The 60948-nt window shown below is 43.8% G+C and overlaps 1 protein-coding gene across 1 annotated transcript; it reads left to right on the top strand.

The window, feature by feature from the left end:
- The first annotated feature begins 657 nt into the window (after positions 1–657).
- On the top strand, positions 658–46854 carry PANX1 (pannexin 1). Its single transcript, XM_058545397.1, has 5 exons — positions 658–1282; positions 24716–24855; positions 42563–42786; positions 43876–44534; positions 45097–46854. Exons 1-5 carry the CDS (start codon positions 1102–1104, stop codon positions 45171–45173), a joined length of 1281 nt encoding a protein of 426 aa, XP_058401380.1. The 5' UTR covers positions 658–1101; the 3' UTR covers positions 45174–46854.
- The last annotated feature ends 14094 nt before the right edge of the window (positions 46855–60948 follow it).

Here is a 60948-nt window from a genome sequence, read left to right as displayed (position 1 = left end):
CCTGATTAGAGCATCTCCTGTCTATTTCTCAGCATCCACTTCCTGCTAGTGGTTCAGAAGAAGCTCTCCCCCAACACCCACTCACCCGCGGACACCTCTCTGCTGGCTCCCCGACCAAGGCTCCGACTGGGAAAGCAGGAGCAGTAGCGCGGACCGAGCGGCGATAATTAAGGTCTGAGACCTAGTCATACGCCAGGGCTCACCACCCAGACCCCGCAGAGCCTCCCTGTCACGCAGAGCTCTCGGAAGGGGCCAGCGCTCCCTCTTCCACACAGGCTCAGTCTACACTGGCTTTTATGGCACGTGTTGCTCTTTGAAGCGTTTGCAGCTCTTTTTAACCTGATTCCACCATGTAGAAATGTTGAGGGTGGGGCGTAAAAGGGGGCCATCCTGTCCACAGGGTAAGGGGCCACTTTCAGAAAGGGGTCGATTTCAAAAATCCCGAGTGCCTGGAAGTGGGGAGAATGAGGATGGAAGGGGCGTGAGAATTTTCAGAGGTACCGCTCGCTCGCTGGGAAGATCCCTTTGCTGGGGTGAATCCCAGGGTTGTGGGATGCTGCCGCGCCCACCTCGCCCCGCCTCACCGCGGTTTCCGGAAACTCCACGCCCCTTGGTAATAGGTCTGCCTCATCGTTCCGGAAGGGCGCAGCAGAGCGGGCTGAGAGCGCACGGGCCTGCCCAAAGGAGCTTTGGCTGCTGGGGCAGAGCGGCGGGGCTGGGGCGAGAGGGAAGCGCTTTGTGCGGTGGTTGGTTCTCGCGCCTGCGGGCGCGCCGGAGAGGCGCCGAGCCCGGGTGGCGCGCGCGTCCCAGGGACCTGCGGGGGCGAGTCCGCGCCCCTTCGGCGGCGGAGGAGAGAGCGCGAGAGCTCGTGCGCCCAGGCGCCCGTGGAGGCAGATTTGGCTCTGTGGCTCGCTGAGAGCCGGGCCACCGAGACACAAAGACTGGTGGGGTGTGCAAGCAACTGGGGAGTTGGCAAAGGAAAAGCGAAAGTCGCAGGTCCGGCCAGTGCCGGGGTGAAGGCGCAGCGCAGCGCTCCTGACGCCGGCGGTACCCGGGCCTGCCCTCGTGGGCCTGCCTGGCCGCGCCTGGCGCGCCGCAGCCATGGCCATCGCCCACCTGGCCACCGAGTACGTATTCTCAGACTTCTTGCTGAAGGAGCCCTCGGAGCTCAAGTTCAGGGGGCTTCGGCTGGAGCTGGCCGTGGACAAGATGGTCACGTGCATCGCCGTGGGGCTGCCCCTGCTGCTCATCTCGCTGGCCTTCGCGCAGGAAATCTCGATTGGTAAGGCCCGGGAGCCGGAGGGCGGGGCGGGGCGGGGCGGACCCCGCCTGCTGGGCCGCGTTAACAGAGGTGCCGGGGTCTGGTGAGAAGTGATTTTACCGCGCGCCGGCCTGTATCGCCGAAGTCCCCCCGACAGCGCGATGGGCGTGAACGTTGGGAAGGAAGGTAGCCCCGGTTTTATGGTCTGAAGCATTCTTTGTCCACGTGCTTTATTTGTACCCCTGTGGGCTCTGCTCGCATCCTTACTCCTCAGTTCTTCTGTTCCCTGCGCCCCGCTGATCCCGAATGTGGCTTAGTGTTCATGTGCCACTCGTGACCGGCGCCGTTGCTACCAGATTTGCACAAAACTGCCTCCTCTCTTCCCCTGCACACATTTGTGTAGTCACCTAAAATTTTGTACCAGAGAAGTTCCTGAGTGGCTGAACAGAGGATGTGAAGACAAGTGCTCCATGGAAAGTGTGTTTTCTCTTCATTATCTTATTTTAATTGATATTTATTGAAACTTTAGCTCTGCAGGGTTGTGAATGATAGAAAATACCTGCACTTGGCAGGTATTGGAGGGAAACCAAAATCCTCCACTTGCATGGCCTTATGAATGTGTGATGAAGGAGTTCCCGTCATGTATATTCTGATTGGTAGTAATAACAGTTCTGTGAGATTTCCAGTCTGGTGGTTTGGACAGGATCACGTGGCCAGTAAGTGTGTGGTCTTCCCCATCAGCTCTTCTGACTTTCAGCACAGGAGAGACTATTTATGAGTCAACAGGAAGGCCGTATAGGGCAGCTAGAAACAGTTCTGTATGGGAAAAGAGGGAGAGACCTGTGGCGCTGGACCTTGGGAAAGCTTATTTGAGAGGTTGGGCTGGCACTGAGCCTTGGAGTGTGTGTGAGATTTGGATAAGCAGAGGGGAGACCTTTTGCCAAGATTTTGAGATGGTAGGAAATGTTACATGTTCCTGGAAGGTGAGAGGCAGTGACTAACTGAGGCAGGAGGGTTGTCAGGGTTCCTGGGGTATGAAAGTGAATATGAGCCTGGGTCAGTTAGAACAGAGGAGTACAGCCTTGATGGTTTAAAAAGTATGAAGTTATTATTTGAGCATAGGGTGGACTGGTTGAAAACAGCACTTCATAAATAGCCTGATGGTAGCATGTAGGGTCTGTGAAGGTGGAGAGTTGGACCTACGTAGGCTGGATGCCGTAAGATGGGTCATCAGTTGAGGTCTTGTGCGTGGTTGGGGCCAAGAGTGGAAGGGAAACGTTGGGTAGGGGGATTTCCGAGAGAGCAAGGAGCAGTAAGCAGCACTTGGGTGCCTCGTTTTTAATAAGCTGTAAAGGGCAGAGACTGATCAGAGCTGATGGAAAGGCTGCAGACCTGGGTGAGTGGAAAATGGTGGTGGTGTTGATAGGAATAGTGAAGTTGAGGAAAGTGTTGGTTAGAAAAGGGTTACAATGAGTTTGATTTTGTGATCTACAGCACCGAGTTGTTCAACTTGGCAGGAAGTTGCCAAAATCATTGTGCTCAATAGCACTCAATAAAAATGTAGTGAAGGAAATGCTAGAGCACGTTGAAGAACTCTCCTGGGTTCTCCCTTGGAGAATGGCTGAGCTGAGGGAGATGGGGTGCCTTCCAGGGCAGGGGCAGCACAGAAGAAGGTTGCTGAGGTCTGGCCAAAGGTTACAGTTGCCAGGTCCCAGCCAGTGCCTGGAATTCACCAGTTAGAGGCAAGTGGTTCCTGGTGTGGGGAGGGAGACGTCTCAATTGCTGTGGTACCCATGTCACTTAGTAGCACAAGTGCTGTCCTGGGGAGGCCAGTCATGGCTCCCTCCCAGACGTCCGCCCCTGATCATAGCATTAATGGATGGAGGTCATCATGGGAGGGGCGAAGTTGTCCCACTTGACTTATAAGCTTAGGTTTTATTGTAAGTGCCTTAAATGCCCTTTTGTGGTATTTTTCTGGTGAGGAGGAATCTGTGTTCGCAATGTTGAAGGGCTCTTCTGTGGAAGACAGATGAGTGTCATTCCGTGTAGCTCAGAGACCACACGAGTGTCACCAGTGTGGAAACTGCAGGGAGACAAGAGTTCTGTGCCACGGAAGGACCCCCATTTCTAACACACCTGTCCCCAGATGCCTCTAGAGGTGCAGCATGTTTGACTCTGAGACAGAGAGATTTGGGAAATAGCTGGGTGACAACTCTGTGTAGAATACAGGCATAAATGGACTGCATAGCCTTTAAGCTCTGAAATTCGAGGAGTATTTATCTAAACTATTGAAGAAATGAATTCCTTAAGTGTGTACCTTTCAACACACCAAACTCTGAATGGGATTCATGTTCTTGGGGTCTTTTGATAGGGTCTTCAGTTCCCCAGGCTTAGGGCTATTTGGGGCTTGATGCCGAGATGTCCCTCCCCAGGGGCTGCTTTGATGAGAATGCCCAGGTGCCCTAACCTGGCATGTTAGGAGACTCTGGGAGAGGAGAGCCTCTGACTCCTGCCAGGATGCTTCTTGCCCAGAGCCAGGCTGGCTGGACCACATGAGCAGCAGGGGCAGCCAGTGGATTCCTGGAAAGGGTGTCTGGTCTGCCCAGGGAGCCTCCTCTCCCTGCTGCCCTCCCAGCGGGCAGCTGCGGTTCTTGGCAGAGGGAGTAGGTCCCTCCGGGTTAGCTCTGCTCTGCTGCTGTCATTACAGGGCAGCATCGGTCCTGCCCCAGTGAGCCAAAGGACAGATATAACTGCAGCTGCTTCCAATGCTATTAGCTTACACTTGCCCTGTTTCCTCCAACTGAGTCAGCAGTGGGGTGGCTTAAGCCATCTGCTCTGCTGTGGCTGAATTTAGGCACATTTTTGGGAATATGTTCAGGCTGCTTTTCAGCCTGCAAAGCTGATTGATTCTTTTCAGGGGTGTTTATAGGAATGGGATAATATTTAGGGTCTTAGGGTATAGGCCCCATAACGGCATATCCTTAACTCACACTTAAAACCAAAGAGCCAAGAGATCCTCCTGGCCCTCTTCCAGAAGGACACTTGCTGTCCAGAGAGGTTACTGATGCGTACATGTTTTTCTTTTTAATGTTTTTGTTGTATTTTTATTGTACAAATAGTACCTAAATACATTCTCATGGTAAAAGATTCATAAACCTCCTTCACTATGTTCTAGAGGTGACCACTGTGGACACTTGTACAGCCTTAAAGTCCCCTTTCTCTGCATTCATTTAACATGTGTACACATTATTATATTTTTAGAAATTGAGTCATAACCATAGTGGTTTGCTTTTTCCCACTTAGTATGTTTTGAAGAGCATTGCGTGTCAGTACATAAGTGTTACCTCACTATTTTTAATAGGCAGGCAGAATAACGTTCCATAGCGTAGTATGTTCTTAACATAATTCATCTAAGCACTCCACTAGTGATGGACATTTAGGTTCTTTCAAAATTTCACCTATTATGCATAAAGCTTGTTTGTACATAAATCTTTGTAAATCTCCCCTCCTCCCAATATTGAAAGGAAAAGAGAAGAGAGCAGGATCAATTTCCAGAAGGATGAGATCATTTTCCAAGACAAGTTTTGCATTCCTGAGTTCTTATTTGAATAAGTAGAAAAAAACACTGCCTTGTATACCCTCCACTCCTAACTCCCTCTGTGTGACTCTGTCAGAAGATTGGAAGAGGCATTTTGATGTGTTCATGGTTTTAAGAAAGAAATAGCCTCTTTCAGGGTTAAAATTGTGATTTTCAGTGGACTTCTTCATGTGCTTTCATAGCACACCAAAAGTTTCCTTCCTAGCGCTTTCCACAAGTTGCAAGTAGGTAATTATTTGTTGAATACTGTCTCCCCAGGAGACTGTAAGTTCGCTGGGGACAGGGACCATCTGTCCACTGTCGGGCTGACTACTCTGTCCATGGCTTCCAGCAGAAAAGTTGATACATAGTAGGCATTCAATAGAGTGTGTAAATGAACAGAATCATCAGAGGTGTCAGTAGGATTTTAGCATTTCTGGATACTGAGTGTTAGTTGTTATACACAAAATGGAATTTTTGTGTATCTTGAAAGAGTTACTGTTAAAAAAATTTCCTTCAAAAATATTTGAAGACTCTTGGGGCCAGCCCAATGGCATAGTGGTTAAGTTCCACGCTCTGCTTCAGTGGCCCAGGGTTCATGGGTTCAGATCCCAGGCGCGGACCTACACACAGCTCATGCAGCCATGCTGTGGCCTCATACACCACATGTATGTGGGCTTTGTATGTCCCACATACAAAGTAGAGGAGGGTTGGCAACAGATGTTATCTCAGGGGCAATCTTCCTCACCAAAAAAAAAAATTTGAAAACTCTATAGTGTCACTGGAGCCAACTAGAATAGCAGTCATAAAGCAAGGAATATGAACTGACAGATAATAAGCAAACATTTCGTAATGAGGAGAAAAAAAGAAGAAAAGAAAATGAGGCTGTGGAAAAAAATCTGTTATTTCAGCATAGGTGAAACTCTCATCCCCGGCAAAAACTGGACATACGTCTTGGAACCTTTGTAGAATCTAGGTTTGGATGAGTGACATCATTTTTAAAAACCATGCAAACACTGGCCTTCCCCTGCAGATTGCTTCCTTGGATTGTTTTCTTCTCAAATCCCTGACCGAGGCAGTGAGAGTTTGGGCCAGAGGGGAGAAGGGCAGGCAGATTGGGAGCGTTGTGCCCTGGCTGAGTGAGGCAGGCACAGCTGTGTGCCTTGGGGTCACTGAGGGCAGCGTTGGGGATACAGGTTGCTGGGGAGGAGGGACCTAGAGAGAAGCTGTGTGTACTGAGGCAAGCCTGGCTCTGTATGAGGTTCAGGGTGTGTGTTGGAAGAAAGGGGCTTCTTCTCATTCTCATGTTTTAGTCATTCTCTCTAAAGCTTGCACTCCCTTTCTCTATAAATGTTTATATATGTATATTTATCTATCTGATTATAAAGATAAAGCCTACTGTAGAAAATATGGAAAATATGGAAGAGAAAATAGCAGTCATTCCTCCACCAGAGGTAACCACTGTTATATCTTGGTGTATTTCCCTCAAGCTTTTTTATATATACATAGCTGACAAGTTGTATTCTACTTTTTAAAAGCCAGACATGAAATTGGGGCCATTGCACCACTTTCTTAAATCTTGTAACCTTGCTTTTTGTTGGCTACAAAATTGAATGTTGTCTAGGTGTATCAAAATTGAACCATTTCACAATTTTTTGGTGTATATAAATCGCATTATGAAGAACACTCCTGAACATAAACCTCTTTGCTATAAAGATCTCAGTATTTCAACAAATTGTGTAAGTCTAATTATGAGGTCAGACTGTACGATTTTCAGGACTCTTGATTCGCTTGGTGGGTCACCCTCCAGTAAGACCATGTTGGCACTTCCACCAGCAGTTCGAGAACACCCTTCTCACCAGTCAGCAGCATTTAGGGATTATCGCTGACAGTTTAATAGATGATTGAAGGTAGGCCATTGTTTTAAGTCACATTTATTCACTTACAGCATTGAACATTTTTCCATATGTATTTTTATCGTTTATATAATTCTGTGAATTGTCTGTTCTTGTCTTTTGCTGTCCTTCAAAGGGGATATTGGTTTCTCAATGGATTTTATTAACTGTTTATATGGATAACATGGTTTCAAATATTTTTGGGCTATCCTTCATTGCAGATATTTTTTTTTCTAGTTGTCAGTTACCTTTGAATTTTGGTTATGGTGAGTTTTGATGAGCAGAAGTAAAGTCGTCAAAGCTGTCCCTCTTTTAATTTTGTATTTCTTTGATTCCATTATGGTTAGACCAGTGGAGCTCATCCTTACAGCAGTTAAATATCTGTCTATTTTTTTCCCTAAATATCTTGAAAGATTTTACTTAAACATTTATGTTTTTAATCTCTTTTGTCCTTTCCGTGGAATAAGTCAAGACTCTAGTTGGTAATTCCTTCATTGTCATTTATTGAGGAACCCGTTCCTTATCCATTGATCTATGATGATTTCCTTATCGTGTAGAAAACGCTTATGTAAAGGAGCCTGTTTTGGGGCTGTTTGTATTGTTGCACTGGTCTATTAATTCTCACAAAATATCATACCATTCTGTTACTACTTTCATGCTCGCTTGTTTCTAGATGCAAGGAGATACCTGAGTAAATTGAATAAATAAAATCCTAGAATATTGGAACCGTGAGGAAGGAAACTGAAGCTTAGCAATCGAAGCGACTGACTTGCCTAGCACAAATTGCTGCATCTTTAGGAGATAAATTCCCCATATTATATTAAATATTTAAAATGCTATTGAAGCACAGGAAGAGGATCATTATCGGCAAGATCCTCATTGAGAACGTGTCAGGTTATCTCAACTATTGGATATTTTTCTTTTTGATAGTTATGAAAACCACTATATTTCTACATTTTGGGGTGTCATTAAGGTTACCACTTTCTTTTCGTATTTTGATCACTGCTATTACTACAGTCTTTGTGATTGCGGGAAGCTGGAACGGGTGATGGATGGGCTAAATAAAGTAGAAGTGCTTTGAGAACAATTACAACTTCTGGATTGGTTTGGAAAGTGGTAGATGTTCTGGTAAGAAGGATGAATCGGCTGTACATGGACTCAGTGCTTCAGCTGATGAGACAGGCTGTGGGCAGCGGGATAGTCTGAGATGCTCACTGCCCCAGCCCCACTAGGTCCCATCACCACACTGCTGCTGTGGCAGCAAAGGGAATTTTCCAGATTATTTGCAGTTGTCAAATGTCTGTATGCCTGTGTGTTTGTGTGTGTCTGTGTTAAAAGTTCAAGCAATAAGGGAACATTAAAGCTTTGTTTTTTGACATACCTCAATCTTGGTCACTTCCCCAGAGGTAACTACTGTTTAGCATGTATCCTTTTACACTGCTCTGTGTTCCTATGGAAAAACATGATTTTATTAACATTTTCTCATTATTAAACTTTTCACAAAATATTATGCCGTGCGTTAATACTTTGCGATTTGCTCATTTATCTATAATGTGTCCTGGAGATATTTTCATGTCATTGCATGTAGATCTGCCTCGTTCTTTTTAGATGTGGCATAATTTTCTGTAGTATGACTAGACCTCAGTTCCTTTAACCATTCTATTAAGGGACATGTAGGTGCGTTTGACTTTTTACTACTACAAACAGTGGTTCAGTGAACATCCTTAAACAGCTTCCTCATGCAAAATGTATTTCTCTAGAGCATTGGTTTTCAGGTCTCAGGACCCCTTTATACTTTACACTTTTAAATGTTATTGAGGATTCCAAAGAGCTTTTGTTTGTGGGTTACCTCTGTCGGTATTTATTATATTAGAAATGAAAACTGAGAAATTTTTAAGAATTCATCAATTAATTTAAAATAATAATAAGCCCATTTGTATTAACATATATAATATATTTTTATGAAAAAACTTCACAAGCAAAAAGTAAGAAAAGGGGCATTGTTTTCCATTTTTGCAAGTCTCCTTAATGTCTGGCTTAATAGAAGACCACTGCATTCTCCTGTCTGCTTCTTGTTCCTTATGTGGTGCTATCCCACGTCAGTAGCCTCTGGAAACTCCACTGTCTACACTCACAAGAGAATGAGAATAAGAAGGCAAATAACAACTTAGTATTATTATGAAAGTAGGTTTAACATCATGAACCTCCTGGGAGAGTCTCAGGTTCCAGACCACGGTGCGAACCGTGACTCTGGGGTCAACCTTGAGGGTGGAGTTTGCAGTTAGAGAGTTACAAGGTGTGCACATTTCAAATTAAATGTGCTTCCAGAGTGCAGTTTACACTCCTGTCAGCAGTGTAGGGGAGCAACCCTTTCCCCACTTCTTAATGATAATATTTTCAGAGTTTTCAATTTGCCATTCTAGTGGTGGAAATGGCATCTCACTGTTTCATTTTGTAGTTCCTTATTCGCACTGGGATTTCACAAGACAGTTCTGGGCTCTTGCTGTAACACTTGGCAGTGTTCTAGGGACTGCTCATTCTTTCCAGGCTACTTACCCTTGCCTCTTGGGGTAGTTGATCCTAGAGAGACTGTCAGGTCTCAGCTGGTTATCATTGGCTTAGGAAATACTGTCCTTCCCCCCACAGTCTATCTTAACTCTCTTTTTATCTTTTTTTTTTTTTTTTTAAAGCTAAAGGTTGTTTCCCTTCTGAGCCCTGTTTCCTGTTTAAGTTTAGTCAACTAGCAAAATTAGCAAATATCATTTAATAGGATATGTAAAGATGTCTTTAAAAAATTCTTTCTTTTAAATGTTAACATCTGCTCTACATTTGATGATCATGTGTAAGGATTCTTAAAGTTTTCGAAAAGCACAGTCGCTCCCATGTGGAAAGTTTGCAGAGAGAGAAGTTCTTATTCAGCTGTACCCTCGCTTTGTGAGGTTCACTTCTCCTTGCTGACCAGGTTTTCCTTTGCAAATCAGATGATGCCTGTGAAATGAGATGGTACACGGAAAGAGGCCTGACACATGGTTTGTATTCAGTACATGTTGGTTGACTCTGAAACTAGCGTACATTAAGCTCCTACAGTCTGAAGCTATTTTGCAAGATTGTGTGCAGCCAGCGAAGCTGAGACAAGAGGCCTCACCCTCCTCTCCAGCCCTCACTCAGATTCCGGTGCTCTCTGGCGCTAGAGGCTCCATTCGGATGAGTCTGGGTGATGGTAACTGTGACTTGCCTCCCTTTCCTTCCCCAGTGTCCCTTAGAGGGAGGAGAGACCAGGAGCTGATGGTCTTCACGTTCTTCTTCTTAGTAAGGCTTCATTCCTTTTAAATCTCTATAAACACGCTAAGCCTTTATGTTCTCAGTTTGTTTTCTTCGTTACACACATTGAAGTGAATACCGGAATAGAAAAATGATGCCCTTTTAAGAACTGAAGGAACACTCTTAGGACACTTACTACTTAACAGCAAGGAACAGCTGTGTGGAGCATGTGTGTCCAGAAGGCAACTCGCTTAGAGTCAGTTTCACCCCCTTGTAACTTGAGGACATTGGGCTAAAATTAGTTGTTAAATGCACTCCAGTACCCTTCTCATTCTGGCACGACGGTTCATGCTCCACCGTATGGTAATTATTCTTTATCGGCTTTTGTCTCCATTGATTCATGTTCTCAATCATTTGACACTTGTTCATTGACCACTGCACTGTGCACCAGGACCTGTCAGTGAAGGAGGCAGGTATGGTCCTGGGAGCTTGCAGCTCAGCCGGGGAGATGGCTTCCCAATAATTGCAGAATTCCTGCTGTGATAAGTGCTTTGGAACAGGTGCCATGGGAGGAGCCTTGCGCGGTTGGGGGTGTTGGGGATGGCTTTCTGAGGAAGCAACACTTGGGCTGTTACCCATCAGTGTGGGTGAAGCCTCTCTGGGGACAACGGATATGATTTCTTGGAGAAATGGAAAGGTCACTGTTACTGCACTCTGTTGAGCAGAGGGGAAGAGTGAGTCAAAGGTTAGAGAGATGGGCAGGTGTCCAGTTGTGAGGGCCTTGCGGGATTTGGATTTTAGAGTTTATCCAGAGCTGTCAGAGGGCTTTTAGCCATAAGTGACATAATCAGGTAGGCATTTTTAAATCTCACCCCAGATACTTTGTGGAGGATGGAGTGGAGATGTGGAGAGACTAGTTAGGGGCTATTGCAGTTAAGTTCAGGCTTACTAACTTCTGTGCACTTTGAGGATGGGGACTGTCACGTATCTTGGAATCTGCTGTGGTGCTTTGTATGGGGCAGATATTTCATCAAAGTTTATCAGGAGTCATTGCTGGGAGCTCTGTGGGCACTCGCAGTACCTCCCAGTTGTCCTGGCGGTGCTGGAGCTGACTTGAGGAGGACCCAAGCTGGTCATATTCAGCAGCTCTGTTCTGGGGCTTCCTGGTTGCTTTTGAAGCCCAGCCTGGCACAGTGGATGGTGAGGAAGAAGGCTGTGACTGGAAGCCTGGTACTGGGTGGGCTCCAGCAGTGGGCTCTCGTCACCTGGCAGGAGGGCATGTCTGCTGAGGGCCTGTGAGAAGCTGCAGCTCTAGGAGGGCCTGGCCGGGCCTGGAGGTGAACACCCAAAGGGGTTGGTGTCCTGAGGGGAATTGTTGCCGCTCACCTGTGCACTTAAGCAATTGCTCCTGATGCCTTCCTTCCCCTGCGGTCCTTAGGCCCAATGTTAATAGCTACCATATACATACATTTATATGTGTGTGTGTGTATTTTTTTAATGAAGACTTTACTTTTTTACAGCAGTTTTAGGTTCACAGGAAACTTGAGGGGAGGGTACATAGATTTGCTGTATACTCCCTGCCCTTACACATGCATAGCCTCCCCCATTGTCCATATCCCCACCAGAGTGATACATTCTGTGGTTTTAGACAAATGTGTAATGACATGTATCCATCATTGTGGTATCATACAAAGTAGTTTCACTGCCCTGAAAATCCTCTGTGCTCTGCCTATTCAACCTCCACCCTCTCAACCCGGCAACTACTGCTCTTTTTACTGTCTCCGTAGTTTTGCCTTTTCCAGAATGTCATATAGTTGGAATCATATAGCATGTAGCCTTCTCAGATTGGCTTCTTTCACTTAGTAATATGCATTTAAGGTTCCTCTATGTCTTTTCATGGCTTGATAGCTCATTTCTTTTTAGGACTAAATAATATCCCATTGTTTGGATGTACCACAGTTTATTTATCCACTCACCTACTGAAGGACGTCTTGGTTGCTTCCAGGATTTGGCAATTATTTTGAATAAAGCTGCTGTAAACATCCATGTGCAGGTTTTTGTGTGGACATAAGTTTTCAAGTCCTTTGGGTAAATACCAAGGAGCGTGATTGCTGGCTTATATAGTTAAGAGTATGTTTAGTTTTGTAATAAACTGCCAAGCTGCCTTCCAAAGTGTCTGTACCATTTTGCATTCCCACCAGCAGTGAATATTGGAGTTCCTGTTGCTCCACATCCTCGCCAGGATTTGATATTCCAGATTTTGACCATTCTAATAGTGGTATCTCATTGTTGTTTTAATTTGCATTTCCCCAGTGATATATGATATGGAGCATCTTTTCATATGCTTACTTGCCATCTGAATGTCTTCTTGGGTGAGGTGTCTGTTAAGGTCTTTGGCCCACTTTTAATCAAGCTGTTTGTTTTATTGTTGAATTTTGAGAGTTCTATATATATATTTTGGATAACAAGCCTTTATCACATGAAACCACAGTATTTTTTTTCTTTTTTGTATTGAGATAACATTAGTTTATAACATGATACAAATTTCAAGTGTACATCAGTATATTTCGACTTTTGTATAGACTACATTTGTGTTCACCACCAAAAGTCTAGTTTCCATCTGTCACCATACAAATGTGTCTCTTTATCCCTTTCACCCTGCACCCATCCTCCTTACCCTCTGGTAACCACTGATCTCTTCTCTGCATCTATATGTTTGTTTGTTGTTGTTGTTGTTTATTCTTTCACATATGAGTGAAATCATACAGTATTTCTCTTTCTTAGTCTGACTTATTTTGCTTAGCATACTACCCTCAAGGTCCATCCATGTTGTCACAAATGGCAAGATTTCATCTATTTTTATGGCTGAGTAGTATTCCATTGTATATATATACACCACATCTTTATCCATTCATCTACTGATGGGCACTTAGGTTGTTTCCAAGTCTTGGCTATTGTGTATAATGCCGTGATGAACATACGGGTGCATATATATTTTCAAATTTCGCGTTTTCGTGTTCTTTGGATAAGTACCCAGAAGTGGAATAGCTGGATCATATGGTAGTTCTATTTTTAATTTTTTGAGGAATCTCTACCATATATGGATATCGCCTGTGTGCTTGGTCCTTTAAGCATAATATTTTTGCCAGCAGCAATCCTTCAAAACAGTTAAATTTTCTTACTTTTGAGAGATTGTGTAGAATAGTGGTTAAGATGTGAGTTTGGGAGCCAGACTGCCTGGATATCAATCCTGGCATGTCACACATTCACTGTGAGACCTAGGGCAAGTTAAGTAATTTCTCTGTGCCCTAGTTTCTTCATCAATTAAATGGGGTAATAATAGAACCTATCTCACAGGGTGGTGAAAGTTAAATGAATTAACACATGCGAGCACTAGAACGGTGCCTGGGACATAGGAAGCACTCAGTCAAGATTAGCCACTAAACACACCCCAACACGGTTATGACTCTGACAGATGAGGAACTGAGGCCGGTAGAAGTCAGATAACGCACCCAGGGCCACAGAGGGGCTGGAGTGCAGCTCTGATTCCAAAGCCTGAGATCTCGGGCACCACTGTGGACTCTGCCCTTTGTCTGTTGTGTGGATGAGGGACAGCGGACTGAGAGCAGAGTGAGCTCACGACCCAGCACCGAAGCTGCTAGTTTGCACTGGGTCTCGGACCCTGCTGCCACGGGATCATCCTCCCCACTCCTTGCATTCCTGCACCGAGCCCTTGGGGAGGGCGAGGGTCCTTGGCTCTCTCTCTGGCATGCTGCTGGCTCTCTCTGGCAAGACTGTGACATTAAATACCCAATTCTGATGAACTTGGATGTCTCTTTTCTTTTTTGGGGTTCCTTGAGAAAAGAGCATTTGCCACTTCAGCATCTGCATCTGTCACGTGAAATCCGTGATAGTCTATTTAGAATGTCCTTGTATTTGCAAAGACATCTCGTGACCAGTTGTCTAAATAATGGTAACAGTCGTTGTAAGTTCTTTTCATTTTATTGGAGTCACTAAATCTTTGATTCAGTATTGAATTTAGATGCTCAAGTCCTTCTCCTACACAATAGGGTTTCTTTGTTGCAGGAACTACAAAAGCTAGCTTTTAAAAGGCGTCTTTGAGGAAGAGATGATGCAAAAGGACTTCACAAAGTTGGATTTAGTTTCAGGCTGCGGCCCCATTAAATATAAGATCCCAGTTATCCAAGGCCTGCTTTCATCATGCGAATGTTCGAGAGTTGTAGAAGATAAGACAAACAAGTAAACCAGTAAGAACAGATGAAATTCAAATAATTGAAGGTGCACTGAAGAAAATAATACAGGATGTGACAAAGGAACCCTGTATATCTTTGTATCTCCAATGCTTACCATGGTGCCTGATGCGTAGAAATAAAAATAGTAGCTACCATTTATTGAGTTCTTCCTGTGTGCTGGCATTGTGGCAGACGTTTCGTTTAATCCTTATAGGAATTCTGTGAGAAAAATTAGGTTCAGAGAGGTTAAGTAACTTGCTATTAAGTAAAAGAGAAACGCCAGTGCTTATTGGATATAAAGGGATCTTTTTTAAAGCGATATTCAGGAATAAAGATTACAGAACCTCTTTTTATAGAAGATTTACCTAATTTTTCTCCTTTAGGCTAAAATCCCTTCCCCATACCTAACTGAACTTCCCTATTATTTCTCACAAAGTAGGCCTCTGTGTCAGTGGAGACCAGCTAGACAGTAATTTTCTTCTAACCCTTTTTATACTTAAAATGTCCAAGTTGCCCCTTGGCCTTAAATAATCTGTTCCTTTAATGTGTTTCTTAAGATGACCCCTCCCCTACTTTTTGGGGAACATCCATTTCTCTTGTTCATTTTGGGAAGGTGCCTAGCTCCCCCACTGCCCTCCTACAAATGCAATAACCAACACCGCATTTCCCCTAGTGGAAGTGTGACCAGTCTGGAGTTGCTGCAAGGATTTATGTCCTGGCTCACGCATGTCATATTCCCGCTGTGATGTTTTTGATGATGTAGTTTATTTGATCTGGCCCTTCCGTTCTTTGGAGCTAGCCTCCATCCCTACTGGGTGAACTCCATGCCTACAATCACCTCTACCCTGCCAACAGTCTTTCTGACTCCACACAAAGTAGCATTAGGTGCCCTGAGGTAGGTCTTCACACACCAGCCATTGACCACATGGGGCTGCTCTCCTTGTCTCTGTGGTTTTTGCTGATACTTTATTATGACTTTGGGCCTAGAGCTCAGGGCTCCCCAGGGCTGCTGGGGAGATTGAGGCTGGCCCTTTCCTGTTCTTCTGGTGTTCTTGGCTGGCCTTGCATTCCTTGCGCCTGTCCTCTACTCCATCCAGCCTCCATGCCCTGTCTCCACTTTCTCTCCTCCCTGGTCACTCAGTCCCAGGGTGTCATCACATTGGGGAAAGAGTAGGGCTACACACTTGGGATTGTATTGCACCTATGTCAAGTATTAGCTGTCTGACTTTGGAAGTTAACCTCTCTGAGCCTCTGTTTCTTCACCTGGCAAATGGGACTAAATGATAACTAGTCCACAGGATTTTTTATTGGATTGAATGAGAGCATCTAATTCCTACCTAATAGTATTTAGTAAATGACATCTGTTCTTCAATAGGTGATTTTGTGCTCAGAATTAGCTTATACGTGACCAGTACGTAGGGGAATAACAGTATAATGTGGGAGTCACGTTGGTTCATATGCCTTTTGTCCAGCATGTGAATGATTTGTGCCACCAAGTAAGAAGATCTGGATGAAGCAGGCTGCAGAGGAGTGTGGCGTGCACACGACACCCAGTCACCCCATGCCCACTCGTCCCTTGCTCGTCCTCTTGGCTCCGTTTGGTCCCATGCCCTGTTTTGGAAGTGCAATCAGGCGGTGCTTTCTGGTCTTTGTGCATTCTGCTTTTGTACTTGTGTGCATGACTCAGCAACCTTCCTCATACACCCCTTCATCACACTAGGATATTTTTGTTAGGATTGTTGCTGTTTGGTTAGTGTTCTAGGTACAAAATCTACAGAGATTTTGAGTGATCTGCCTCAATCCTTTATGCTCCATACGCTCTGTTATTTTAGTGATTTTGCAGAACACTACTTTTTTTTTTTCACATACATAAATAGTATTATAGCAGAGATGTTTGTGTTGATTCCCCTTTCTCCTTCCATCTGACCTTTTGCATTAATCTTCATTTCACCGAACCAAAGCCTTTGGCCTGGACCAGGCTGGGACCTAGAGGTGATGGAAGAGACTTCAGGCAGACATGTGCTGTGACTATTTCTTCATACTGTCTCTCACCTGAACTATTGCAATAGATTCCTGACTGGTCTCTGCTTCTATTCTTGACCCCAAATGGCCAGTGATTGACATAGCATCCAGAGTGAACCTTTTAAAATGAAATAAGATGTCTTGGCTTTAAAAATTCTGAAATTATTTTGTGTGAATTTTAGTATTGAGCAACGAGTGCCTATGTTGAGATTTGGGAGCTAGAGGTCTCACTGTATAAGAAAGAAGATACAAACATGGAATAGGGGAAGGCAAGGAAGAACCCAGTGGTGTTGGATTGGAATTAGAAGTCTCAGTGTAAACTCTCTCTCTCTCTCCCTCCCCCTCCCTCACTCCCTCCCCGTCTCTGTCCCCCTCCCCCCCAAATCGGTTTCCTAGCTGTGTCTGCTGAAAGGGCCTAGGAGCAATGACATCTCAGTAGCAATGAGCACATCTAGTGCCCAAATAAAATAAAGTTTTAAAACTTTATTACCCACCAAAAGGAACTGAGGGCTCCTTGGAGAAATGGCCAATTGCAGAGTTGGGGCAGGGAAAGTACAGGATGAGCCCAGAACATCCTGTGCCAAGAATTACGGAAGTGCTCAAAACCAAAACCAAGGGGAGCACGAGTCAGAAGGACACAGGAGCTAGTTTGAAACAATTTGAGCATCAAAATGATTAACAGTAACAGATTATAAAATACTGAAAAACAGAAGACTGCATGAGTCCATATTGATACTAAAAGACAAATAAATGAGGGGAAGTGGAAGTTCCTCTTTGCAGTAAAATGCCAACTAATAAATGAAGAGGGAAGGATAAAGTTGGAAAATCTTCATTTTGCAACCACAATTGAAGTATTTGATTCACCATGGGATGAAAGTTTGTTGAGGAATGGAATACTTACACAGTCTCAGAGGGTCTCCCCCAGACCTCTTATTTCACAGGGGAAAGGTGCTTTTATGGCAGAGGCCTGGCAGTCAGCACCTTAACCAATGACCATCATAGTGATGTCGCTTGTCATGGGGGAAACCAGTTGTCAGGTGCCTCCTGGGGTGTCCTGCGGAGGACCCACACCCTTCCATGGGATTCCTGCGAGTAATGCAGAGCCTGGATGGGAGCATGGAGAAACAATCACACGAACACAAATTAAGGGGCATCACACAAAACAGAGGGCCTGTGCTCTTCACACACATTAGGGTCTCGAATGAGAGAAATGTGAAACCCTTCCAGGATAAGGTGACTAAAGAGACACGACAACTAAATGCAGCACGTGGTGCAGAATTGGATCCTGATTGGAGGAAAAAAAGTTGCTTTAAAGTATAGTTTGGGAAATCCGAATATAGCTAGCGGTATTGTATCAGTTGTTTTTTTTTTTTAATTTGGTAATTGCACTGACTTATATAAGAGAATGTCTTGTTCTTAGAAGATATATACTTCTAAGAGTAAAGAGTCATGCTCTCTGTAACTTTCAAGTGGTTCAGAAAAAAATGTGTATATTATATATACATATATATAGAAAGAGGAAAATGTTTCAGAAAAAATATATATGTATAAATAAAGAGAGAGGACGTGTGGCAGTGTTGATAACAGTTGAATCTAAATGCCAGAGTGTATGGGATTTCACTGTAATATTCTTTTTTTTAATGGTGATACTATATTTTATGCATGTTTACAAATTTTATCTATTTTTTCTTCCAGTTTTATTGAGATATAATTGACATATAACATTGTTTAATTTATATATATATCTCAAATATATATATAGAAATGATTACCACAGTAAGTTTAGTCACATGGTTACAATTTTTTTTTTTCTTGTGACGAGAACTAAGATCTACTCTCTTAGCAGCTTTCAAATATACAGTGCAGTTTTGTTAACTATAGTGACTGTGCTGTATGCCCATTACATCCCCAGGACTTATTTATCTTATCACTGGAAGTTTGAACCTTTTGACCGCCTTAACCCATTTCCCCCACCTCTGGCAACCACGGATTTGTTCCCTGTATCCATGAGTTCAGTTTTATTACATAAAACATGTAAGTGAGATCGTACAGTATTTCTCTTTCTCTGTCTGCCTTATCTCACTTAGCATAATGCCCTCAGGATCCATCCATGTTGTCAAAATGGCAGGATGTCCTTCTTTTTTATGCTAAAAATCATTGTAACATAAACTTTTCTGTAGCTCTGAAAAAAATTTCAAAATAAAATGTTTAATTAAAAAAAGGAGATGAGGTAAATGCAGCAAAATGTCAATATCGCTTTAAGCTCCTAGGTGTCTGTTATATTATTTTCTGTATATTTGAGTTAATCTCAGATGACAAAAATTTAGAAAGTGAAATAATATTTAAATACATTGAGTACTTTTTTGCATCTTTACTAGAACATTGAGATCTTTTTATGCCTTTTTTCCCCTGGTACCCAGATCATGGAAATTTTATTCACTGGACAATTGTCAGGTTTCACATTGAATTTATACAAGTTCTTCTTTTGTGTGGTTTAGACTTTCTGGATGTGGTAAGGGACGACTCTCCACCACAGGAAAGAACTGCTTACTTCTCTAGTCTGTTCTTCTGGGTATAATCTGGCTTCATGGTTCCTCGAGGCTGTGGTCTCAGTCCAGCTTCCTTTTTAATTCTGCTCTTGTAATTAGCAGGTTATATAAGATGATATTTTTTATGCCATCATTCTTGACTGAATTAAAGGAGCCTTGTAGGTTCCATCTGAGGCTCGCCAGCTTGGTTGTATGTTTCCTTTGGCTGTGCAGCCCTGTGAACACACATGCTGGACCATGTGGTCGGTAGGTCCATTATTCCTCTCCATTAGTGAGAGCATTGTGTACCCATGAGGCCTTTGTCTAATCTGTTAGACCCAGAAAGGGAAAGCCATTAATTCTGAAATGCCAGGCAGTTGTTTATTGCTCTGTACAATAGGGAATAGGTAGTGAAGTATCTGGGGACTTATTGGAACTCGCTTAGCAGATAACATTTGATTACGCCCGTCTTAGCAAAGGAGCAGATGTTAGCCCTGGTCGGGTTCTCTTTAAAATCCAGGCTTAGCTGTGGAAAAAAGAGACATGGCGAATCAACTTGTTTTAAAGGAAAAGAAAACTATCAATTCAGCTGTTTTTTTTTTTTCAGTTTGGACTACAGAGAGTGCTTAAATATTTGCACTGGTTTAAAATACACGTGTGCCTTGGGGTCATTTCCTGCAAAGGAAAAGTGAAAGCAGTAATAAAGAATTTGGGACTTCCCAGAATTTATTTATTTGCTTGTATTTGAAGCTAGAGATGAGTTTGGGTTGAAGTCTGTTGGAGAGGTGGAGGGGGAGGAATTTGGCTCTTTTTTAGAAAGAGAAGTGATTCTCAGATTCTTGGAATTTGTACTTGATGATGTTTGGGAGCTATGACTACAAATACAAGGAAGGATCCTTTGGGTCAGATGTCATTTGGTCACATTATGTTGGGGTCATTTAGACCTGTTTCATCCTTATGAGTGCTTGTTACTGTTCTATTTAGTTTTCAGAACTGATGGCGTCCTATCCCTTTCTTTCTATACCACACATTCACAGATCTTGTTATGTGATGATTCTCATTGAACTTGAGAGTTTATAATAGAGTAGTTTTAAATTTTTTTGGCAACCTTAAAGTACAGCCAGCACTGTCAAGTTCAGTGCTTTATAGGTTATATTGTGATCTACCTGGATCCCCTATGTGTATACATATAGGTGTGAAATGTGTGTGCGTTTGTGTATAATTTACATTCAAGTGAATTAGACCTCATTTTTTCTTTTGCAAAATGAAAACATTTTGCAAAATTTTAAAATGCTATATAGATAGTACTAATGATAATTGATATAATCATTATTATATTCTGTTTTCCCTCTGTGCCTCTCAGAAAGGCAACCCCAGGATTTACTGTTCCCCTTTAAGAAACTGTCCTGGTTCCTTCCTTCTCATTCCACCATCTCTGACCAAAATTCTGTCGATAAACTGTGCATTTTGCCTCCTCTTTCTTGTGTTTGGAAGGTAAAGATGCAGACCTGGGCAGATATCCCAGCTCTACAACCCACTAGCCACAGGATCTCAGAGCCTCACTTTCCCCGTCTCTAAAGTGGGGGTAAAAGTACACAAAAAAGGGTACTTCCCTTTGCTCACCTTCTCCTGCCCCCTCAGTTGCCTCAATGTGTCCGTTACTTCAGCTTAGAATCTCTTCAATTTGAAAGTTCCTCTCAAGTCCTCCTAGCTGGTTAACTAGATCGTTCTAGTCGTGTTTTTATTTTTGTTAAACTTGTGGTTTTGATGAGTTTCCTTAAGTCCTTAGGAGGCCTGATTTCCTTTGCCACGCCCAGTTGCATGTGGCATTTAGATGCAGAAGCAAGAAAACTTACTCCTGCACAGCACCCTCGAGGGAGGATGGAAGTGTTTGTCTGAAGGGGGCCTGAGGCTTGCTCAGAACTCACAGCCCTTCAGATGCGAGCCCTCCTAACCAGCTGGGAGTTAGTAATGCATACAAATGAAAAGAAAGCTTATTAAAAGAGAAAGGGACAGTAGCAAAATGAGGCTAAAGCCTCTCTGGGTGAGGTCAGGCAAGGAAGAGAGCCGTCCACAAGCTGGGGTCGGTGCTGTTGAGAAACCACTGGGCTGGCTTGCCCTCCCTGGCCCCGGTCCTGTCTTCCCTCAGGCTGTGTTGCCCTCTGGTTCTCCACCAGCTGCTTCTACGATACAGGTGTAGGTCTAAGCTGTGCCAAGGGCCACCTGGGCTGCCACTCAAGGAGAAGGTGTGACCCACTCCCTGGGCTCCAGGTCGAGCCCAGGAGGATGGAGAAAGGGATGTCTGTGATGTGGGTTGCTTTCTCTGCAGATGTGGTGGCTACTTCCACAGGGCCCAGTGAGCACACGTTTCCTCTTTTGTTCTTTCATTATATCTGGCCAGACACATATGTAAAGCCCACAGCTGTCTCTGCACTCTCATCCAGTCCAAAGTTGTGTTATTTGTTGTTCCTGGTGTAAACCTGAAACTCATTTCTTGCTTTCTCTATAGTTGTGAAAGGCAGTGCATATCTCACTACAGCTACTCCCTGGTGATCAGAAAGCACTCGCTCGTACAGCCGACACACAGCAGAGCGAAGGAGGAAGAGCATGGGACTCTGGCCGGAGGATCGCTGTGGGTCAGGGGGCTCTGCTTTCTCAGCGATCAACTGGGATAGTGATATCTTACAGGGATACTTGAAGATTGAGACAACATTTATGACAGTACTTTGAAGTGTTTAAAGCACCAGACAGGTGTTATTTATTTGATACAGGGTGCTGCGTGAAGTTGAGAGAGAGAAAAGAGTGTGAGTGTGTGTGTTTCACCCTGCCAGCCAAGAGTTGAGCTAATACTAGAGGAGATGAGACATACACGCATGTGTATACAACATGGTTGAAGGTGATTATCTGCATGTCTCTGATGGCTTTAAAGAGCAGTGGGAGCTTAGCAGGGAGGAAGCTTCCTGGAGAGGGTGACATCTGAGCTGCACTTTGAAGCCCAGGCACTTACATACTGCCTGTAAGCCAGGCTGAGCTGTCACACCTTGGGGGAAGGTGTAGAGCTGCACAGCCCAGCTCACGCTGGTCCCCCTGCACCCTTCTGCTTTGCCCCTCCCTTTACTCCTGCCCTTTATTCCCAATTTGGCTCCTGCCCTGCCAGGCTCTTGACTTCCTTTGTTTCCCATTTCTAGCCTAGGAATTCCCAATACCCAGGGCTTGATCTGTTTCTTTTCCTGGATTTGTCCTTGACCCTGCCTAGGAGACTCTGGCTGTCCTGGTCACTTGGAGGAACCACCTGCTCAAACCACCCCCACTCTGACAGAGCCCTGGCTCCTAGGACCTCCTCCAGCATGGCCTCGCTGGAGTGACTTGCCCAGAGAGTTTTAAGAGACTAAGAGTTGGATACAGATTCAAATTTTGGTGCTACCATTTACTAGTTTGGGTGAGGGATTGCTGAGCTCTGTTGAGCTTCGGTTTCCTCCAGGGTAAAATGAAGATAAGAGTTCTCTCTCTCTCTTTGTGTGTGTGTGTGTGTGTGTGTGTCTCTCTCTCCCTCACAAACACACACACACACGCACGCATAGTTTGGTTGTGAGGTTTAAATGAGGTAATGATTTAAAGGCTGCTTGGTGTCCTGTTAACATTGGTTATCTGCTGTCTTTTCTTCTGACCTTCCATTCCAGATGAAGAACGTTTACTTATGAGGTCAACAAGTCCTCAATCTCTGTCTCTAAACTCAGTCATATTTCCTTTCTTCTTCTTACAAAAGCTTTTGTATGATAAGTTTAGTTATTTATGCTCCAACAGTTTCTACAACACTGCTTTGGGGGAGGCCCCTGAGGTCTCAAGCAGAACTTGAAGCACCTTTTCCTACACGCATTATGTGGACTATACCTAAGGAACTTATGGGCCAGGCAGGTTTTCATGAAATCCTGACAGCATTGTCCATTTTCACGATAAAGTATTTGGACAGATGTTGCCAAGCAAGCAACTTGCCAGAAACCCTCCATTTATCACCCCGGGCCTGTCTGTCCCTCTTGTAGTATCTGTTGTTACACTCAGTAAGCCTTGGTGTGTGGGACCTCATAGGAAGCATTTGACAAAGCATGCTCATGCCAGAGCAGTGTGAGGCTAGCCCTGTGGTCCTGTGCTGTCCTGACTACTCTCTTTTTTTTAACAAAATGTAAGAACTCAAGTTGAATAGGATAAGAGAGTTGGAAGGGACCTTGAAATATCTTACTCATTCCCAACTCATATTTAAGCCTTTCCTGGTTGGCAAGAACTTACCCTATTATAGGACACTTTCTGATGGTATGTGGCTTTTCACAATGATCTCCTCCAAGAGCTCTTGCCGAGAAGTCCTTTCTTGATGTCTGTGGGCATAAAGGCACCTGATGAAGAAGAGAGGAACCCAGGGCCTTGCTCCTTGCACCCCCTCCACCACAAGAATCTACTTTCCAGACAGCATCCCCGTCACTGCCCTCTCCTGCCACAAGTAGAAAGGCCACCCATCCCCAAGGGAAGGTGACCCTTTGAGGCTTTTTATGTCCCAGGGACTAGGGAAGTCCAACTCAGTGTCTTCCTACTGTCCTGTCCTCTCTATAGGATGGGGAGGGAGAATGGTGGGCATGCCCCCAATCTTTAAAGCTATAACAGAATCTGCTAGTTACTTCGTATGGAAGAATGTTAACACTTATTGAGCAACTACTAGAAACCAGGCACTATACTAGGAATGTAGACATTACTGTCATTCCCATTTTGGAGATTCCTGGCTTTGGAAGGTTATGTGACCTGAGGTCACCCAGCTATGAGTGGCAGAGTTAGGTTTAAATACAACTAACATCAGAGCCCAAGCACTTAGCACTCGCTCACGCTGCGTAGGATGTGGGAGAGTGTGCCTGCTGTGGGCGTCAGCAGCTGGTCCTTGTGCCTGTGTCTAACGCATTCTCCTATACGTGCTTGATGGGACAGGGGAGCGGGGCTGGGCTAGGGGCCACCAGGAGAGGCTCAGCGCCAGGCCCTCTGCCGGCCGGCGAGGAGGGGGGAAACGGCTTCTGCCCTGCCCCCCCAAAAGTCCTGTTGCCTGCTCTAGTAGTACACAGGCATTTGGGAGTTTGAAGAGTCTTTCAGGTAGTAAGTAACAGCAGCATTTGCACAGTCACGTAGTCCTCAGTTTGCAGAGGAGAAAACCGAGTCCCGGAGCTCCTTCCCAGAAGAACAAGTTAACAAGTTAACGGCAGAGCCTGGTGGGCCCCAGATCTCCCGATTCCCCATCCAGCGCCCATCTCCTTGTCTGGAGGTTTGCAGTCTCCAGCGTGTGCCTTCCAGATGTAAACTGCTTGGGCTGCAGTTTCAGCCTGTGCTTTCTTTTTTCTTAGAGGAGATGGAAAACTACTGATTTGCCTTCCAGTGATGGATTACCAAATGTGCCATCAGCCTTCTCTGCCTCAGGCTAAAAGTTCTTTGTTTTTTCCCTAAAAGGAGGCCTTTTCTAGTCCAGTTTTCTGCATTGACTCTCCTCCTCCCTACTCCCCTCCCCACCCTATAATCCCCCTCCCTTCTCTCAACTTTCACCCCAAACTAAACCAGCTCTATGCATGTTTTCTTTGTACATTTTTGGCTCTGGTTCTTTTCTTGCTCACTTTTTCTTTTTATGGTGGTTTCACTTCTTTCAAGAGTTTTTCCCCAACTCAGCCCAAGCTGCTGTCATGACGAGTGTTGGCTAAAAAGCTCTCAGATACTCAGCTTTAGTACACACTTGGGTGTTTGGTTTCGGTTCTGTCCTTACTCTGTCGTGGTGCCCCGGGACTTAGCTGACACTCGAAAACCTGAGGCAGGGAGGGGGAGATGGTGGGAGGGGTGGGAAGGGTCCAGACACCTGCACTTTCATTTATCTGGGACAATCTCTTTTTGCTTCTCAGGTACACAAATAAGCTGTTTCTCCCCAAGTTCTTTCTCCTGGCGTCAGGCTGCCTTCGTGGATTCTTACTGTTGGGCTGCTGTTCAGCAGAAGGACTCCTTACAGGGCGATTCTGGAAACCTTCCATTGTGGCTGCATAAGGTAACTGGAGACATTTTAAAATCTCACCTGTTTGCTTTATAGATGTGGGAACTGAGGCCCAGAGAGGCTGTGCCAGTTGGCCCAGCCCAGAGAGGTTGTGGCACAGCCATGGCCACACAGATACATATGGTCACTCAGATCGTACAACCATAGCACCTTAAAGTCAAAAGGAGCCTCAGAGATTACTTGGTCCAGCACCTTCATTTAGCAGATGGGGAAACTGAGGTGCTCGTTGGATTTTAGCTCCGTAACAGCAGGCACCTCCCGTGTCCTAGTCACCTTTCTATCCTTCATGCCCAACAGTGTCTGGCCCATAGCAGGTTCTCTGGACATTTCCAATGCCTCAGTGAACACTGTTTGATAGTGGCAGAGCTAGGACTCAAACATAGCTTTGGCCAGAGCCTTTTCCACCACACACAGGGTCTCTTGGAAAAAGTAAGGACCAACATAGAGTTCAGGTACTTCTAGCCAGTGTGTTACTGGAGCATCAAGAATCCCAGTGATGACTCCTTTTGGGGTGTTGGCTGCAGCACAGCTTTTGGAATAGATTCTTTTGCTTTCTGATGGGTCCAGATACTACAAGGAAGGGGAAACACTACAGAGGAGACACCAGTGTCCTACACAGAGGGGGTTCAGGTCAGGAGCCCCGTGATCAGGGGAGTGGTGGAGGTGAGAGGCGCACAGAGGCTGGGCAGTGAGGAACTTGGGCCGGAGTTGGCAAGTTTGTGCAGGAGAATGTTCTCTGCGTAGCGAAGTGGCTCCGTTAGGTCTTCTCTGTGCTTATGAAAGTAGGACTTTTTTTCAGCCTGTCATTATTTTCAACCACTGGGTCTTTTGTCCATCATAAAAACAAATAGAACATGTGTGTATCTTCTGGTATTCTCATCTACTGAGGAAAACATGGTATTTTAGCTTCTGGAATGCCAAAGGCTAAAGTTTATGTAACTCTCTCCTGCTTTGACCTGTTGCCGAAAACAGTCAGCATCTTTCTTTTTAAAAAGAACAGTTTAAGTCCTTTGCTGTGACTCAGGCCTGTTCCCTTCTTGTTTATTTATTGCATGCCACTCGGCACAGTGATGCCCTACGGTGGCTCCTTTCTTCTTTGGGGTTGGGCTTTTGTCTTTGACTTTCAGCCTTAGCGTTAGTTGGGTCCTCAGCAACTTTGCATGGCTTGGTAGCCAGAACAACAAATGACAAGGATATTTGGTATGAATGGGCACAGTTCCAGAAGTTGAACAGCTTTGTTTGCAAATCTGAATCCATGCTGTTATAGTTTAAGTCCATTTGTTATAATGCTCTTATGAGAATGGAAGGTTATAATCAGTTACTGGGCTGGGCATTGATGGATTCGCAGAAGAACAATGTATAATCCGGGATTATCTGATGTAAGAGTTGGCTGGGATGTCAGAGATTGCAAAACTTGTAGAGCAGGAAGAAACTCAAAGATTCTGATCCAGAGGCATTTTACATGTAGGGATAAGGGCACCTTGAGAGGTCAAGCCCAGGAGTCACAGGACTAGTTGCTGGCTATAAGACTAGAATCAGGTCTCTGGGCTCTTAGCCCATGGCCCCTACAGGGTAGGAGAAGAAATCTTGTAGAGCAGCATGGGTAGCCAAGCCTTAGGTTTCTAGTATTACTGAGAGATTAAGGCACTCTTTCTGGTGGTGGTACTCTAGCTTGTTTGGATGGAAGTATGTCTGAGGGTCTGAGCAGGGCTTGCCAGATTCACAGGGCTGGAGACAAAAATTGAAGTTGGGACCTGCCAAATTGGAAGGACCTGGTCAACACCCAGGCTTGAAAGGCCATTGCTGAGGAGTAAGGGGTGATCCAGAATTAAACCAGCCCTTATGGGGACTAGAGTTCTGGTTTGAATCATTTCAATACCAATTGAGTGAAGGAGATGTGGAGTTATCAGCACCTCTAGCCTACCTGCCAGCCAGAAGCAAAAATAAATCCTCTGGAGGAAGGTAACTTCATCCAGAGCTTCAGGTTCTTGCTTCAGTTTTTCACATGTAATGTTCAGTACTCAATCAAAAATAACAGGCATACAAGAAAACCAAGAGAAAAATCAGAACTAGAAACAGACCCATAGGAGATCCAGATAATAGATTGATCAGGCACACATTTAAATAACCATTAATAAAATGTTCAAAGAATTAAGGTAAAATGGAGAATTTCACAGAGAAATGGAAATTCTTGAACTGAAAACAGTAAGTGACAGAGTTGATTTTTGCTAATGTTGGGGGGGTCTGCCATGCACATTCTAGTATGCTTGGTGTCAGAGGGCCTCACATGATGTGGCCCCTTCCTCAAAGAGGACCTCTTCTCCTGACCGAAGGCTGGGACCCCTTTGTGTCCCACCTGTGTTCTGGTCTCCCTCCAGCCCTGTTTGCAGGAACACCCCATCCCCCGTCTTTCTCCTCTGCGTCCCCAACCCTTCCCTTTCTGTGGGCTCTCTTCCCATTAACATTTGAGCACATTTGTCTCCACCAAAATGCTCTTGCCACATTACCAGCAACCCCTTTGTTGCTAAGTAAATTCTCACTCGCCAGGGCTTATCCCACTTGGCTTCTCTCTGATATCCAATCCTGTGGACCACGCCCTCCTTCTGCAGATGCTCTCTTGACCCTTGGGGCAGAGTCTCCCTGGCAGACTCTTTCTCTTTTGTCCATCCCTGAGAAGTTGGGGCTCCTCAGGGGCTGTGTCCTAGGGCTCCTCCTTTTCTCTCACTGCCCCTCTCCCTGGATCATCTCATCTACTCCCTTGTTTCAGCTTCCTCCAGATGCCATTAACACCCAGGTCTCTATGTCCAACCCAGCCTCTTTTCTTGAGCTCTAGAACCATACACCCAGGTGTATCCTGGACTTGAACACTTGAAGGTCTAGCACGTGCCACCAGCACAACGTGTTCAAAACTGAACTCTCTTTCCCTGCCTGTCCCCGCTGTGACCTCTAGCTCAGTAGATGACACCACCATCTACCCCAGTACAGTGGCCAGAAATCTGAGAGCTATTTTGACTTTTTCTGCTTCACTCCCACATGTTGTCAGTCACTGAGTCCCATCAGTTCTGCTTTCTTAAATAGCTCTTAAATCTTTCATCCCTCCGTCTACCCCTCTAGGGCAGCTGGCCGTCTTCTCTCTCACCTGGATTCCTGCAGCGTTCTCTCTTGCTGCCTTCGTTCATACTCTCATTTTACCCATTTCCGTATAATCATTGGTGGTCTTTTTTGCCTGACTGTCATTTCCCTAAACAACACCCTCCAGTGTCCCTACGAAATGTCTATATCTCTTTTAAAAAACAAACGATTTTGGCTAACAAGGTTCACCCTCCCTCTGGCCCCTGTGAACTACCTCCGCCTCACTTCTGGACCCATCTCCACCACCCTTGTGCCCCGGGAACCCTAACTTTCTGCAGGTTTCATGTTTCCTGGCTGTTTCACATGCACCCTGCTTTGAAGAGCCTTCCCCTGACAACTCCCCCCCTCCTCCCCACCCACACCCCTTGGCTAACTTCTAAGGTATTATTCTGGTCTCAGCTTAAATGTCATCCACCTAGAAGCTTCCCCTGAGCCTCTAGACTGAGGGTTGTTGCCAAGTCAGATAGCTTCAAGGGCCAGGTGGGTCAACATGAAGCCTCCAGGAATAAGGCCATAGGGTTACTGTGTGGACAGTAGACCGCAGGCCCTGCCTAAAGACAGTCAGATCCTAGAAATGGGATGCTAGCCAAGCAGAACATCAACTATGTTGCTTGGTTTTGCATTCCCAGAGCAGCTTGTGCTTTTCCTGGAATCACCCTGGGATATGGTAATTGCTTGCTTTAATTCTACTTAATTGATTCTTTATTTCTAAGACTGTAAGTAAGTTCCATGCAGGCAGAGACCGTGCCCATGTCTCATTCATCAATGTACCCCTGGGACAACGCATAGCCCATAGTGGGTGCTCATATGTGGAAGGGAGGAGAGGAATGCAGTGGCTGGTACGTCGTGTTCAGAACCAGACTTAGCTCTCTCAGAGCACTCTGAGTAGTGCTCAAGATGAGGGGATTAGAGGCACAGGGTTTATGTGAACATTCTTTCTCAAGTCAGTTCTGATGCCGGACTTAAATCCAGGAGACTCGGACTCCCCCCAAAGGCATTACTCAGTGTCATGTTTAAGTGTGCATCAGTGTAGAGTTGATGGCACTGGTATGATTAATGCTGTAATTTCTCCCCACCTACTTCTTTCGTTTCTCCTTTCCTCTTCCTCCTCCCTTTCTCTCCCACTCCATTTATTTCTGGTGGCCTCTAGTGCGTCCAAGGAGGAGTCTTTGGTGGAAATGTGTGGGCATTCAAGGGGACCAGCAGGTGGTGCTCTTGGACTCTTTGATAACTGGCCTTTTTTTGAGTGTTCCATTCTCTTTGTTCAAGTTCATAATGTAGGCAACTGTTTGGCAAGATTTCTTTCTGAAACAGAAAAGCAGGTTTATTGAAAAACAAGAACAAGAAAATAAAATTAGCAGAGTAGACATTTCTTTAATTCTCCTAAGTGGATTACAGAAACTTAGTTGGAGGGGTCTTCTGAGGCTCCCAGATCAGAGGTTTCCAAACCTTAGCATTACCTAGAGGGGCTTTTGAAAATACAGGATCCTGAGTTCCATCCAGACCACTACGTTGGAACCTGTGGAGTTAAGGCCAGGAATATGGTTTTTATCAGCTTCCCAGAAGATTCTCATCCTGTTGGCCCAATTTGGGTTCCAGTGTGGGCACCCCTCCTCTGAACCAGTGTTTCCCAAATTCTATGTGCATGCAAATCACCTGGGGGTCTTGTTGAAATGTAGACTCAGATTCAGTAGGTCTGATGGGGGTCTGAATTCTGCACTTTTTACAAGCTGCTGGGTGATACCGAAGTTGCTGGTCTGTGGATCACTCTTTGAGAAGCAAGATCCAGAGCAGGGGTTGACAAACTAAGACATACATACTCCAGCCAAATCCAGCCCATCACCTGTTTCTGCAAATAGTTTTATCAGAACACAACCTTGCCCATTCATTTACACATTACCTGTGTCTGCTTTCACACTGTGACAGGGTTGAATAGTTGCAACAGAGGCCATGTGGCTCACAAATTCACTGTCTGGCCCTTTGCAGGAAAATGTTCACTCACCCCTGATCTGAGTTCTAAAGCCCTTCCAGAGGATCCATTGAAATGGAACTCCCTGCCTCATGTGACAGTTCATTCCATTTTCCTACAGATCTTTGGAAAAGTTTTTCCTTGCTTCCTTGTAACGTAGTTCTAATCTATTAACAGGAGTCTTTTTCTTCTTCCACACACAAATGCTGTGCTTACCATCTTCTATTCTCCAGGTCTCTCCTCATGTTAGCTCCTTCCCAGAATGTCATGAATCATGAAGCCTGCTACCTCAGGTGTCTTCCCTTGAGTGTAGGATAGAATGGCGTACCATCTTTCTTCTCTGTCCTCTAGAAGCTGTTCATGGAGTGCATTAACCTTTCTGGGTAACCTTTCACTCTTTGGACTTCCCGTATTTGGGATTATCTTTAAGTGGGTTACTGTCCGAACAACATGCAGCCAAGAACAAATATCTTTCATGCATCTTTATATATGGCTTCCCCAGTGGAATTTGTTCTTGGCTTACGTGCTTCCCGCTTTCCAACCATTCCTTCCCATCTCTTCCAGAATTCTCTTTCTGCCCGACTGTTAAGTGGTAGAGTCTTGTGTCCCTCCCTGGTCCCTTGTCTTCTTCTACACATTCTCCTTGGATGATCTCAGCCATACGCTTGGCTTCAACCATCTGTGTGCTACGTTATCCTGAATTGGAAGGCTGGCTAGATTTTCTTCCTTTATTTTCGGTTATCTACTACATGTCTCCACCAGGATGTTCTTGACTACAGGTATTTCATGTTCAAGATTTCTCGTCGTCTTAGGTCTGCCTCCCACCTCACTCCCCTCTGCTCTGAATCTGTTCCTCCTTGTTTCTTTATTTCAAGTAATGGTACCACCATCCACACCTTTGCATAAACTAGAACCCAGAATTAGCCTCAGATCTTCCCCTTTTCCTTCCCTCACTTCCAAGTGGGCACTAATGTATGTTTCCCTCTCTACGTAGCTCTCAAATCTGTCTTCCTTCTCCCCATTGCTGCTGCCTTAGTTCAGTGCTCATCATTTCCCACCTCTTTGCTGCAGTAACCACCTGTGTTGTTTTTGTCTCTCTCCTCTCCAGTGTGTTCCCTTCTGCACTGCTGCAGTAATCTTCCTAAGATAAATTTTGATCATGTCCTCTACTGGTGTCTTCCCATTGTGTATAATGTGAAGAGCCGAGGGCTTCATACTTTGTATGAGTTTCCTAGGACTGCTGTAACAAATTACCACAAACTCAGTAGCTTGAAACAACAGAAATTTATTCTCTCATAGTTGTGGAGGCCATAAGTTAGAAATCAAGGTGTCATCAGGGTTGGCTCCTTCTTGAGGGCTCAGAGGGAGAATCTGTTCATGCCTCTCTTGTAGTTTCTGGTGGTTGCTGGCAGTCCTTGGCGTTCCTTGAGCTCGCAGATGCATCACTTCAGTTTCTGCCTCCATCTTCACACGGCTTCTCCTTTGTGTATCTCTGTGTCTTCATATGGCCTCTTTAGAGGGACACCAGTCATTGGATTAGGGCCCACCCTAAGTTAGTATGACCTCATCTTAACTAGTTACATCTGCAAAAACTCTATTTCTAAACAGTGTCACATTCTGAGGTTCCAGGGGGACTTGAATTTTGGGAGGACACCATTCAGCCTTTCAGCCTCAGCTCCTACTACTTCCTCACCCTGGGCTTGCTCGTTTACTTTGGTGCCCTGCTTGGGTGAGCATTCACCAGGCAGACAAGGAGAAGGGATTCCAGCAGAGGAAGAGGATGTCTGAAGAGCCACAGAGAAGGTGAAATTTGAGCTGAGCCTTAACATAATAATGCTTTATTTTATGTTATCTTTTTGCCTCCCTGTATTTTAAGACATAGCTGTGATGTTACCTCTTTTACAAAGCCTTCCCTGACCTCTCCGAGGACATTTTTATTCCCTTGGTACTTAGCACCTACATATTTTGTGGCCATCACTTTTATGTTTTGATCGTTTAATTATTAGCTCGTGTTCCCACCTGGCTAATGTGGTCCTGGGGCAGCCTCTGTACACTTTGTCTCTGGGGGCCATGCTCCCAGCCCACTGCCTGGCACCTGGCAGGTGCCCAGGAGATGTTTTGGAATGAACTTACCCATCTACATTTAATCCCATAAGACATGATCACATACATTCTGAGGGAGGAGTTGGTCAGCCCTCATTGGACGCTTCTTTGCCTTAGATGAGGTAGAGGGGATTTGACCGTGGAAGGAGGTTGTATGGATCCCCTCCAAGGTTCCTTCCATCTGGAGGTTCTCTTGTTTTAACTACAATCCTTTCCAGAAACAACACAAATTTTTAAAGCAAATAGACTGACAATGGTGCCAACAACTTGGTTCCACATTGCTTTGAGAAGCTTCCCTCTCATTGGAAGAGCTCAGTGCTGACATGCTGACATAGAGAACAGTGCAGTCACGGCTTTGATCTCAGACAGTTTGGCGGAGAAAGGGCTTACGAACAGAGACGTTCCTGTCCAGCAGATGCCCTCACGAGGCTCTGCAGTTTTCCCATGTTCCTTCTTTGAACAAAAGGATTTTAAAGACTATAATGCTCTTTTGGATTCCTATTTTGGTTGAATTGATTTTAATACCACCTTGTTACAGATTCACCAAAAGTCACCTTTTTATTTTTGATGGAAAAGAAAAAAGAGGTTTAATTGTGGAGAAAACCAAGAAATAGGGCATTCAACTACATTGCTACAGAGGTGATCAAGGTACAAAGTATTTTAGGGGAAAGCAAACACCCAATGTGTAATACCTTCAAACATTCGTTTTTCTAATTACAATGAGCTCTGCTGAACTATTCATCAGTACTAATTAACTCACCATGTGGGCATGTTAGAAAAATTGCCACAGACTGTAAACAGTCACTTTTTCGTTAAGAAGAACAGTTTGAAGTAAAATACTATTATTCAAATAGCTTTGAAACAAAAGTGACTTATAAAAATATTTCACAACCCCAAGTTAGAAATAGTGTTCTCTCTGTGGTCCCCAAAGAAAATGCCTGGCTCTCTTGGCTATGGAAGCAGCACAAACTATATTATGCAGTGACATTTTTATACTAATGGGCACCCTCCAGAGTGCACAAGGATCGAAGGAACAGTGTTTCTCACTGCAGCCAGCTATGAATTAGGCAGCCAAAATTCAGCTGATCACAGCCTGTTGTGTGTGTCATTGTGTAGCAGCCCTTCACAAATTGGGTTGATAATTTTGAGACACCCCAGCCCATGCCAGAACCCCACAGTGAAGCAGCCGTACAGGTCAGAGGGCTTTGCAAAGTTTCAGAGCCATTAGTCTCTTTGTTCTGGAGCAGGGGTTTCTAACGTGGGGTCCATGATAGTGTCAAGGAGTCCGTGAACTGAGATGGGAAAACATAGCTTTATTTTTCATGCACTTCTAATTAAAATTTAACATAAAAAATATATATATAGTGACTTTGTCACCCACAGAGATCACAGATGACTTAGAATACTGTTTACTCTTCACTCCTTCAAAGTTACTGTAGCTATTAGACCATCTGTTAGATCTCTTTAAATGTGTTAATAACGATTCTCATGGGCCAGCCCCAGTGGCCTAGTGGTTAAGTTCAGTGTGCTCCGCTTTGGCTGCCTGGGTTTGGTTCCCGGGTGCGGACCTGCACTGCTGGTCGGTGGCCATGCTGTAGTGGCAGCTCACATACAAAATAGAGGAAGATTTGCAACAGATGTTAGCTCGGGGAGAATCTTACTCAAGCAAAAAAAAAAAAAAAAAGAATCACATGCAAATTTGTTTTTTAATACTTTGATAACTGTATATCAATATAATTTCCTATGTGAACCTGTATGTATTTTATGCATTTAAAAATATTATTCTTCATGAAAAACAAGAAAAGACTGAGGAACTGTCACAGAACCAGGGAGACTAGAGAGACATGACAACTGTATGCAGTGGATTGGATCTTCGAACAGAAAGAAGACAATGATGGAGAAACTGGAGAAATCCAAATAGTCTGGAATTGAGTTACTAGTAATGTGCCAGCGATGTACCGTGGAAATGTAAGGTGTTAACAGCAGGGAAAACTGGATGAGAGTTATTCGAGAACGCCCTGTACTCTCTTTGCAACTTTCTGTACGTCTAAATTTATAGTGAAGTCGTGGTGTTGGGTCTACTGCCCGCTCCCAGAGATGTTTGGGGTGGGGGTTTTGTGTCAACTCAGGGCCATTGAGACCTTTTCCTGTTACAACTGTGAGGAACTATGGAGAGAGAGCAATACAAAGGTAGGGAGAAGTTTTCCAGAGAAGTAAAATAATTTTGCAGTGTATTATGGTGGAAAAGGCATGGCTCTGGGGTCAGAGAGGTTAGACTTCACTTTCTGTCTCCATCACTTACCAGCTTTATGCTCTGTGGCCGGAAGCTGCTCTGGGCTTCGTCTTCCCCTTTGCAAAATGGAGCCATCAATAAAGGCCTTGCAGAGTCATTGTGAGGACTAAAGGTAACGTGCTCACTAGGTAGCCTTTTCATTGGTTTTAACTGGTGTGTTTTAGTGCCTGTTATATGTCAGGTACCCCACTAAGCATTTTTCATAAATTATCTAATCTTCGTAACACCTGTATGATATGACCATTTCCTAGATAAGGAAACTGAGGGTCAGAGGCTCAGTGACCTCACTCCCAAGGCCACTAAGTGGAGCTTAAATTCAGGTCTGTGCTGACTGCAGTTCATGGTCTTCCTACATCTTCTCTTGAGGCTAAGCCTTTCCAGACTCCCAGTGGATCTGGCTATGGGGTGCTCTTCACTCTCTCTGACCTCTGAGTCCCCTCTCATTTGTTTTGTGTATACATCCCCATCCCAGTGCTCTCCTCATGACCATTGCTCCGTTGTGGTTGGCTTCTCCGGACTTGAGACTATCCAACTGTAAAATGAGCGTCTTGGGCAGTCCTCAGGTCTGTCCCAGCATAGAAGGTTCCTTCCAAATTCTGTGAATTTTAACTGCATATTTTAGTTGTTTGATGGGGTGATTGCTGAATCACTGAAGCCGCAATTTTTTTTTTTATTGATGTTTTAATGGTTTTTAACATTGTGAAATTTTGGGTTGTGCATTTTTGTTTGTCCATCACCATATATATGACTCCCTTCACCCCTTGTGCCCACCCCCCACCCCCACTGCCCCTGGTAACCACAGTAGTTTTCTCTGTCCATGTGTTGGTTTATATTCCACATATGAGTGAGATCATACAGTGTTTGTCTTTCACTTTCTGGCTTATTTCACTTAACATAACACGCTCCAGGCCCATCCATGTTGTTGCAAATGGGTGGGACGATTTTGTCTTTTTTTATGGCTGTATATATATATACCACATTTTCTTAATCCAATCATCAGTCGAGGGACACTTAGGTTGCTTCCACTTCTTAGCTATGGTGAATAATGCTGCAATGAACATAGGGGTGCATAAGCCTCTTTGGATTGTTGATTTCAGGTTCGTTGGATAGATTCCCAGTAGTGGGATAGCTGGATCATAGGGTATTTCTGTTTTTAATTCTTTGAGGAATCTCCATACCCTTTTCCATAGAGGCTGCACCAGTTTGCATTCCCACCAGCTGTGTATGAGTGTTCTTGTTTCTCTACATCCTCTCCAACACTTGTTGTTTTTTGTCTTGGTGATTATAGCCATTCTAACGGGCGTGAGGTGGTATCTTAGTGTTGTTTTGATTTACATTTCCCTGATGATTAGTGATGTTGAACATCTTTTCATGTGCCTATTGGCCATCTGTATATCTTCTTTGGAAAAATGTCTGTTCATGTCCTCTGCCCATTTTTTGATCGGGTTGTTTGTTTTTTTGTTGTTCAGTTGTGTGAGTTCTTTATGTATTATGGAGATCAACCCCTTGTCAGATGTATGTTTTGCAAATATTCTCTCCCAGCTGGTTGGTTGTCTGTTCATCTTGATTCTGGTTTCGTTTGTCTTATAGAAGCTCTTTAATCTGATAAAGTCCCACTTGTTTATTTTTTCTTTAGTTTCCCTAGTCTGGGTAGGCATGTCATCTGAAAAGATTCCTTTATAACCAATGTCAAATACTGTGTTGCCTATATTTTCTTCTATGAGTTTTATAGTTTCAGGTCTCACCTTCAGGTCTTTGATCCATTTTGAGTTAATTTTTGTGAATGGCGATAGCAGATGGTCCACTTTCATTCTTTTGCATGTGGCTGTCCAGTTTTCCCAACACCGTTTATTGAAGAGACTTTCCTTTCTCCATTGTATGTTCTTAGCACCTTTGTCGAAAATTAGCTGTCCGTATACGTGTGGTTTTATTTTTGGGCTTTCAATTCTGTTCCATTGATCTGTGTGTCTGTTTTTGTACCAGTACCATGCTGTTTTGATTACTATTGCTTTGTAGTATGTTTTGAAGTCAGGGATTGTGATGCCTCCAGCTTTGTTCTTTTGTCTTAGGATTTCTTTAGCTATTCGGGGTCTTTTGTTGCCCCATATAAATTTTAGTATTCTTTTTTCTATTTCTGTGAAGAATGTCATTGGGATTCTGATTGGGATTGCATTGAATCTGTAGATTGCTTTAGGTAATATAGACATTTTAACTATGTTTATTCTTCCAATCCACGTGCATGGGATATCTTTCCATTTCTTTATGTCATCATCGATTTCTTTCAATAATGTCTTGTAGTTCTCATTGTATAGATCCTTCACCTCCTTGGTAAGATTTATTCCTAGGTATTTTATTCTTTTTGATGCAATTGTACATGGTATTATCTTTTTGAGCTCTCTTTCTGTTAGTTCATTATTAGCATACAGAAATGCAACTGATTTTTGTAGATTGATTTTGTACCCTGCAACTTTGCTGTAGTTGTTGATTGTTTCTAATAGTTTTCCAGCAGATTCTTTAGGGTTTTCTATATATACAATCATGTCATCTGCAAATAGTGAGAGTTTCACTTCTTCGTTACCTATTTGGATTCCTTTTATTCCTTTTTCTTGCCTAATTGCTCTGGCCAAAACCTCCAGTACTATGTTGAACAGGAGTGGTGAGAGTGGGCAGCCCTGCCTCGTTCCTGTTCTCAGAGGAATGGCTTTCAGTCTTTCCCCGTTGAGTATGATGTTGGCTGTGGGTTTGTCATAAATAGCCTTTATTATGTTGAGGTACTTCCCTTCTATTCTCATTTTGTTGAGAGTTTTTATCATAAATGGATGTTGTATCTTGTCAAATGCCTTCTCTGTGTCTATTGAGATGATCATGTGGTTTTTATTCTTTGTTTTGTTGATGTGATGTATCACGTTGATTGATTTGCGGATGTTGAACCATCCCTGCATCCCTGGTATAAATCCCACTTGTTCATGGTGTATGATCTTTTTAATGTATTGTTGTATTCGGTTTGCCAATATTTTGTTGAGGATTTTTGCATCAATGTTCATCAGCGATATTGGCCTGTAATTTTCTTTCTTTGTATTGTCTTTGTCTGGCTTTGGTATCAGGGTGATGTTGGCCTCGTAGAATGATTTAGGAAGAGTTCCATCTTCCTCTGTTTTTTGGAATAGTTTGAGAAGGATGGGTATTAAATCTTCTTTGAATGTTTGGTAAAATTCACTGGAGAAGCCATCTGGTCCTGGACTTTTATTTTTTGGGAGGTTTTTGATTACTGTTTCAATCTCTTTACTTGTGATTGGTCTATTCAGATTCTCCATTTCTTCTTGGTTCAGTTTTGGGAGGTTGTATGAGTCTAAGAATTTATCCATTTCTTCTAGATTGTCCAATTTGTTGGCATATAATTTCTCATAGTATTCTCTTATAATCCTCTGTATTTCCGTGGTATCCATTGTAATTTCTCCTCTTGCATTTCTAATTTTATTTACTTGAGCCTTTTCTCTTTTTTTCGTAGTAAGCCTGGCTAAGGGTTTGTCGATTTTGTTTATCTTCTCAAAGAACCAACTCTTTGTTTCATTAATCCTTTCTACTGTTTTTTTTGGTCTCAATTTCATTTATTTCTGCTCTGATTTTTATTATTTCTCTCCTTCTGCTGGCTTTGGGCTTTGTTTGTTCTTCTTTTTCTAGTTCTGTTAGGTGTAATTTAAGGTTGCCTATTTGGGCTTTTTCTTGTTTGTTAAGGTGGGCTTGTATCGCTATGAGTTTCCCTCTCAGGACCGCTTTTACTGCATCCCATATGGTTTGATATGGCATATTATCATTTTCGTTTGTTTCCAGATAGTTTTTGATTTCTCCTTTAATTTCATCAATGATCCATTGGTTGTTCAGTAGCATGTTGTTTAATCTCCACATTTTTGTCACTTTCCCAGTTTTTTTTTCATGGTTCATTTCCAGTTTCATAGCCTTATGGTCTGAAAAGATGCTTGTTATGATTTCAATCTTCTTAAATTTATTGAGGCTTGCTTTGTTTCCCAACATATGGTCTATCCTAGAGAATGTTCCATGCGCGCTTGAGAAGAATGTGTAGTCAGCTGTTTTTGGATGGAGTGCTCTGTATATGTCTACTAGGTCCATCTCGTCCAGTTTTTCATTTAAGTCTACTATTTCTTTATTGACTTTTTGTCTGGATGATCTATCCATTGATGTAAGTGGGGTGTTAAGATCCCCTACTATTATTGTGTTGTTGTTAATGTCTCCTTTAGGTTTGTTAATAGTTGCTTTATGTACATTGGTGCTCCTATGTTGGGTGCATATATATTTATAAGTGATATGTCTTCTTGGTGGAGTGTCCCTTTTCTCATTATATATTTCCCTTCTTTGTCTCTATTAACCTGTTTTATCTTGAAGTCTACTTTGTCTGATATGAGTATGGCAACACCTGTTTTCTTTTGTTTGCCGTTAGCTTGGAGTATTGTCTTCCATCCTTTCACTCTGAGCCTGTGCTTGTCTTTAGTGCTAAGATGTGTTTCCTGAAGGCAGCATATTGTTGGGTCTTGCTTTTTAATCCATTCTGCCACTCTGTATCTTTTGATTGGAGAGTTCAATCCATTTACATTTAGGGTAATTATCGATATATGAGGGCTTAATGTTGCTGTTTTGTCACTTATTTTCCGGTTCTTTTGCGTTTCCTTTGTTTCTTCTCCCATTTGTTTCAGACTGCCAATTCAGTTTGGTTGTTCTGTCTTATGACTCTTCTAGTTTTCTGTTTGTTTATCATATGTGGTTTTGTTTTGATTATTTGTTTAGTGGTTACCTTGAGGTTTGGGTAAAAAATCTTGTGTATGAGATAGTCCATTATCTGATGGCCTCCTATTTCCTTATACTAAGTCAATTCAATCACTTTCCTCTTCCCCATCTAAGTTGTTCTTGTTATACCTTATTCTATCTTGTGTTGTGGCTGTGTGTTTACAGTGATGAGGTTCAATTTATTTTTGGCGAGTTCCATCCTTTGATCTTTGATTTCAGTATTTAAGTGGTTGCTAACCTATTCCAGTAAAGATCTACTATTTTTCTGAGTTTATCTACCTATTTTTCTCCTTGCTCCAAGCTTTGTATTCCGTTTCTCTTCTTTTTTTCAGGCCTGAGGGCCTTCTTGAGTATTTCTTGTAGTGGGGGTCTTGTGGCCATGAACTCCCTTAGCTTTTGTTTATCTGGGAGAGTTACTATTTCTCCATCATATTTGAAGGATATTTTTGCTGGATAGAGTATTCTTGGCCGAAAGTTTTTGTCTTTCAGTATTTTGAATATATCATTCCAGTCTCTCCTAGCCTGTAAAGTTTCTGTTGACAAATCCGCTGAGAGCCTGATGGGAGTTCCTTTGTACGTTATTTTTTGTTTTTGTCTAGCTGCCCTTAATATTGTTTCTTTGTCATTGACTCTGGCTAGCCTTACCACTAAGTGTCGTGGAGAGGGCCTTTGTCTGTTAATATATTTAGGTGACCTGTTGGCTTTGTTTACTGGTATTTCCTGCTCCTTCCCCAGATTTGGGAAATTCTCAGCTATTATTTCCTTGAATAGGCTCTCTGTTCCTCTTTCCCTCTCTTCTCCCTCAGGAATACCTATAATTCTTATGTTACATTTCCTAATAGAGTCAGATATTTCTCGGAGACTTTCTTCATTTCTTTTTAGTCTTAGTTCTCTCTCCTCTTCCATCTGGAGCATATCTGTATTCCTATCCTCTAAAGTGCTAATTCTTTCCTCCATATTGTCAGCTCTGTTCTTTAAAGTTTCCAGATTCTCCTTTATCTCTTCCATTGTGTTCTTCATCTCCATCAGCACTGATTGGTTTTTCTTTATGATTTCAATCTCTTTTGTGAAGAAACTCCTAATCTCATTGAATTGTTTGTGTTGTCTCGTATTTCGTTGAGTGTTCTTATGATAGCTATTTTGAAATCTCTGTCATTTAGATTATGGATTTCTGTCTTCGGGGTTGATTTCTGGGTGCTTGTCATTTTGTTTCTGGTCTGGTGATTTCATATATCTTTGCATTGTGGTTCCTGTGTTGGTTTTGTTTTTCCTCATCCTGGAATTCTCTGGTTGCAATTTCCACCCGCTGCCACTGTGTGGTGGCAAAGGGCTGTGTAGTCTAAGCTCCCTGCGCTCTGCTGCGGTTTTTCTGCTGTGATCCACAGTTTTTTTTTTTTTTTCCCGCTGCGATCCACGGGTCGGGTCGCTTGGTCTGGTCTGCCGCGGATCACTTGGTCTGGTCTGGTTGGTTGAGCTGCAGGGTCCGGTTTGCAGCGGGGAGGGGGGCTCTCCCTTTTGCCCTCTGGGTCCCTGACGTGGGGGGCTTCTCGTTTGCCCCTCGTTATCTGCTCTCTGGGGTGCTCAGATGTTGATGGTAGCCCTGTGGCTCTTCTGAGTCCTCTGTGTGGGAGTTTCCCACTGGCTGAGAGAGCCCCAAGAGCTATGGTTTCCCCGCCGAGGGCCGCCCCTCTCTCTGCTCTGGGAGCCCACAGACCGGGATCGCTGATCTGATGGGGAGGGAGAGGAGTTCTCCTTACCTCTCCCCACTTCCTCCAGGGCCGAGCACGTTCCACTCTCACATGTGCGGCAGTGTGGATCTTTCCGATCTCGCTTTTCACTGTCTGGAATTCTGTTGTTGGTCTGTGACTGTTCCTTTTGTTGTATCTTATCGGGGGAAGAGTTCACGGGAAAGCTCACTCTGCCATGACGCTGACGTCCTGAAGCTGCAATTTTTTTAATTTGTTTTGAGCAGAGTTATGCATTTCAGTGTCATTTTTCCAGATTCCAGAGAGGGAAAAAAAAGACAGAGCTCTAAGCCTTAGTGACCTCCTAAAACCCCAGCAATTAATAAAAAGAGCCTATTAATCTCCAGAATATATAAAGAACTCATGCATCTCAACAACAAAAAAACTAACAACCCAATTAAAAAATGGGCAAAAGACCTGAACAGACATTTCTCCAAAGAAGATATACAGATGGCCAACAGACACATGAAAAGATGTTCAAAATCACTAACTATCAGGGAAATGCAAATCAAAACTACAATGAGATATCACCTCACGCCCATCAGAATGGCTATAATTAACAAGACAGGAAACAACATGTGTTGGAGAGGATGTGGAGAGAAGGGAACTCTCATACACTGCTGGTGGGAGTGCAAACTGGTGCAGCCACTATGGAAAACAGTATGGAGATTCCTCAAAAAATCAAGGATAGAACTACCATATGATCCAGCTATTCCACTGTTGGGTATTTATCCAAAGAACTTGAAAACACCAATTTGTAAAGGTACATGCACCCCTGTGTTCATTGCAGCATTATTCACAATAGCCAAGACTTGGAAGCAACCTACGTGCCCATCAAGGGACGAATGGATAAAGAAATTGTGGTATATATACACAATGGAATACTACTCAGCCATAAGAAACGATGAAATCCAGCCATTTGTGACAACATGGATGGACATTGAGGGTATAATGCAAAGTGAAATAAGTCAGAGGGAGAAGGTCAAATACCGTATGATTTCCTTCATTAAGTAGTAGATAATAACAACAATAAACAAACACATAGGGACAGAGATTGGATTGGTAGTTACCAGAGGGGAAGGGGGGAGGGAGGAGGGTGAAAGGGATAATTCGGTACATGTGTGTGGTGATGGGTTGTAATTGGTATTTTGGTGGTGAACATGATGTAGTCCATGCAGAAATAGAAGTACAATGATGTACACCTGAAATTTTTACAATGTTATAAACCAATGTTACTGCAATAAACAAAAAATTAAAAAAAAAAAAAAAAGAGCCCCAGCAGAGGCCACTGTGACATTTACCTGTTCCTTAATTGGGATTTTGTTGAGGGATTACTCTAAAGGACACGGAAGTAATTTTATTTTTTCATTTCCTTCTGTGATTAGAGAGGAAACACCATGTATCACCATGTAGTTGCCATTTATTTCAAATTAAAGTCTATTGAAAGAGGAGGAAAAGGGTAGTTACTGGTATCATGCATTACCTGGACAGGTGAATTTAGCCTAAGAAGCAGTTATTAGGTAATGGGCCTGACTTCCATAAGCAACATGGGCATGCACATTTGTCTCAAAATGAGAAAACCAAGAGCAGCACTTAGCACGGTTAGGTTGCTTCAATGGGGAATCTGTTGATCCCATGAATTGCTCTCTTGTTTTTCAGTTTTTCCCCTACATCCTGTTACTGGTGGCGATCCTCCTGTACCTGCCCTCCCTGTTCTGGCGTTTCACAGCTGCTCCTCATCTTTGCTCAGATTTGAAGTTTATCATGGAAGAACTTGACAAAGTTTACAACCGTGCTATTAAAGCCGCAAAGAGCGTGCAAGACCTTGACGAGAGAGATGGTGCCTGCCCAGTTCTGGGTGTTAATGAGAAAGTAGGGCAAAGGTAACTTAGCCCCCAGCAGCTGTCTTGTCAGGTTTTGGGGTACAAGTTATCTGCACTTCTCCTGCCCATTTGAACTTAGGGCTCCCATAGCCAATAGATGGGGGGCCATCATCCACATAGTGACACTGTGGGAGCCAGGAAGGCCCGCTCTCCCCATCTCTCCCTTGCACCTGTGCTCACATCACGAGTCCTCTTGTTGAGTGAAACATCACTGTCGAATCTTCTCAAATGCAGTTCTAGTAGGGGTGGCAGGTTACAGAACTAGGTGTGGCTTGCTTGCTTTGACCTACTCCTTAATGGAGAAGCACAGAGGATTATGCGGCCACTTAGCTTAGAGACTGGTGTGAGAGAAGTGGGGAACAAGTAGGCAGTGCATTGCCTGTTTCACATTCTCCCTCTGGTTCTTATCATCAACAACAGTAATAATAATATTAATAGCTCTCCCTTTTAAAATACTTAATATATCCCAGACACCATGTTGAGTTCTCCAAGTACATTATCTCATTTAACCATCAGAGCATCATTATCAACTAAATGCATTTATTTTTTTTTTCCAGATAAAAACACTGTCCTATAGTTATAAATGGGCGAGCCGGGACCTGAACCAGGTCTGTCGGGCCCCGCAGCCTGAGCCCACACCCACTGAACTATCTGTCTCCCGTCCCTCGCACATAGGAGGCATACATGTTCTAGTTGGGCTAGAAAATTCTTCTTTTCTTTATCTGCACACTTGAGTGGAAAATTGTAGTTTAAAAAAAAAAGCGGAATAAGAAATATCAATTTAACAAATGTTTAATGTTTACTAGGTGTGAGGTATTCTAAGAATTTACAAATAGAACTCATTTAACTAACTAGACCTTCTTTAAAATATTAAGGGGGAAAAGTGGTTTATTATTGCTTTTCCTTCTTCCTTTTTTTTTAAACCTGATTTTATTCCCTGGTGCTCTAATGAAGTTATAGGTAGAGAAGTACAGAACAGAAGGCATTGAGGTTTTTAGTGTGACACAGTTGAATGTGTGTACATCTTTGATATTTGATGGCCTTGGTAAGGGTTTAAATTATTTTTATTTGTTCCTTTTTCTTTTTTAGTTTTTGTGAGATACCTGAAAGCCACTTCAAGTACCCAATTGTGGAGCAGTACTTGAAGACAAAGAAAAACTCTAATAATTTAATTGTCAAGTACATCAGCTGCCGAGTGCTAACACTCAGTATTATACTATTAGCATGCGTCTACCTGGGCTATTACTTTAGCCTCTCCTCCCTCTCGGATGAGTTTGTCTGCAGCGTCAAATCCGGGATCCTGAGAAATGATAGCGCTGTGCCTGATCAGTTTCATTGCAAACTGGTTGCAGTCGGCATCTTCCAGGTGCTCAGTTGCATCAACCTCATCGTTTATGTTCTGCTGGCTCCCATCGTTGTCTACACGCTGTTCATTCCGTTCCGACAGAAGACAGATATTCTCAAAGTGTATGAGATCCTGCCCACTTTTGGTGTCCTGCATTTCAAGTCTGAAGGGTACAACGACTTGAGCCTCTACAATCTTTTCTTGGAGGAGAATATAAGTGAGCTCAAGTCATACAAGTGTCTGAAGGTACTGGAGAATATTAAAAGCAGTGGTCAGGGCATCGACGCCATACTCCTCCTGACTAACCTTGGCACGATCAAGATGGATGTTGTCGATGGCAAAAATCCCGAGCCTGTGGAGATGAAGGGAGAGGAGCAAGGGAACCATATGGCAGAGCTCAAAGGTAGGGTGACCTCTCAGGGTAGAGGCTGAGGAAGCCCACAGAGCGCCTTTGCAGCCGCCTTTTATGAATGATTGACAGTCTTTTCCCCTGCCCACCATTGTTAAACCATTTTCCTGTTAGGGTCTTGCAGTACGGGGAGAGAGAGAGCAAGAATTGGTGCTGCCCCAAATCTGCAAAGGAAAGCGTCTGTGCTTTCTCTAGACTGTTCTCTCTTCCTTCTCAGATTTGAAGTTTCTCTCTCTCTGTCTCATACTCTGCCTCTTGCTCAAGAATTCCTCCTTGCTGTCGTTCTTGCTTATTTTTGTCTTGTTTTACTGGCTTTTCTCCCTGTATCTCTGATCCTCTTGTCTTTCATTCTCCATCTCTTTTAAAAGGGACTGAAAGTTTATTGATTTAATTGTTGCCCTGTCCTAACTTCACTGTGCTCTGAAATTTGGCTAAGAAACAAAACCCGATAAGGCAAAGAACACAAGATAGATTTATAGCAGAAGAGAAGTTAATTAGTACTGATGGTTCCTGCTGTGTGACTTCTGTCATAAATATTTGTTTTCCATTTTGACAGATTTGAATGTACACAGTGAAACTAAAGCAAATGGAGAGAAGAATGCTCGACAGAGACTTCTGGATTCTTCTTGCTGATGATTTTTTCCTTGAACTTCAGATCTGTGACTTCGGTGACATGGGATTCATTTTGGCTAAATCACCTCTGTCAGGTTCCCAGCTGGTTTGCAGTAGATGGTTCTTAGAAGAGAAACTGAGCATGTCTTACTGAGTCCCTAATGAAAATGATGGTCAACAAAATGTTGTGGAAGAATGGTTCATGAACTTCCTATGAGAAGCAGCGTGGAGATACATAAACCACAGCAAGTATATAAGTGTAAGTCCTCATCAAACGAAAAGTGGAAAGACTGCTCAGAGTAGAGTAGGAGCACTTTTAGCGCCTCAGAGAAACACCTTTCTGAACAAGTGGAGTGATGAGACTCAGACCTACTGGGAAGCAAGGACTTCAGGAGGTTTTTTTTGTTTTGTTTTATGAAATAATAATAAACATGTCAGGATATAATTTAATATGAATCTCCTATGTGCCCTTAATGCCTGCTGGATGAGAAGAACATTGACTGGCTAACTGTGGACCCAGAGGTGGACCTGCCCTTAGCAGGCCCTAATTGTGAGTAATGCTAGTGCCTTGGGTCTTGTGCCCCCAGGCTCTCTCTACACTGCTGCTTGTCAGCCTTGGCCAGTGGAAATCCTCTAACCTCTGTTGGTTGCATTCTGCTACGAAGGGCAGCAGTCCATGCCCTTGTCTGACTGAAAACTTAGTTAACGAGATGGTCTAAGGGATATTTAATTGTGACTTCTCTACAGAAAGAACGCTTCTAAGAGAGCCCAGGGGGGAAATCTGAACACACTGAACAGGTTAATTCAATCACTTTCCAAGGAGTTTTCTGTAGGGAATTCAAATCCTCTGTTATCGAAAGCATTTGAAACAGAATGTTACGTAAACAAATTAACAGAACACAGAATGCTTAAAGTGAAGGACATTTTGCCTATTATGATGAGAACATATAAATGACACCTGCCATGTGGTGCGCTTGGAACCAGAACAACTTAGCAGTTTATTTTATTTATATTTAAGCATATATTTTAAAAATTCATTTTAATTTAAAATCATATGATGTCAGAATTGAGGCCATTTGGGAAGAACATTCTAGCAGTGATGGAGAATTATAGAATAAATGTTGCAAATGGGTGTATAATATAACACCCAAGCATTATTTCTTAAACATTTAAGGCCAACTCAGAAAATATAAAAAACCTTCCCCAATTCTGACCATGTAAATAGATCCTAACTATGTTTACATTTTATGTAAAATTCCTTAAAATTACACCTCTGGACCTCCCTATTTTTATTCTTAGAAAGTTAACACATTGCTAAAGTGAGTAATCCTCACAAACGTCAAAGTTTATGTTTGGCTCTTAGGGACAGTTCTTTACCAAATCTATTTACTGTTTTGTGAAGAATAAAATTTTATAAGCTGCTCTCTCTGCCTTTCAGAATATTCACAAAAGCAGATTCTATTTCTGCTTCTGTGATAGTTTCTGAGATGGAAAGCTAATGATAAATATCAAGGATGCAGTCAGTGCTTTAAATTATTCTTATTATGTAATATTTATTACTGTTAAATTATAGTTTGACTTCGAAATGGTAGTAACTTAAATAATCAATTTTGCTACATTTTTATATCGCTGTCTCTGAGATGTTCCAGCCCAATTCTCTACACTAGTTTGTTTTTATAATCTGATAAGATTTCTGGAATCTATTTTTCTGGGATATACTTTTTTTTTCCTTCAAAAAGCCTCATCTTCTCTATAGACTGCCCCTAATTTGTTTTTTGAAGTGGTAAAAGTGGATACATTATTTTAGGAGACCAGGAACTCTAAGCCCTATCATGTGTAATCCTTTTATCAGAATTAGCATAATTAGAGTCCTTGGCCCCTGTTCCTTTCCGCATTCCTACTCTATGAGCTCCAATAGGGTCTATGATGTCCTGGGCATCACGCTAGTCACCGTTTGTGCAGATATGAATAAGGCAGGTTGGCGTCTTTGAGGAGTTCAGAGTCTAGTAAAGGCAGTAAAGACGGAGACAGATACCAAGAGGAAGAGTAGCCACATGAAAAGCTCTTCCGGAAAATTGCCAGCAAATGCTCTCTGTTCTTGGAGACACCATATTGTTTTTCTGTCTCCCTTGGTTTCTGTAGCTGATGGTTTTGAGATCCAGTTACAGTTTTTCCCAGAGGTTCTTTAGCCACAAATCCCGCAGGCTAAAGCTTGGACAAAACAGTAATAGACAGTGATTTTGAATAGTACGAGCTCTGTTTGCCTTTTGTACCTTACCTTGCTGGAAATGGGGGTGCAAGCTCGTGGGGGACATGGACTTGCCTGCCCATGAACAACGGTTGCGGCATTAAAAAGCTGATGTGGATGCCTGGTCATACATTTTGGCTTGGGAAAAAGGGTTCTTAGGAAAGTTCACTCATCCATCCACTGTGAGTTGTCGGCTTAGGGGACTGCTTTTGAGGAGCCAGTTTCCTGAGATGGAGGAGTCATTCGTTGCTTTATAAAAGGGGACAAACAGACCCTAAATGTCCGCTCCAGGGTTACTGACTTTCTTTCTGGCTCATGTCTTCTGGTAAACCACCAAGAGGCCTCTAAACCAGAGTCGTAACACCAGCGTTGCAGCTGGGACTGCGACTGGTCATTCTGAAAGCAGTGTCCAGCTGCATGTTTAATTTTACCAAGGGACAGGCAGAGACCCTCCAGCGTAGAGGGTCCTAAACTTTTGGGAGGTTACAAAGCCCCTTGCAAATATTTTCAAAGCTACGAACCCTCTCCTCAGATACATGCACAACACTAAATACACCTTCCGGGCTCATCATGGTCCATGGACCCGGGTCAAGAAGCTCTGCTCCGACGGCTGAAGACCAAGCCGCACGGCAGAGAATGGAGGCTCCCGTTACCCTGGGGGAAGCTGCTGCTTCCAGCAGTAAGTCTCAGCTGTGTGTTTACTTAGGGAAATCATATTTGCAACTTTTGAGTGAACGGTACCTTTTGAGTAACTGACTTCATTTTCTAGAGTCAGACTAAAAAGAGTCAGTGAAGAGAGTGAGTGGGTGGCAGTAGCCTGGAGGGATAGGCAGCCGGCATTGACCTCTGTTCTCTCCCTGGCCACCAGGCATTACGTTGTTCTAGATCCAAATCGTTGCCCCTGTGCAGTCTCACTGGAATGTGGGAAGGGTGGGCATAACACTGGTAAAAGGCTTTGTCCTACTTTGTAGTTGTATTGTAAGAATGCTAGAAACTTCCACCTGTGTGGCGGGTCTTATTGCACGATCATGTTTTGTTTGTGAAACTGCCTGCTCTGTGAGGATTCTCTCCTGTCTAAGAATGAGCTAAGATGGGGCAGCAGGACGCTGCGGGCCTCGTTCCTACGAGAATTAGTTCAGCCCTTGAGGTGGATTGTTGCACACCTTTTTAAATATATTCGTGTTTAGTTAATTTTGCCTAGTGTCAGTCCAGGGTGAATTGAAGATCTGTGAGGGTGGGAGTTTTTATCCACTGCTGTATCATAAGCTCCTAAAACAATGACTGGTGTGTCACAGGCATTCTGTAAATGTTTGTTGAATGAATGAACACCCTGTCAGGATAAATCCTAGTTTGTTGGCAACAGTGATTTGATTGTAAAAGGCAAGGGCAGGGGAGGCTCATTTAGCCCCTTGGTAGAGAGAAGACTGTTTCTGTAAAGGCATAGCTTTCCTCATATGAGTAGTGAGATTTCTTAGCTTTTTATTTTGGAGTAAGTTGTGAGCTCCTTCCAAGTCCAATACAGGTTTAGTGTCACCTGGCAATGATTAGGGAAATTGAAGTTGTAAAGGTCCTGGTCTCAGGCATTTCCCAGAATAACCTCTTGAAAAGGGATGTTGATTGAAATGTGCAATTACCAATAATTGAGGTTTCATCTGAGGGCATTGAAATGAAATGGCTCCTTCTGGGCCATCATTGGCATTTTGACCCTATTTTTGACAAGTAAAGTGAAACTTTTAAAAAAGGTTGGCAAAGATGATATTGTGTCATTTGTGAAATATAATAGATGTTAATTCATGATTGGTTTGTCCTGCCTGCTTTAAATGAAATGTATTGTGTTTCTGGGTTTTCTTTTTAGCTATAAAAGTACTTTGTTACTTAAAGCATGCGGTTTGATCAGCAGTTGTGCTTCAAGTTCCTGCAAGTTGTAAAAGTTTCTCATGCCTTGAGTGTTGGCTTTTTAAAAGCACCATAATTACAATTTAATGGTATTCTGTAAAGTGGTGTTCTAGGTGTAATTTAAATTATTTTTAATGACTAAATTTCTTAAAAACTTTTAAAGAAAAATATGTATGTTCTTTTTGCTGTGTCATTTGGTAAGAATGATTGGTTTGGGCCGGCCCCGTGGCTTAGCAGTTGGGTGCGCGTGCTCCGCTGCTGGCGGCCCGGGTTTGGATCCCGTGCGCACACTGACGTACGCTTCTCTGGCCGTGCGTGGGCCACGTCCCACATGCAGCAGCTGGAGGGCTGTGCAACTATGACTTACAACTATCTACTGGGGCTTTGGGGGGAAAAGTAAATAAATAAATAAAATTATAGAATATTAAAAAAAAAAGAATGGTTTCTAGTCCACAAAAATTGAAGGATGAGCACGTGTCATGGGGTTAGAAAATGATCCTTTTTTTAAAAGCACACTAGTCTTGAAAACTCTGCCTTTTGGTGGTTATCACTGTTATATTTCATATTTCTCCATAAGTCACTTGTCCAAGTTCTGCATTCTGACCATGCTGACTTCCCTTTAAGGAGGGATGAGAGGCTGAAAATCAAGGCTGCTCTGTCTATATATAAAAGTGAAACAGTGTTTTGGTTCTGCACTGTTGTGTCCACCTAAATAAAACAAATCTGAGTAATGAAAAATGTGTCTTAATATTTCTTGCCTTCTCTTCAGGGAAGATGTAACAGAAGATAAGTCCTGAAATGTCTTGAGGCTCATTCCTCTCTGCTGGATATATAAATTCAGTAGGCTCCGTGGTGCTTACTAAAATCCAGCTGGCAGTAACTAAAGGAAGAAAGTCTTTGATTAAGGGCCCACAGATTCTGAAATTTCTAAAGCGGTAATCACATGTTCCTGATTGGGGATTGTTTGCTTGGGCTTGGAGAGGAAGGACTAGAGATGCTGTTAAACATGCGTGCTAAACAGTGCTGCTAAACATGGGTTGGCCTGCCCACCTCTCTCAAGAGGGGGACTCCCTTGTACAATAGTCAATTTACACAGTTTACTGTTGTGGATAATAAATCAGAGCCATTTGAAATCTGAGTACAGTTCCTGGCTTATGGTAAGTAATCCATAAATGCTAGCTACACTTACGATCACCTCTTCCTGCTCCCCAACTGTTTCCTAGGGTGACACCCCCAGGAACCTTTGAAGTTGTATTAGTTTTCTCTTGTTCCATAACAATTACCACAACTTTAGCAGCTTAAAGCAACACATTTTATTTGCAGTTATTATCTTGCAGTTTTCTGGGCCAGGAGTCTGGACATGGCTGGGCTGGGTCCTCTGCTCAGGGTCTGACAAGGTTGCAATCAAGATGTGGACAGGCTGCATTCTTACCTGGAGGCTCAGAGGGGAAGGAGCCACTTCCAAGCTCCCTCAGGTTGTTGGCAGAATTCATTTCCTTGTGATTATCTCACTGCTTTTTACTGACTGTTGGCTGGAGGCCACCCACAGTTCCTTGCCACGTGGTTCTCTCTAACATGACTGCTTACATCATCAAACCCATAAGGATTGTGTCTCAGGAAGGGCTGGGTCCCTCTTTTAAGGGTTTTTTTTCCTCGTTAAGTCAGGCCACTCAGGATTCTCCCTTTTGATTAACTCAAAATCCACTGCTTTGGGAGCTTAATTACATCTGTGAAATCCCTTCACTTGTGCCACTTCTGTTGCTTAGAAGCAAGTCACAGGTCATGCCCACACTCATGGGGAGGAGATCATACAGAGCATGAATGTCAGGGGAATCATGGGGCCACCTTAGGGTCTGCCTGCCATAGAAATTATCCTAAATCCCACCCTCTCTGTCTCTGAGCCTGTAGTTTAACCTTCTCATCATCCTTCTGAGGCCTTTCTCCATATCCCAAATGCTCTCAGGCCCTTGTCACTTCTTTCCTGAGTCCCTCTAATAGTCTTACCGTGTCTAACCCAACTTCCACATTCCTGTCACTTGACATTTTAAAATGCCAATCCGATTATGCCAACCTTCCCTACCACCCCACTCCCACCATTTTAAATCCCTTGGGACTCTTAATGGATTTTGAGATAACTTTTGGTTTAGGCCATACAAGGTACCACCATCCCTCCTGTCTCTGATACAGCCACTTATAATGTTCCTTAAAGGCCTCTCTGCGCTCTCAGGTGCTCCTCTTTGTCCCCACCCCACTCTTACCTTCTATTCAAAAGTCAGCTCCATGTTGGTGGGAATGTAAAATGGTGCAGCCACTATGGAAAACAGTATGGCAGATTCTCAAGAAGTTAGGCATAGAATTACCATGTGATCCAGCAATTCTACTTCTGGGTATGTATTAGCTCAGGCTGCCATAACAAAATATCATAGGCTGGATAGCTTAAACAACAGAAATTTTTCTCACAGTTTTGGAGGCCAGAAGTCCAAGATTGAGGTTCCGGCCAATTCAGTGTCTGTTGAGGACTCTCTTCCTGGCTTGCAGACAGCCGCCTTCTTGTTATGTCCTCACATGGCCTTTCCTTGGTGTGTACACATAGGTAGGTGGGTGGAGATGTCTCTCTTCCTCTTCTTATAAGGCTACCAATCCTATGGGATTAGGACCCCACCCTTATGACCTCGTTTAACCTTATCTCCAAATACATTGAGCGTTAGAGCTTCAACATATGAATTTGGTGGGGGGGACATAGACATAGTTCAGTCCATAGCAGGGTATATACCCACGAGAATTGAAAGTAAGGTCTTAAAGAGGTATTTGTACACCCATGTTCATAGCACCGTTATTCACAATAGCCAAGAGGTGGAAGTAACCAAACTGTCCATCAATGGATAAACAGATAAAGAAAGTGTGGTACACACATACCCTCCTTAAAAAGGAAGGAAATTCTGACACATGCTACAACATGGATTAACCTTAAAGACATTATGCTCAGTGAAATAAGCCAGTCATAAAAAGACAAATACGTATGATTCCACTTATATGAGGTACCTAGAGCAGTGAAATTCATGGAGACAAAGCAGAATGGTGGTTGCCAGGGCCTGGGGAGAGGGGAGAATAGCGTTGTTGTTTAACAGGTATAAAGTTCAGTTTTACCAAATGAAAAGAGTTCTAAAGATTGGTTGCACAACAGTGTGAATGTACTTAACACTACTGAATTGCACACTTCAAGATGGTTAAGATGGTAAATTTTATGTTATGTGTATTTTATCACACACACAAAAACTCCAGCATCCACTGCAGGAAGCTCTCTGTGACCTCCCCGTCATCTGACCCCAATTCAGATGTCCCTCCTGTGCTCGAGATTACACGCTGCCTCAGTGCTAAGCACATTGCAGTATTGCCATGGTGTCCTTGTCTGTCCTCCACCAGCCTGGGAGCCCCTTGAAGGCAGGGGTGGTGCCTTCCTTGTCCCCATATTCCCAGCACGTGGCCTGCAGCCTGACACCCAGACACTAGGGAATTATTTGTACCCCCATACCTGCCATGAATATCTTCTGAGAATGCCCAGTGTGGATGAGAGCATCAGATTAGAAGTGAACTGTCCCCTAGGCCGATCATCAGTCTCCACCAGCGCTTCCTCCATTTTGCCCAATTCAAGGTGGCCGAGTACAATGCATCCTCCATTTCCTTCTCCCACTTGAGTGACTGAGGGCTCAACTGGGGGCCTTTCAGAAACTTTTCTGGTTGGTGGTTTCTCCAGCTGCACCCATGCTAATTTACAACTGAGAGCGTCACTTTGTTTTCTAGGGATTCTAACATACAGCACCTCATCTGAACCCCGCAGTTGGGCATGTTATTGATGAAACACTGATGCCATTGTAGTAAGAGGAGAGCGGTGATGCCTTTTCTGTTCACAATTTGTGCCCAGCCAGGAAAGAGATTTAGTCTACGATGCTTCCCCCCGAGCTGCCACCACCATAACCACCACCCAGGGGCGAGGGCAGTGGGTAGGGAGAGACACTGCTAAGCCGGAGGCTGCTGAGCTGGGCCAGCAGTTCTGTGCCTCTCCTGATGAAGCCGAATTACAGTAATGAACTGCATAGTGGAGAATTTGTTGATTCAAATCCTACCTCTTCCCCCTTCAGATAACATCAATGTTCTCAGTTTCCCTTCTTGAAAGTGAGATGAAAAAAGAGAAGGAACAAATAAATGCTCCTTTGTGGTACACTAGACACTGCAGAGCCCTCAGGGAAAGGAGAGGCAAGTCAAGTTCCGTGAATGAAGGAAAATCATCATACGGTTTCCAAGAGCCCTGTTCCAATGTTTCAATGTGTCTTTTCTCAGACTCAAGAAAAACGAGAGAAACTAAAGTGCTATCAAAAATCACTTCCAAATCCCCAGAAATGTGATTTGCATTACCTCAGGAAGCAGAGTCCAACTGAACCCGGGCTTCCATGGAAACTTCAGGAATTTAAAAGGAAATGTTCTGGTGGTAATTTCCGAGGTAAAGAGAGCTGTGTGTAAAGACGTTTTAACATTCATCGCATTTGTTCATTTTGAATATCTAAACTGTCTGTTACAAAGGAAGCACTCTTAAGCACAGAGGTCCTTGAGGCTCCTTACCATCTTTCAAAGTACTTTATAAATAATATCACCCCTTGAGACAAGAGAAGCTTCGCTTAAGAAAAGAGAAAATAAATTACCCAAAACTATGGCTGCTGTAAAAGAGAGCAGAAAAAAGAATAAGCATCAGACAGGAAAAGGATGGTCTAGACAGGCTGTCCATTAGAAAATGAAGAGAGCCACATAAGTAATTTTAAATTTTCCAGTAGCCACATAGAAATAGTAAAATGAAACAGCTGAAATTAATGTTAATAATTATTTTAACCAAAATATCATTATTTCAATATGTAATCAACATAGGAAGTATTGAGATATTGTACATTTTTTGGTACTAAATCTTTGATCCAGTGTGTATTTTATACTTACAGCACTTCTCATTTCAGACTAGCCTCGTTTAAAGCGCTCAGTAGTCACATGTGGCCAGTGGCTGCCAAATTGGACAGAGTAGGTCAAAACAGACTGTTGTACCCATGTCTGTTCCCACCCCAGGGCATGCACTTTAAAGATTTTATTTATTTATTTATTTTCCCCCCAAAGCCCCAGTAGATAGTTGTATGTCATAGCTGCACATCCTTCTAGTTGCTGTATGTGGGACGTGGCCTCAGCATGGCTGGAGAAGCAGTGCGTTGGTGCGCGCCCGGGACCCGAACCCGGGCCGCCAGCAGCGGAGCACGCGCACTCAACCACTAAGCCACGGGGCCGGCCCCATGCACTTGAATCTACTCGTGTCTTTGCCAATGTCTGTCTTTGGCCTGGGATTCTCTTCCCTTGAAGTCTAACATTTCTGAAAGGGTATCCGTCTCTTTCATCAGAATTAACTAGGTGCATATTCTCTGTCCTCTTGAAACTCAACAAGTCTATGAGTACTTACTATCTTGTCACGATGAGTTGCACATTAAACATCACCTCCCCTTGAAGCCGCTTTAATCCAGAGTGAGAGCTGGTGGCTGCTTCCCCAACCCACATGCTCTCTTGCCTTAACTGTTGCTGTTTTGTTTGTTTTTTTCTACTTGTCCTGGTTCTCCTCAAACGAGCTGTAGGCTCTGTTCAATTCAGGCATCTTGTCTTAGTGTCTTCCTAGTAGACATCTCCACCCCAAGCTCAGTCTAGCAAGTGCCAGCACGTAGCAAGATGAAGTGAGATGGGAAGGAGCTGAGAGAAAGTAAATGTGTGGGTGAAGAAGTGCATTTACTCCTCTGAGAGCAATCAAACTGCAGGTCCTCAGGGTCATTCTTTCTCCTTCAACTGAAGCCTTGATGAAGGTGAGTAAAGAAGTATAATAAGAGTGCAATGTAGAGTCCCTCCAAAAGGATTTGCCCACAAATGAGCTGGCTAAGTCATAGACTCTCACTGCCCGGGTGGAAAAAATGAATACTCCACGTGCTCCCTTGGCAGGATCAGGCACTGGACAGCTCCACAGAGAAAGCACCAAAGCTAAAGTGGAGAAGGACTTGGGACTGTATGGGCCAGCCTCTGACAGCTCCCTTTCCACATGCGAGGCCCTATGGTGGAGGAGAAGCTTGTAACTCTGGGTTCAGAGGAGAAGTGGAGTCAAATCCTTACTTTCCTGCTAGATCCATATGACCTCCACAAGCCTCAGTAAAATGAGATAGTAATATCTCACAGGCTTTTTTTTTTTTAACTTTTAGTTTGGAAATAAATACCCACAGGGAGTTGCAAAAATAGTACAGCGAGCTTCCCTCTATCTTTCATCCAGCTTTCCCCAATGGTAACATCTTACAAAATTGTAGTACAATATCAAAACCAGGAAACTGACGTTGGCACAGTCTACAGACTTTATTCAGATTTCACCATGCGTAAAGTTTTACATGCACTCATTTGTGTGTGTGTGTGTGTGTGTGCACAGTTCTATGCAAGTTCATCACATTTCTAGATTTGTGTGAGCACCACTACAATCAAGATACAGAACTGTTCCATAACCACAAAAGAACTCCTTCATGCTACCCCTCTATAGTCAGGCCTCCATCCACCTGTCCCCAGACCCTGACCACTAATCTGTTCTCCATCTCTATAAATTTGTCATCTCTAGAATGCTATATAGATGGAATCATATGGCATATAACTGTTTGAAATGGCCTTTTATCACTCAGCATAATGCCCTGCAAATCCATCCAAGTTGTTGCATATATTGATAGTTTGTTCCTTTTTATTGCTGAAGAGTATTCCACATGAGCTTGTTTTGAGGACCCATGGAATAGTACAAAAGCAAGTCGTCTAGTACAGTGCTCAATAAATGTTAGGTCTTCTTTCCTGGAGGCCGATTCTGAGCTCTTGCTGAAGATGGACACCAGCTTGGGGCAGCGATTCCCACTGCCCATGAATTCACACTCCCCCTCACTTTTTCTTTCTGCTGTAGAAAGCCCTCTGTATAAAGGTCAGAGCTCCTCTAGTCCACTCCTGCCTTTTAGAGCCAAGGATAGTCAGGCCTAGAGAGAGGAGGAGGCTGAGAGTATAAGACCCCAGGTCACGGACTCCCAGCTCAGGGCTCTTTCCACTGCTTCCAGGCCTGCAGTCTATGCCAGGTGGTTAATCCCCCACTTGGCCTGGGGCAGTCTTTGTGCAGCACATCAGCTGGGGAACCGGGCTCCTTACCAAGCCGGTGAGTCATCCCCGAGCATGGATGAGTTGGGGCAAGGAGCCAAAGATGGTCGGGTTTTCCCTAGATACAAAGATCCTGTGAGGAGCCTTCATGACTTCAAACTCTGCTCAGTTGCAAGATGAGGTTGGCTTTCATTCATTCAACAAGAGCTTTTCAAACTCCTACTGTGGCCAGTGGTGGGGATATAGAGTTGACCAACCCACAGGCCCCTGGTTTCATGGGGTTTCCTGGGAATGATGGTGGTGGAAAGGGAGGGGAAATTGAGAAAGACTAAGGCTTTGTTTTCAACCTATCATTTCACTTCCTTGGGCTGTCTGCTCGGTGAGGGGCTCAGACCAAACAGCCTCTAAAGTCTGAAGTCTGTGTTTCTGGGATCTAAGTCCTCTCCCATACTGTTCCACACTAGATCCCTGGAACCCAGACAGAAGGAAGACAGAAATTAGTATTTGTCAAACACTTGTGAGCTGGCATTTAAAAATATACCTAGCTCATGAAACCTTCACAGTCCAGTGAGACTGTTCCCTTAGTTTTGGGGTGAGGGACATAACCAAGTGGTTACAGGAATGGGTGCTTAAGACAAGCTGCTGGAGTTGCCTCAAGGTCACCCACTGACAGCTGTACGACCTTGGTTCATGCCTCCTCTAGTCCTTGTTTTCTCATCTGTAATGTAAAAGTCATGGGGGTTTGGTGAGGATTAAAGGTGATTGTCTAAATAAAGGCACTAAACATAGTGCCGGCACACAGAAAACAATCCCTTTTTTTAAAAACAAAAAAGTGTAACAGCATTTTCTTTGCTCACAAAGTAAACTATGTTTGAAAACTAGAAAATCCCAAACTATTGGAGCATAACAGAAGGGCAGTTTGGCATATTGAAAAAGCTCAATTTGGGTTTTGATCAGAAAATCTGGTTTGGTGCCTACTTACAAGGGGTGACGGTGGCAAAGTCCTTTAAAATGTTTTTCTCTGTACCCATGTCTACCTTTCAGGGCTGTTGTGAGGATGCAATGAGATAATGCACCTGGCCCTCAATGGGAGTTCAACAAATAGTAGCTATTTATCTTACCTCAAATAGAAACCCACTCACAACAGCTATGTGCAAGGGAAGTAATTTAGAGTCTCTTCATAGAACCCAATGGTGGGACATTTGGCTGGGAAAGTATCATGGAAAGGTCGTTGCTAAGACAGGAAAACCACCTTTTCCAAGAGCAGCCAGACACCGTGCCCTTAATCTCCTGGTTTTGTCAGCAAAGACAGGAGAGATGTGGATGACTTGGGTATTTTCAAAACTACTCAGCAATCTCGCTGACTCAGAGAGCCCCAGAGACGAGCCAGATGGACCCTGTGGGCGTGAATCTCGGAGCGTGTGGAGCAGAGGCAGGAGAAGCTACCCGGGGAACCCCAGGCCCCCGCCCGTTGCGCAAGCCTGCGTGGGCGCTGACTGTCATGGATGCAGGTCACTGCTCCTGGCGGCAGGTGCCACCTCACCCCTTCCCAGCCTCGCAGGGGCGGCGAGGAGGGGAAGCCCAAAACAGGTCACCACTCCTCTCGGTTTCTACTCCCCCTTTCTCTTTTTTGTTTTATTTTATTTTTTATTTTAAAAATAAAGATGATGCAACCTATTCGTGATTGCATATTCATTAAAAAAAATTAAACAATACGAAAATATATGAGTTAAAGTCCTGCCTTCAGTGCTACCTCTCCCAAGCCTTGTCCCGCTGCCCTGCGGAGTCACAGTCACGGCTTGACCGTCTGTCCATCTCCTGACTCGTCCTGGGTGCCGACACCCCGCAACGAGCTGCGTCTCCCCGAGGACACCTGCCTCACTCTAACCACTTAACGATTTCAGGACTGAATAGGTCAGGAAGGAGGAGAGCATCATAATTTTCAAACACATAACATTTTTCTATCAACATAGAACATTTCAGTCAAGGGCTACTGGCTTAGAAGGAATTTGTTTTTCAAGTGGCTTTAAAGAGGGTTAAGAGGGTGGACTCTGAAGGCGCGCAGACTGGCTCCTGGTTGTGATTTTGCTGCATGACTTGAGGCAGTTCCTCAAGCTCCTTACAACTCAATATTCAACTGAAAAATGGGCATAATATCTCTTACCTCAGAAGACGGTTGTGAGGATTAAATGAGGGAACACGTGGAGAGCTACGGTGCCCCAGCACAGGTGAAGCCTCCTAGTAGTGCTCGTTATTTGATTAGAGTCCATTGTGTTTGCCTTACAATCTAACTCTCAGACGCTAATCTTTTACTGCCTTCTCCAGCTCTTAGTGGTCACTTCACAACAGGAATCCATCTGTTTTACAGACTCCAAAGGAGCCTGGTGAACTTAGGCTGCTGAGGATCTAGAATCCAAGCCTAAGGAAGTCTGGTCTGGTGGGTGGGGCTTACTGGCAGGTGCATACCTGTTTTCCTGGTTAGAATAGTAATATATGTTCACGGGGGAGAATTTAAAGAGTACACACACACACACACACACACACACACACACACACACAAAATCAACTGTACTGTGTATGGCTTGACCAGGCCATTTGACAAGAGTTAAAATTGTTGGAGTTTGTGGGGAATTTACCACGAGTTTGGCACTGTGCCAAATACTTCATAGGCACTGACTCATTTGATGCCTTTGAGATAATGGAAAATAAATATATTGGTCTCTGCCCCCAGTTCCTGACACAGAGCTCCTGAATGTGATGTACCCCAACTCCACCGGGACAGAAGCTCCTGGGCTTGGGACCCTCCAGACCTTGCCCTATGTATCTCTTCACCTGCCTGTTCATCTGTACTCTTTATCCTATCCCTTAATAAACTGGTAAACGTAAGTAAGTGTTTCCCTGAGTTCCGTGACCACCTAGCAAATAATCGAATCCAAGGGGGAGGAGGGCATGAGCATCTCCCATTTATAGCCAAGTCAGACTGTTGTGGTTTTGGGTAACCCACAAGTTGTGGGTAACCTGGGGACCTACCGCTTGTGATTGGCATCTGAAGTAGGGGAGGCACTCTTGTGGGATCGAGCCCTTAACCTGTGAGATCTGATGCTATCTCCAGGTAGACAGTGTCAGAATCGAGTTAAATTGTAGGACACCCAGCTGGTGTCACAAAGAATTGCCTGTGGGTGTGGGAAAAACCCGCACACATTTGGTGACCAGAAGTGTCAGAAGTGAAGTGTTCTGTGTGAAAGTAAAGGAGGAAAACTGGGTGGTTTTCCTAACACAATGCCCATAACCAGCATATGAGATAGACACTGTCAATCCCAATTGTACGTGTGTGGAAAGTGAACATACAGAGATTAATTCACCCCAAACCAAACAGCTTTTAAAGGAGGAAGTGGAATTTGGATTCCAAAGGCTGCGCTCTTAACCATCATGGCAGGCCGATCCTCTTCTTTGAAAGGTCAGGCCTGAGATTCTTGCAGCAGAATCAGCCTGGCATCATTCTTTCATTTCTCTACTCAACAAACACCTCTGTAGCTGGCACTGTAACAGATACTGAGGTGACTTGGGCCCAGTCTTTACCCTTGAGGGCTCACGGCCTGGAAGTAGAGGACCAGAGTAAGAGGTAAATCCCCACATAATCTGACAAGTGCTGTCAAGGGGTATGTGTGAAATACCCTGGGAAAATGTTTAGGAACAGAGAGAGGGGAGCTTCACATAAGAGGTTGTGTGCTGACTGAGCCTAGAAACATCGTTTCTAGTTTACTAGATAAAGAAGCCAGGACAGTGGTGGCATCTCAGGCAGGGGACCTGTAGGAACAAAGGCACAAAGGTATGTAAGATGAAAGTACGCAGCCTGTGGTGTGCGGTAAGGAGGAGTGGGCCGGGCTCTGTCTCTTCTCAGCTCCCCTCCATCCCCGCTCCCCTCCGTCTTCCTGCAGCCCCCAGAACAAGCCAGCGGTCAGGCAGTGGATACACAAGGATAGTCCCAGCATAAGAAGGGACATGTGCTTGGGTGGTATGCAGGCTTGGGGTCAGTGAGGGAAGTCTGCTCGCCCAGGAATAGAGCTACCTGCACCAAGCACCTGCTGTGGTAGGCACTTGGCTAAAGCATTTCATCAGAATTGACAATTGATTCCTCACCACACACTAGCAAGCAGGGTTGCACCTTCCACAGACGAGGAAATGGAGGCTTGAAAGTGCAAAGTCACATGGCCAGGATCTAATCCCAGGTTTGCTTGACTCCAAAGCCCGGTCCTGTTGGTGTTCACTGTGGCCTGAGGACCACTTGCATCAGAACACCTGGGTGAGCTTGTTAAATAGGCGGATCCCTGGGCCTCTCCACAGACCCGCTGAATCAGGAGCTCTGGGGTGGGACTTGTGGATATGCATTTCCACATTTCCTTCCTGGTGACTCTAGAGCACACTGACATTCGAGAATCCCTGCCCTGTGCTGTACCGCCTACCCCTACACTG

Source organism: Diceros bicornis, chromosome 7, assembly GCF_020826845.1.
Source record: "Diceros bicornis minor isolate mBicDic1 chromosome 7, mDicBic1.mat.cur, whole genome shotgun sequence".
Classification (NCBI taxonomy): Eukaryota; Metazoa; Chordata; class Mammalia; order Perissodactyla; family Rhinocerotidae; genus Diceros; species Diceros bicornis.
Note: the sequence above shows the minus strand (reverse complement) of the source record. Positions and strands in the feature narration are given on the sequence as shown.

What these genes read in the sequence shown, in the direction of transcription:
- PANX1 (XM_058545397.1), top strand. Translation starts at nt 1,102, where the DNA reads ATGGCCATCGCCCACCTGGCCACCGAGTACGTATTCTCAGACTTCTTG. An exon ending in TTCCATTGTGGCTGCATAAG is followed by an intron (nt 24,856 to 42,562) that starts GTAACTGGAGAC and finishes CTTGTTTTTCAG; the next exon opens with TTTTTCCCCTACATCCTGTT. An exon ending in CCATATGGCAGAGCTCAAAG is followed by an intron (nt 44,535 to 45,096) that starts GTAGGGTGACCT and finishes CCATTTTGACAG; the next exon opens with ATTTGAATGTACACAGTGAA.